Genomic DNA, 72,089 nt, shown 5'->3' with positions numbered 1-72,089 from the left:
TGTATCCAATCTGTATTTTTAACTAGAAATCATCCACTACCCAAACACACACACACACACACACACGTTCTACATTATAGTCTATCAGGCTGTGTGTCACTGAACGTCAATACATGTGAAAATCACTCATTATGAAGGCAGCACTGACGACCTGATTGACAGCAGTAAGGGAGTTCTGTCATAATTTTTGCTCCTCATTCAGCAGAGGGTTTGAAAAGTGAGGCGTCTACACACTGAGACACCGCCGGGCAGAAGAAATATAACATGACTTATCATCTTAATGACATAATGAATGTCACCCCAGGTCCTGGACATATATGTGGTATACAGAGTTAGGAATAATACTCATCAAAATGCGCGTGTCCAAAGTCCAGTCCGCGGGCCAATCACGGCCCGGGGTTGGATTTTATACGGCTTGTGCCTTATGTCTAAAAATGTGTTATATTTGGCTTCCCAGACAGAACACAAATTGAGCATTCAGCTCCTTTACTCAACTCATGAAGGCAGCGTCGGGCAACATGTTTGTCATTTCGCACAATCCTTTAAAGGAACTCAAGTATAGAGTATGGAGATTTAATCTATACAATAATGTGAGGTGGCTCTTAATGTGGAAATTGGACACTCTTGTCTGTAAAGGGACAACCGATGCAAAATCTGTCAATCACCAAATGGATGACAGACTTGCATTTTGCTGAATGGACTTAATGCCAGATGCAGTAGTAAGGCAGCTAGTTGCACACATCAAGACCTTTGGGATGAAGCTACAACTTTTCCAGAGATATCTGTCATTAACGGAGGTCTGAGATACACATTTCCAGCTCTGTGGGACGTCACGGTGGCCATACGTGTGTGTGCAACTGAAGCAGTGTGCAGCGGACATCATGTCCTTCACTGGTGAGTTCAATGACCTCTTCACGGATTTTGCCGTTATCATAAAGGACGTGTTGTTACTCTCTTCTCCCTTCGCCGTGTACTCTGATGAGAAACCACCACACCTGACGGAGCTGACAGAGCTTCAGTGTGACAGCGAGTGACGCAGCAACACCTGCAGATCTCTCTCATATTCTTTTTACCAGCAGCTGGATGAGAGCAAGTTTGTTAAGCTTGTTTGAGTCCATGTGTGTGAGCAGACTATGTTGTGAACTTGAACTGTTTGAAATCAAGACTGACTCCCACCGACGTTACATTTTGCACACATCTACCACTGCTGTCCAACCAAACCTGTCATACATACCGAGATCCAGAGCTCAGCTTCTATCTTCACATCATTGTCAGTGGTTTGTTGTATCAGAGCAATAGGTCTGTTATCACAGAGTTGTATTTTACAGAGTATTCAATGTACCCTAATGTGTTCATGTGAATTGGTGATTTCATTGTCCGTTGCATATAAATGTGAATATCAAATAACAGAATATGTATGTCAAAAATTGTATGTATGTAAAAATTGCCAAAAAGGACTGTCGGCTCTCGTACATGTTCACATGATCAAATGTAGCCCACCTTCCAAAAAGTTTGGACACCCCAGATATAAGGTAACAACTCTGATCCTGCCAGCTTCTATAATTCTTATTTTCCTCACTTTAAATATGTCCTCTTGGTCTGTAAGAGAGTACAAAATACATTTCAGTGATGAGTTTGGTCTATTGAGTGAACCTGTGTACAAGTGTAATAAAACTGAAGGATTTCTTCCTGACCACTTTTGTAACATGTTCGTCATTTTTGGATGTCAGACTCATTTTCATTTTACCCTGGAACATATTTTGTCAAACTAATACATACTGGTTGGTCGTAGCCAGAAAGGACTTCCTGTCACTACTAGACGAAAGTCACACAGTCTAACACATTTACTTGAGATTTGCTCTATGGAGTTATTCAGAAGCAGCTGCATAATATGTCATTTTTGCAATAATTCAGGCAAAGACTGCCATATTTCTTTTAAAAGGATACATGCAGCTATTTTCAACTTCAAACAAAATAGCTTGAATTTTATAAAGACAATTAGCTACCCAAAATATGATCTTTATTGTTGATGACAATTTGTCTAATACTTTGAACAACATTAATGCTGTGAACTAAAAGATGATCTCAAAGACACTCTTTTAGTCATTCATCTTCTTATCTGCTTTTACAGGTTAGGGGACACTCAGAGGGTGACGCCTTTGCACTGCGGAGCCACACGAAAGACAAACAACCACTCGCACACACACACCTACGGGGAATTATGAATGATCAAATCACCTCAAATGCATGTGTCTAGGGATGTAAGGAAGCTGAAGAACCTAAAATAACCCATGCAGACACGGGAAGAACTTATAAACTCCATGTGTGAAGGACTGGAACCCGAAACCTTCTTGATGTGAGGCTACAGTGCTACCCAGTGCTACTGACTTTGAGTGTCTTCGGTGACGACCTCGAAGACACTCAAAGTCAGGGAATAGTTTGAAATTGATTTACAGCAGCTCTGATGATGAGCGAGACTCCGGGGATGAAAATATGGGACAGGAGAGAGAGCGAAAGTCGTATATTAGTGGAGGAAAGATGAATATAGACCTGGAATATTTTCACATCTTGTTAAGTGAATGAAGGATATTGAATTACCAGAGGTGGTATTTTTTTATGCTATCTTTGAAAAAGGTATTTTATGATGAGTTATCATACATGTATTGATTACATTAATTTCTGTTGTATTACTTTTGAATTGTATGCTTGTATTTTTCCTACTCAGTAATGCGAAAGGTGAAGCATTTAATTAAAAAGACTAAATGCTAAAATAACTTCAGAAGTCGGTCATAAACATTTCTCTGCTGAGCCTCAATCAGTCTTGAGTGATGACTGCTCAGGACTAGCGTGAATTTCTAGGCAGTAGATACTGAATATCTGTACAGTCATCACTATATATGACAAACTCCACCATTGCTGATATTGTTTCATAACATCCTGGAAATAACCTTTTTTCTATTTTTAAACCTAACATACATATTTGTGGCAGATTTTGTGAGGGAGTTCTGTTCTACCAATGTCCATTTGGATTTTTGTTCCATTCGGTGTGTCATATTCTCTCCAGTCTCCACACCAAGCAGGGCTCCTCTTTTCTCTAAATTGAACACAGCTGACAGCACACAAGAAGAAATGTGTGTGGTACCAGAGGGGTTCAATCAGGAATGAAATCAGATATGAAATGCATGTTGAGGACAAGAAAATTGTGATTTCGAGTACGTCAATTAGATTGGTGCCTCTCTGGACCTGAAGAAATACTGTGTTTTAGCTGCATCATTAAAAAAAAAACTTTCACTAAACAAAAAACCCAATGTTGAAATCTGAGAAAGATAAAGCATCTATATTTTTTCACTCAAAAAGAAGAGGATGATATGGGCTTCATTCAGGTTACCTTAAGGACCTCTCCTGAGAAGAGAAGAGGCTCTCTGTCATCTTAATGGGACAGAGGTCAGATCAAACTATAAATCACATCATGTAATTAACCTTCACTGTCTGATCTCACTTGTACAAGCTTTTCAATCATAAATCTGCACCATGTGTACAGCATCGATCCAATTTCCAGGAACTAATTGATAAGATACAACTTTTATATCCATGATATGTAACACATGAGCTATTAATACAATTTTATTTACATAAAGTGGTGCTACCAGGCAACGGGGTTGGACTCTTCCACCACATTGTAGGAGTCAGTTATTGTTCATGTGGGAAATAAACCCTAATTGATAATTGCAAAAAAGGCAGATAGGAGTGGGAATCTGCCCACACGTTCTTTCACCACTAGCCTACAACAAAATGTGCGCCACATGCTGCAATGCCAGGCCAATATGATTATAGATCACAAGGAAATGTCTGGTGTATTATGCTCAAATTACACTTCATTCAATGGAAAATAGTGCAGCAGATGGAAAACAATATTGGTGAGATTTGCGAAACTATTATTGTGACGGCACTTGAAGATATGAACATTCTATAGTAATAAGAAGGGATTGGACTGTGTAGGAAGAATAATAGGCTTTTTTCATTCAAAGTTCACTGATTATTTTCCTCCTTGAAATGGATAGCTAGTTTCCTGTGGCACTCTGCTAGCCATATTTTTTCATGGGTTAGTTTGTGACCACCTGCTTCAATTAAATGGGACTTGACAGACTGCAGTGGTAGCAATAAACAAATAAATAAATAAACAACACTGACAGGACTTATGCCAAAAAGGGCTGCACACATTACTGTTCCAATGTCGCTAAAACACAGAGCCTCTTCAATCCAACCCTCAGACGGCAGCTTTAATAAATGAGAGTGCCTGCCGTCAAACCAGATGCTTGACAGCTTCTGAGATTAACTTCATATCACATTACAATGTCTGTGAGTTAATTCTTTACACACAAGAGATGAGTCAAATGAAGCCATTTTTAATTCTATAGACGGGAAAGTATGGTTACAAAACACAACGGAAGATGGACGGACATACTGAAAGACAGATACCCCGTTCCTCCTATCAGTAGGCTTTCAGATGACAAATGGACCATGATGCGGTTGAGCTGGCCAGTAATGCCTCCGGATGCTTATGGCCACCTCATCATTTGGTAATGAAAACAGTCTGATATGGTTTTCTTGCCAAATGAAGTTATTGAATTTGTTGTTAATTCTCTTAGAGAGCAGTGAGAGAGAATTCTCCTACTTTGTACTCAAACAACAAATCAAAACTGGATAAAGCCCAGAGATCATCTCCACCCTTCCTTTCATGCCTGGGTGGTCATTAGGGGTTTGTCTGAACCCTCCAGTGCTCCCTGACATCCTTTTTTGGAGGTGACAGCTCTGTGTGTTTTAACGCTGAGCTGTTTTGCTCTCCGGCTCTGACGACAGGAGGATTCTTCATGAAAGAAAATGTCCTCATCTCTAAGGGCTCTCTGAGCCATTGTAGAGTCATTTCCACTGAGTTGGACATGTTGCTGCCATGGACCACCTGGTGAGTTGAAAAGGAAGGTAAAAGCCTATTGGTTGCCATTCATAGAGGCAAGGGCAGGGACAAATATGGGGTGAGGCAAGTGCAACGAAGCATGCAAAATACCCCGGAAACAGGTCTCTAACATGCAATGTGAGCCTGAGGCTGTTGTGGAAAACAAAGACTTAACATTGGGGCTATAAAAACCCACGAGGGGTCCATTGTGAGCAAGAGGGGAGTCAGGAGGCTGCCTAGAGTCATATCAGGGGAAAAGAAATTAAATATTGCTTGAAAGTCAAATGTGGGAGCTGCTGCAGACAACCTGTTTGTGATGACAGATGGGACAGTTTGTGCTTAAATCTAGAGTCTGTGTCCCAGACACCCCAGAGGACAATAGAGCAGCATTGTGGCTTGAAGAAAAGAGAGAGCTGTAGTTATTTATGATGTAACTATGCAAAATCTATTAATGGATGTGACCTTGACAGCATTTTAAAAAGTGGTGTTGTCAGATGTCAGAACTCAGAAGTCTGGAATAGCTTTAGAACCATACGCTGAAACTACACACTACTCAAATCTTATGTGGACGGATTTGGGTTTTTTTATTGGAGACCCAATCAGACAGGGACCTTTAAACATCTCGACTCAGACAGAACATCCCCGCTGACAGCTGCATGATGCATAAACAGCAGCAATAAATGCCATGGCTCCATGCATTTCATAGTACTCACACAACACATTGTGATTGGTGCTGACAGTGATGTGGATTCAATGCACTGGAGTATAGAAAAACAGATGCCAAGATGTGCAGCAATATAAAAGTTAGGTCTCAATTTCCAGAATGCAGCTCCAGTATGGATACCCCCCCTCGCAGACTCAACCACGATGTCACACACAAACAATAGGGCTATTCTCATCATGTGCTTCTCTGTCGCATTTATGGAGATTTGGGGTATTTTATGGGACAAAGTAATAATAGGGCCATTTTTCAATTTTGATAATGCCTTTTTTTTGCAGATTAATTAAGGTCTCCTTCAATCATCTGTTCCCATTAGATTATAAGAATTTCATTAAAAGAATCTTGAACAATACTTGACTAGTCTTGCTGCCAAGTTTGTGATATTTTCACATTTCTTTTTAACAGATTAAAGTCCCATACAATTTAAAATGATGACTGACATTAAAGAGTTCAAGGTTTTGAAGCAATGATTCTCTCCTTTGAGTTTCTTCACTGCAAGTTGAATGACAGCATCAGCCACAGACTCGTTTTTGGGTGGGTGGCAAAAGGAATGTCTTCTTGGCTGGGCTGTAGTTGAAGCCCAGACATCACACACAAACTTTTACAGATTCAGAACAAAGTAGAAATCTGGATGGCATTCTGTTTGAAAGTTTCAAAATGAGACATAAAATATTTTATCACCATCAGTTTTTCTACACTTCCCAACTTCATTCCACCCACTGTTATTTTTGCCTTGAAAGGGAAGTTTGGGGCTCCCTGTTGAAGCTGCTGCCCCCGCGACCCGACTGGATGGATGGATAAAAGATAAAAAGCAGGTTTTCTTATTCTTGTGGTTATGAACTATTGATTTGTAGATTTCTTTTGCCATTGTCAGGTTATAACAGCAAAGCTTTTTCATCCAATCTCAAATCCCCAATATATGAGCCCCCATAAAAGTGTCTGAACCAAGGCTGCAGCCACAAATACCTCTACAAGTGTAAATGTATGATGATGATGTTAAACTATATGAAACCCATGGTTTATGTGTTGGACAGATTGAGACCAGACTGCATCTCATGTGTGTAAAAAATAACCACATATCAGAGACAGCTGAAGTCGCGCTTTGATAGTGCACTATCTATACACATGTGCTTCCATCTGAGTGCACATTATATGGGTTACGGTTCCAAGTGAATGTTATGGAAGATAAGCCCTCAGAGCAACCGTGATTCTTCTTAGAGGCTATTTAACTTCAGGAAACGAGCGTTACATCGCTATTGGAGAAAACGTAGAATGAAGACGCAAAGCAGTGGCATCAACAGGCTATCTGGATGAAAACAATCATGTTCCGCATGCTTTTTAAGAGCAGCCAGGGGAAGGTGCATGTGCTTCTGTGCACGTGAGGATACACACAGGCAAACCATGCATATTTTGAGTGAGAACACAAAAATAGCCCAGAGTAGTATCAGATATGAAATAACATTACAGTAATATTTGTTGACACCACTGTGCAATAGAATAACAAGCATAAAACCTGTCAAGGCTGACATTTCCCCAAGTGTATCAAGCTCATTACTGGTTTTCAGTGCCACACAACAAGAAGGTAACGCTAGGCAATAATTCCATGAACAATATCTTAAATAATATATGTCATTCATGATTAAATCGATTAATCTCAGGCTTTTTGTAACTGAGACAAATTCTAATACCTTCGTATTTAATTATTTAATGGTAATATTGTGAATGCTAATGATGTAGCAAAAGGTTATTGGATTTCTATCGAATAATCAAGAAAGTGTCCTCAAAAACAAACAAATAAACAGAATACCAGAGACTTATTGACAAGAGGTTATATTGGATGACAACGGAATTACAGTTCGAATCAGTTTCATGACGTAAAACAACTCCCCTTCCTTTTAATGCTGCCTGACCGAGGAGACCAAGAACATTAAGTCCCTTATGCTGTAATTAGCAGGCTAGACTGGAGCTGATTCTCATTTACGCTGTGCATCATTGCAATTAAATGATTCAATGAAATAATGAATAATTTATTTAAATTCATCATTTATGTTAAACCACGAGAGTTTTGCATGACTATTTTAGACGGTATCGCCGAGCTTGGTAATTTAACGGAAGCATTTGGTGGTCCCCTGCTGCCCGACTGGTCTGGTTGAGAGAAGAGATGCTCAGCTCTGTCCAGTCAAATGTCTCTATCAGATACTCCGTGTACTCTTGCAGTCCGTGGACAGTTCTCTTTCTACCGTCCCAGCTTTCTCTCCACAGCTTGAGCCTTTTCTTCATTATCTCAATTGCCATGTGGCAGGAACTGCAATATATTATGAGTGTTCAAAAATAATGAAGTGGCTACTGGGGACAAGCTGTGAATCATATTTAATGGGTGAAATAACAGTTGTAATTGCAGCAATTGCAGGGGCCTTCTCATAGACACAAACTCTGTTATGTGCATACGTGTTCATCTGCAATTTTGTACAGTACTGTTTGTTAGATTAGAATAGCAACACAACTGCGACCATTAAAAAAAAAGTGTTCAGAAAGAAAAAGTTGGATTGTTTCACATCCATCTATATGTATTGATTTATTTTTTTTCTTACTGATGAGCATCTACCGCAAATCCATGCTGTGCAACACATTCATGTGTATTCAGCTGGTGCAGACACAGACGCCTGATGACATTTCACATGTCGTGTTTACATTGAAGATTACCAGATCATTATATCAAGATAGCTCAAAAAACAAACTACCAGATGCCCAGCATATTTGAAGTGGAACTCATTCCCCAGATGATAAATCTTGACATGTTCTTTAACAGGGAGCATAATGATGCAGTGAGTAGCACTGTTGCCTCACAGCAAGAAAGTCCTTGGTTTTATTCCACCTGGAACCTTTCTGTACCAAGCTTGCTTGTTCTGTCCGTGTCTGAGTGGGTTTTCTCCAGGTTCTCTGGTGTCCTCCAACCCCCAAAAACATGCAAATTAAGTGAATGTGAGTGTGAAAGAATATTTGTCTGTCTATGTAAGCCTGTGATGAAGGGACAGCTTGTCCAGGTTTTGCATCGCCTCCCGCCTGATGTCAGCTGGGATAGTCTCCAACGTAAAAATGTGACCCGGATTCGGAAAAGCAACTGGAAATGATGATTGTTTGTTCTCTCTTCAAGATAAATAAATGAACACACAAATAAATGTTTTTTAACACTCTTGTTGCTCTAGCTACACCCACCTTGCCGTCACCTACATAAGAAATCTAAAATTCTCATTCGTTGATTGGCCTGAAATTGACAGAAAATAATACGATGGTAAAGAATTCTCAGCTGAACAAAATGAATGTGCCTCAACAAGCAAAAACAATAGAATTCGATATAGTTCAATGAAATGCTGAAGAATTGCTTGGCCTGACATATTCCTGAACATCTGCTCCTGTGGATGTGGAGTGCATTTGTTTATTCTTGCTGTATGGTCATACTTGGGGGCTGCTATAAGATGCTGACATGCTGCTGGCTGTCACCTCGATTAAAGGCATTAGTTTATCATGTTTGCAAACAGGCTATCCTGGTTTCGCGGAGCACAGTGTGTCCTACTGAATGTATAGTTAATTTAGATTACTGCTGATCACAGCGTATGCACTGTAGACATCTGACAGCAGAAAACAATGCTCAATTATTCAACTGAGCTTCTTTTAAATTTGTTGCTCTACAGGTGAGACACATTCAGCGGTGTATTTGTAGTGTATTGTGTTGCTGGTGTTTCATCATCTTACCTAATTTAAATTCAGCGGGGTGACACAGGCTCAGCAGGCTTGATGAGTTCATTCAGCAAATCTAAGGAGACCTATTCCAGACAGCGGTTCAGTTCTGAATATGTGCTAAATTATTTACACATATTCAAGCAAGCTTGGGTATATGTATCATCCCGGACGCCCATGTTGGTGTTTACTTCCTTCTGAATATACAGTATTGGTGTCTATTCAGGACTCATGCAGACAGTACCTTTCACTGTTCAGAAGGTCTGTTTTAAACACTAATAGAATGCTGCAAAGCTTCAACCATGTACTGGGAGAACACCGTTTTCTGTCAGACTGTTAATTGTACATTCTATAGATTAGAGGTAGATCAAATCTATGCATCTGTAGATGGTGTACTGTGTGGTTCCATGCAACAAGAATGTTCTGGGTTTGAGTACTTTCTATATGAAGTTAGTATGCCTTCCTCCTACTTCTAAAAGCATGCAGCTTAGTTGAACTGGTAACACCAAATTGTCCATAGGCGTGAGTGTGTGCATGTGTGGTTGTCTGTTTTGTCTGCAGCCATTGGCCGAGGTGGCGCCTTGCCCGGGGTGTAACGCAAATCTCGCCCGTAGCTAACTGGGATTGGCTCCAGCAGAACCATGTACTGTAAGGCAGATAAGCGACTGACGAGACGATTACAATCATCTTGTCTAGAAATGACATGTCTGATTGCTAATCCAATTTTAGTCAGGGTACTGGCATAAATCTGCTGGCTGATGGTTAGTTTAAGTTCAAGTTAGCTTAAGAACATCATATTTAAATGTCGCGGGTTTACCAACTTATAAAATTAATTCTCCAAGCACAATTTACTTTTGGCCAGCCTGTGCCATGACGTAAGCAGCTTTGACTTCATTATGTCTTTACTTTGATAAAACACAGTTAGAAAGCTCAATTATGGCTAACAAACCATTAGCAAGTATATATACTGAAAACAAGCAGGTCAAATCACCACGACAACCAAGAATCTGACATTCAGTTTGAAGTCATCTCAAAAAATGGCTCCTACAAAGTAAAACTAGCACCTAACGCTGCAACATTCTGCAACACCCCTGAACTCAAAATAGTACCCTGAACTACTTTCATAGGTCAAGGTCATTTCATAAAAGACCCATGATCCAACATGTAACTGGTACATTCTATTTGTCATGATGTTTCAGAGATGTGTACGTAAAAAGGTATAAAAGTGAAAGTGTGACCTTGACCTAGTTTTTCAAGGTCAAGGTTGTGATCTAATTTTCATGCAGTTACCTCCCTGAATATAAAGACTTTTGTTTCGTCTTTCTATCTTATCCGATTACTAATACATGTGCAAAAATATCACAGGGGTGCTTTGATTTATGGTCTTACACTGGCCTTCTCCCTCGTCTTTCTATCTTATCCGGTTCCTGAGTGTAAAAAAGTCGAAATTTGACCTTGACCTAGTTTTCTCAAAGTCAAGGTCATCATCTCATTTTCATCCCCTTTGCTGCCCGAGTAATGTGCTTTTTGTTTCATCTTTCTATCTGCAACGGTCGCGAAGATATTTCGTGGACGAGCTGACAGACGGACGGATGGACGGACAAGACTGATGGACGGACACACAAACACTGACAATCACAAAACATCACCGCTTTGCGGGATGTAATAAGTGATCCTGCAATAAAATATTATCATTACTAAATAATATTCATGAATGTTCCAGAAAGAATCTAATTCTAAACAAAGTAAAATCTTGACAACACTGAAAGTGTTTGATATTTCTTTCAAAGACTTGTGACATATTATCATTATGGTCACCATTTAGTACCCATCATGATAAATTGTCTCCCAGGAGACTAATTACCTTCAAGCCAAAATTAAAGTACCACGATTTTTATCATAGAGGCTATTAAAGAAGATGTGTAAATCACTCTTCTTTGGAGCTGATGATGAGTATGTTCGACGAAAATGATTATTCACATCATTTAACAAAATGAAATTTTTAAAGAAGTCTGGTAATATCATTGTCAAAGGTGTCAATAAGCTCGTTATCAAGGTGACCACCATGTTACATGTGACCAACAATAACCAGTGTACTCAGAAGCATGCAAGCAAACCGTTTGTCTCGGTTGTTTTATCCAAGTCGCACTTCAGCCTCAATCTCAAACATAAGCAATCAAACCATAAAATCTTGTTGAATTTCTGAAGTATTCAAAACAGGTTCCCGAGTGTGATGAAGGAGTAAGGTGGTCGGTTTGCTGAATATCATGGACTAACCTTGTGTCTCCTGATATCTGCTCTGCTATAATTTGATGTTATACTTTAAATCCCAGATCAAATGATGACTCATTCATTAACTGAAGTTCCTCTCTAAAAAAAATCTGAATTTGTTCTCATCCATTATTATAACAGAGTAAAGTTATCTACCGGCCTGATTAGTTTGCCTCTGAAGCTAATGTTGTGTACTGGCTAAACAGGGGCAAATACTTCTGGAAACAGCGTGTATACATGTAACAGCCTCATTCCTGATCAAACTAAATTGTCATGCGGGTGGCTGGAAAACTATGCAAATCAAACCATGTTCATTTGGAGGGCATCTTGACCCGTGCAAAGCTTTAATCCATTACAAACATTCAATTATGGGTTCATTCTACCAGTAAGAATGAGCCTACAAACTCTTTTGCCATGACATGATGTAAGGGACTCGAATTCCTCATGGCTCTGAACTTATCTTCACCTCTCTCCCAAACTAAATCCCAGGTTGTCTCCCTCTTCCTCTGTAAGGAAATGTGGTAGAGTGCATTAAATCACTTCCATTTCTTATTGCTTCAGTGTATGCTTTGCTATCATTGCTATTAATGAACTCAATGTCTATCTGGAAATAACGCGCTAAAACAAGATCGCCATAATATCAATTGCAGCAAAATGCTCATTAAGGATGTGTTTCATTTTAAGTCCCTCATTTATTTCTTATATTTGCTCTCAAGGATTTCACGGTGGATTATTGAACATTTCAATAGTGACCTTGCACAAACTGAGGATGTGCACAAACTTAGCTTGTAGCCAAGGTGCACTGCCTTGACCGCCTAATCTAACTCAGTGGGCTGCACTTCAGAACAACCGACCACCACATCAGCAGTTCTGCACAACAGGCACTTCATATTGGTGGAGAAACAGTTTGAACAGCAGATCACAGCTGGCTTTTCAAAGAAGCAACCGGTAAATATTAGCCTTTTCACCTGCTTAGCAAACAAACAGTTTCAAGCATCAATAACACCTCAATGTCCTGTTTGAGATCAGCTTGATATTTAGCTTTCAGCCTCCAGTTTCATCTCTACCTGTGCCACCTGCAGCACCACCACTACAGCAGTAGATACAAACGCCTTGCTTGTAAGTCAAACCGTAAGGCCTTTTATTAATAGTCTGTCGGCACACTTAACATTTGTTTCATGTGTATTTATCTGAACAGGTTTTGCAAATGACCCGGGGCTTGTGAACCTGCTCTTGAAACATTGGCCTTTTTTTTTTAAGTCTCTGCTCATAAATTTCAATGAACGAAACTGAACGTATGTCAGTGTATCTGCCTAGATGCTGTTTTATGCCTGTTTTATGTTTTTTCCTTGGAGTAAAAAAAACAAAAAAAGAATCATTAGATTTAGAGAGCTCAGAATTTTTTCCAGCATGAGCTCGTTTGTGTAAAATGAGAGAAGGTAAAGATATAACGACACACTGAGGTTGTTTTAAAGCTACCTAAAGAAATGAAAATTCTACAATTGCATATAATCAAAGGGTTTAATCTGGTAATAGTATAATATATAGAAACAGGCTGGATTGTGAATTGGGAAGTGACCTGCTGGAAACAGTTTTTTTTACCAATGACAGGCCCTCCAGGAACATACAGCAGGAGAGTCACACAGGAGCTCCGGTAGAAAATGCTATCAAGCGGTATCATGTGGAGATCTCCCCAGACATAAATGAAGCAAAACAAGCTTCTTTAAGGACTTATGGAAGCCCATTATTTCCTTTTATGAATACCAAATGCACCAAATGTTCCCTGTTTTGGCGCATCCACACAAAAAACCTGCTGCACCGACACAAACTGATTACAGGAGCAAAAAGACAATCTAGTTCCTCTCTAAAGTGATAGCAAAGAAGAGAGATGGAGCAAGAGAGAGAGAAAAACAGTTTTTTTTATAACTTTCCATTTTCAAAGACAAACACGATAATGAAACTGTGCTCTGCATTGCAGATCCACTCGGTTATAGTGGATCTGCAAATACCTGACAGTGATTGAAAATACCTGACAGCATTTCAATCACATTCTCACATGCTGCTCTTCATAGAACTGCAGGCACCAAGCAGGTTCTGGAGTTTGTTTGTTTTTTGTTTTTGCTAATATTGTATTATTCTTACTATTTGTGATGCAGTGCTATGATAGGAATGAAATCACCATCAATGCATTCCCAGTGGGTCTTATAAGGTATTTCAACCAGTTTCTCTACAGAGAATGTGAGACTGGCAGTACAGTAGAGAGGATGGAAGAGGGAGGGGGGTGGGGTGTGTGTGTGTGGGTGCGTGTCTGTGGGTGTTCGGGGGGGGGGGTTCACTACCTAATTCAAAGTGGATGGCTAAATTTAAAAATGTTTAAACGGTTCACAAAATTGACTTTGAGGGCTGTTGATAAAATACCAAGACACGGCACCTTAGCAAACTTGTTGTGGGTGGTGTGTGTGTGTGTGTGTGTGTGTGTGTGTGTGTGTGTGTGCGTGCATACGTGTGTGTGTGTGTGTTTGTGTGTGTGTGTGTAAGAGAGAGAGAGAAAGAGTGCACAGCTCCAAAACACGCTTGGTAACGATACACCACAAATAGAATATTTGGAAAACGCTCAAAGATTCTTAGAAATGATTCAATTTAGCTGAAAGGAGAGGTTTTTTGTGAAAACAGCTGGCAGGGAAATTAATATTGTGCATTTCCAGTTTTGACACGATGTCACACCTAAATTGACCTCATGTTAAAATAGCAAAACAAAAACAATTGTTTGTGTGATTTGGTAGCAGCCGACCAATTCTGGAGTTTCTGTAGGAAGTTGGACATTTTAAAAGAAGAATCGCAGCAATTCAGCGTGACAGAGTCATTTCCTCACAGTTCTCTCTCAGGACTTTGGAATCAATAAAGTAAATCTATCTATTTATCTATTTATTTAGCAGATCTTGGTCTGCATATATGGAACTTATTGATCTGCAGAAATGTGCGTCTCTAAGAAGGGATTGGGAGGGGACCCCGCCTCCTCCTGGTGACAGATGATCCTGTTACATCTAGCTGTGAATGAACATTCTCTGCAGTTATTATAATCAAATACTATTCAACAACAGGCAATGGACATTTACATACGTTTGATAATGGCAATGACCTCATTCCTCACAAGGCCCAAATTGCTAGCACCTGCTTCTCTGACTACATACATGCAGGGTCTCAAGTTTCACAAATGTGTTACAGCTCTAAAGGTATTAATCCCATATTTTTTTGTAATTATTGATCATGCTTACATTTTTAATGAAATTTGAAAGGAGATTTTCATGTTATATCTGTCATATTCCTGGTTCATTTTTTTCCAGTAACGGGGCGTCAGTGTCTGTAGTTGAAAATGTTATAGTTTAGTTCTTCTTTGAGGATATTCTGATTTTATGAACTGATGTTTAGAATGTAAAGCAGTGGAGGATTGACATGTGGACATCATGCAATCTTTAGTGAATACCCCTGCAATAGATATGCAGTGTAAAAGTATCGACTTTGTTCCTTCACATAAATACCTTCCTGCTTATTGGTTTCTCTGTCAGTCAGATCATTTCACATATAATTGTGCTGACCATAGAGTCATTAGGAGCACAGATCTGTAAAAATTATGCATAAACACTCACTGTTTATGCAGGAATCCAGCAGGACCAATCCAGCGAATCTGTTTTGACATCCTCAGACTCAACTGTTCAGTAAACATCATAAAGGAATTAAAATCTCACATTGCCTCCTTGGTTTCAGAGCCAATAGTCAGCCACTCTCCATTCTTTTTTAGATATGACAGAACAGGTAACACTGCAGAGCCAACACGGTTGTCCTTCAGTACATGACACCTCAGCCTTTCTAATGAGCCATTTAACAGCGCTACGAAGGGAACAGCAGTTAAACGGAAGGCCCCTTGTGGATTTGGTAAGAGCACGTCAAGAATGGAAGAGACAGTAATATGTCACAGTGACAGGAGGAAAAAATGAATAATGAATGGTTTGGTGGCTGTTTCAATGTAAGGCTAATCTCTCAACATTTTCCCAGTTACCACCTCTCCCTGGAGGGGTAGTGTGACTTACACGCAAGACCACAAACTCAAATTACATTTACATCCATCACAACTCACAACACCTTTCAGACTCTCTTCTGTTAATATTGCAAAAAGGATATAATATACAGCTACTATATGACCACTAATTGACAATAGATATAGATACGGATCTGAAGACATTTCTGCCTCCTACCTGAGCTATTTTTAACCGTTCATCCAAGGTACACCTGGGCTTTATGGGCTAGGGAGCAGCTTGAAGTTCTTTATATTAAAAAAAAAAAATTTAGAAAAAAAAAAAAAACTCGAACAATGAGTATTCATGAGCATGAGAAGACGCTCTCTGATGGGACTTGTGATCAACAGAAAATGTGTGTTTGTTATTGTCAATGTGAGGCGAGTGCTCGGGGGATATTGTTAAGTTTATTTTATAACACCAGCCTTGAATTCTCTCAACCTCCAATGACTCATCTCCAAAGAGCCAAAGCGTAGGGAGAACAAACAGAAGAGGCTAAAGCAAAACCACAGTCCCACTTTATAGTGGAAACGTAATGCACAAAGAAAATATAAAAGGTCTCATTATTAAATTGTTTTTAATTAATTTCACACAGCTGCCAAATGTCCATCTACGCTGTATTTGAAATGTATTGCCTCTAACTGATCTGTGGTTATAATGTATTTTATTAAAAAATTGCTTTCATGAGCTCCAATATAAATGCTTTATTTGTCTGGGCTGGCCATTAAATGTGAATAAGGTCCCTCCTGTCAACGCCACACGCCCTGTTGACGTGGTGGAGATGCACAACGGGCACACACACTTATGCGCCAGGACATTGCCACACACTCCTACTTTAGCCTGAACATGAACATCACTTTGGGGATGAACACGACTTTATCAGGGGACAGGGGTGTGTTCTTCAGCAGATGGGGTTGGGGATATGTCAATCATTCCTGTCAATCACTCCCATCTTTACGTCACGATGGATGAGAAATTAATTGGGACATATTTAGAGTCCTGGATGTTTTTCTAGGCATTAAAGTTGATACAGGACCCGTTTGTTTTCCAGATTCTAGGAGTTGTTAGGGAGGGCCATTATGCATATAGTATGTAAAGACCTGAAAAATGTGTTTTTCATAATGTTGACCCCTTTAACAAAATGAATCATTTAGAGCAACTGTACAAATATTTCAATTTGATGTAACAATAACAGTTCATGAATGTCCTCTCATCCAAAGATATTTCAAGTCAATCAAGTCAAACTACTGTCCAGTAAAATCAAAGCACAAGTATTGAGACGTAAAGCTATAGAAAACATTATGACTTCATTAAACTGTAATTACTGTTTCTCTGTTGTCCAGGTGTAAGTACCTTACAGGTAGGTAAAAAATGTAGTACGAATTTAAAAAATTTAGTAAAATATTTGGAAAAAACAGATCAGATGACAGAATGTGGTTAAAAATAAGTGAGCGAGGCATTTAGAATCTTGACATTGGAGTCCTGTTGATGTAATTCTTTTTAAAGATTAAAAACTTAAATCTGGCAGACATCGGCAAGAGCCCAGGTATCCCACAAGCAAATGGGAATCATGATGAGGACAAAAGGAGGTTAACTACAGCTGAAAACCTCCAGAGTATACAGCAGCAGCTTGAGGATGGTATTTCTCAGGCCTGGTCAGAGGCCAGTTACTTCTAGATATTTGTATCTGTCCTGCATATCTACCACGTTTATCTTGTCCTGTGTGCCTTCTGGAAAATAATATCATGCCCTATTCATTAGCCACAATTCATTGTGTTATTTGCATTATCTCCTTTTACTTCAACCCACAAGAGTCACATTTAAAGTGGAAAAAGTACCACTGTCAGTCAACGGTGAATAATACATTAGACATCATGGCATCCCCTAACTACGAGTAATTTATGTAGCACTCACTTCTGAGCCCCGTACATTGAAAAATGCAGAAAGAAAGACAGCCTAAAAAGAAATTAAGGAAGAAAGAGGCTTGGCAGTGGTGAAACTGACAGCCCAGTATGCAAATGTGCCCATCTATCTTCCTGGAGAACACTGAGTGTGCTTTATCTCATCTAGAGGGAGCCGTTCATCTCAGCGAGACAGCAGTTCGGATGCACTAGACTTTTAAAGCAGGGGCTCCAGATTGGATGACAATTCTGCACCTGTACAAATGTTCAGGATTTCTCATTCTAAATAGCCACCTCTGCACCTACAGCATGTATGTCAATGACCTCAACCTGAGCTGCAAGCTGCCGGGCTACAGTTGAGGTCACACGACCCCATTTACCTCAACAAATGTAACTGCTGATTTGTGCAAACGGCTGAGAGGAAATTGTGTGCATGTGTATATGCAAGTGTGTGTGTGTGTGTGTGTGTGTGTGTGTGTGTGTGTGTGTGTGTGTGTGTGTGTGTGTGTGTGTGTGTGTGTGTGTGTGTGTGTGTGTGTGTGTGTGTGTGTGTGTGTGTGTAAACCTGTGTTGTTTTATAACGTTGACTAAATGTTTCTCTTTTCTACTAGATTGCTTTCAGATGTTCGGTTGAAAAAACGATTGGCAGTTAGAAAATGTTCGAAAATTGGAACGCAAAACAAATTCTGTACATATGTTCATAGACAAGAAGCTTTGAAACTACAGCAGATTGCATCAAATATGCTTGCACTGTGCAGCCTGGTATTGTGTACCAGGGTTTATGATTAGCTAACAAACTATTATTTAAGTTACTCCTCATCTGTGGTTTCTCCTTTGCCTCTGTTTTATCACCAATCAGCAGAGATGACGGCCATCATCAGAACATCTTCCCTCAGAGTCTCACACGCATTTACAGAAATGAAAAAAAAAAATTCAATCAGTTAAATCCCCAACTCAGAAAGATTTTGATTTCTTTGCCATATGTTTGCATGAATTTTTCTGAATCCGTACTTTTTCTGACATTCCATCAAAGTTACAAAACTTCCTGTTACTTTGCAGCTTTTCGTGTCACTCAGATCGATTGATCACTGTTGTAAAGAGGAAACAGGCCCGTGGGTCTGTAGCCTTCTCTCTGGACATCACAGCAAATAACAGTCTAATTTCAGTTTTTGTCAACAAAGGAATTTTGAAAAGGCACAACACAGCCAGCTTTGCAGAACTGCCTTGGCCCTAATGGGAGGCTTGATGGGTTTTTCAGCTGTTAGGATGCTCTGATAGGCTGTTAATATACAGTATGTCGCTACATACATCCACATGTTCCGCTAAAGCAAGACAAACAAGCCTCAACAAGTCTGAAAGATGTCATCAAAAACCAGAAAAGGTGACTAAAAAACAGTCTCCTAAGAGGACTGGATGGAGGCATGGATGTTTTTTTGTTTTTTTAAATTTAAAAAAAAAAAGTTGTTATGTTATGTATGTATGTGTAATGTAGGTTATGTACTACCAGCAACAAGGAATTTCCTCAAAGACATCCAAGTCAAGGAGGCTGAATAAGCAATCATTCAACTTGCTGCTCCACATGAGTTTTAACCACTAGAGATTTATATGAAACAAGCAAATAAAGGCTGTTAAAATTATAATCTTGCTATGCTGAAATACATTTGCACATATCTTATTGTGGTGATATTTACTGTGTATAAAATACAGACAAAAGTAATTACAATAATGTCTTTTGTGCTGTTGAATCATCTGCTCCGCCTTTACAATTAGTATGATTTGGAGTTTCACGTTTTCCTCATAAAAGCTTTCCTCGACAAATATCGCAATAGCAAATTAATTAATTAATGTGTCTTAATTCCTAAAAAAACATATTAAAACACTTTTCCTGAGGCATTTATTAAAACTGCATTTAAATGCTAAGTGCAATACACTGAAATGCTCTCTGATGACTCAGGTGAATCCTCTGCTGATGAAAAACAGTAAAATAAAAAACTATCTGTATGTGAGCCTATAAAGACAAGAATATTAACCTCTCATAGACTGATTGCTCCAAGTGCTCATTGTGTTCATTTTTGCTACATAGTCATTGTAAGCACCATTTTACCAGCTGTTTGTGAAGAGGTGCGTGATTATTCATTAAGAGCAAAGACTGTTTGTTTTTACCAACTCTTTCTTCAAGCAAATGAAGCCATCCATGAGGAACATGTCTACATGGGAAGGAAACATCCAAGCATCGTTTATCAAATGGAACGCTTTGGAGAGAAACATAGCGTCTGTCCTGTTCTGTTCTCCGCTCCAATAAATTTCTGTCATTTTCAATAACAACTGGACGGACTCCAATTTTACAAAGACATTTCACGATGCCAAACTAGAGAGATGTATAAGGTTTCCTTAAAATACCCTCTATCCTGATGTTCCACTGTATAAATTTTGGCTGAATGTTTAGCTGCTTTCCTTGTGGGACTTTTAAATTCAGAGTGCATCCATTTATGTATGATACTAAACGTCTTTGCGTCAGATGACTCTCTCTTATTCCGATAATGGCTGGAAACTGAATAGAGGTCTACCTTAAATATTCTGTTAATGGGCACAATAACCAATTTGACTTTCACACTTGACTGAATGTTAATGATCGACAACTTAATAACCAAATAATGACAATAATTATAACTTTTAACTCCATTATTAATTAATCAACTCATTCATCATTAAATGTTTACACTGTCATTCTTGGATCAAGTGCTTGAGAGCATTTAACTCATGTATGAAACTACATTAATGTTAGATTCCAGAGAGCTCTTTGTGTATGTCTAAGCCCCTACTGCTATTATTATAGTCAAGCCGACATTCAATATTTCTGTTAGAAATATTGAATGTGACATTGTGTAATGTCTTTTTCTAATGCTAAACTCTTGTCTGCCACATCAAACATCAATGTGGCGACAGAAGGGCTCTTCTGTCAGAGCTCCACACAAAGGGCTGGATACCCAGTCATTGTGGATGCAGCACCTCCATCTCAAGGAAGTGAATCGCTGTTGAGACGTTTTTCAGGCTGCATCACAAAGTAGGCGAAGCGCTATAGGATTTAACACAGATTTAACACAGACTCAAGTGTGTGTTTCACGCTGGGTTGTTTTTTTTTTTTTCCTTACATGATTTGATTTCATTACTGATCACATGAAATGGTCTCAGTGCCGCATTTTCTTTACACGCAAACACCATTCTCTAGGGGGGTGGAGTTGGTGGGTCTTCAAATTACTTGATTATTAGTCAAACCGGCTGTTAAAAACTCAGACTGTTATTATAAAATAAGAAAAGAAAACCATTCAATCTACTTACTTGAGCAAACAGTTGGAGATTGACATGGAAATGAGTCACCAAATGGTATCCGATCAACTAGAGACACCAATTCTGATCCCTAAATTCACGGCATTAGTTCGTACTTTCATTATTCACAGCGGAGGCTGTTGCTTGATTCTGACAATATTAACTCTTTATGCAGATAAGCAGCTAAGAGTAATTTAGCTATTGTCAATTCTATCATTTCAATCTGTGAATTTACATTTGATACATGTTGAAATGTTCTCAGCAAAAAAAATAATAAAAAATCAACGCTACACAATCTTTTTAAATGTTGTGTGAGGTAGTGCTGGGTTAGGGTCAGAGACGGCCATATACTTTTAGTAAGGAGTCTCAGAAGGTTCACAGCTCCTTCATTATGGGCAAAGTATGCCAGCAAGACCTTTATTTAGCGCAGAGAAAGTTTAACATCACTCACTGTAATAAGCGTCCTCTTCATCTCCTGAACTCTGCAAGACTGGACTCAAAATGTATCCGGATACAAAGGCCCGCTTTCCTCCTGGACAGAGGATTGTAATGAATAAGCTAATCTCCCATTGGATGTCCATGCATTGTCTATTTTTCCAACAAACAACAGCAGAAGAGGTTCATAGTGTTAAAGAAGCGATCCTATTTCTTAAATATATTGTGCACACTATTGTTCATTTTTATTACTTTTTTGCAAGGCTAGACACAATCAATAGTGCTATATCTTTGAGTCCACTTTATGTCCATCCCTGACTGCAGTTCAAAGCATCATGTTATTCATTTCAGCTGGATATTCTTGTCAACTACTGGTGAATCACTATAAGTACACAACAGGCCACGTTACGGCCTTTTCATTTGTTCATAGGTGCTATGCCTGCAAAATGAACTGCACAAACAAGCTAATCTTCATAGCAATTATATTTATTTATTATTGTTTGTCTTACCTGGCTTGCTTCAAGATGTTGTGTTGAAAACCAGGAGCTGAGGTTTTGCTCATGTGAGTACAGCACTTAGATGCAGGAAAGTTCAGTCACGTCTCACTTCCTGTCCAAACCTGGAAACAAACAACAGTATTTTATAACTAACTAAACCTAACCCTGTTTTCTTTTGGCTTCTTTATGCATCAGAACAAATCAGAAAGAGCTAGCTTGTTTTGTAATTTCAAACAACAATGCTGGAACGGTAATGTTTCTGGTGGTAGAAGAGATTTGCATTGTTTACCGTTGTTCAGCAAAGACTGACAGCACTTTGATTGTTTTTTTGTTTTTTTTAGAACGTCCAAAACATTTTTTGTTAACATCTTAATTTTTTACCAACATTTTTTCTCAATCGTTTTAAATATTCCAAGAATTTGAGTAGAAAGTAGATGATAATTATGTTCTCTTTGTTCTTAGTTCTTATTTGTACATATCAAAAACGGCACCGAGGAGGAAAAATGCAACAGATAAAGTAGAATATATTGTTTGGTCTTGACAATGGAAAGTGAATGAGAAGAGGACACCAACTGTGAAGATATCGCCATGTATCAAAGCCTGCTCTCCGCCTCAATGGGCTCTTGCAGCTTATCAGTTCCTTTGGATGGAAAACTCAGGCCCGTCTCAAGTGAATTGCTGGATCCAAGTAAACTTTTGACAAGGCCTATTACACAGATGGATAGCTGTTTTCACTGGACCAGCAAGATCCTGTTAATAACATTTCAGGCGACTCGCATCAGATCAGGTGTCTTGTTTTTCAATGGGATCCTAAATAAGGATTGCCATTGTTCTGAACTACAGGATGGAGTGTTTTATTCCATAAGTATTGCTTCTATCATGTCTGGAGTTTCTTTTCATATTTTTTTCTTTTTCCTGAATTTCCCCGCATTATATTTTTAGCCTGCTTATCTTATTTGATTGTTTTTATTGGAATAACTTTGTCTAAACTGATGTGGAATAATGAGAATAAGCGTCGTATTACCAGTCACAGCTCTAATGATTTATGAGATTCACAAATATACAGGGGGTATATGCTGTAGAAAAATATAGAAGCTTACATGAGCAAGCAGAGTTCCAAATAGTTGGCCTTAATACCAGCTCAGTTCACTTGGATTTTCAGTAATGTGTTAAAGTTGCTTCGAAATTCTCAACACATGAGACGTGTGAGGATACATCTCAGAATGTTACTGATAGGAAGTTGATTCAAGATTAAAATGGCTCTCTCCCTCACATACACACACACACACACACACACACACACACACACACACACACACACACACACACACACAAACACACACACGCAGACTTTTTGTTAACTTTATATTTTGCCTGAGTTATATTTTTATCAAAATGGTGTGACAGAAATCGTGCTGACGCTCCGTGATGCTGTGTAAGACAACCAGCTCCGGGGATCCACAGCTGACAGGCTACAAAACAAAGAGTAGAGACAGACAGGAACGTATCCAGAAACATCTGAGACCAGACTCATGGATCCATCTATATTTGAATCCAGACGAGTCCTTCCGTGGGGCGTTGTGAAGGCAGAAAATCATCTTCAGGCAGCTGCATAATCAAAAGATGGATATCTTAGATGGTATAACTGGGGTCCCCTTCTTGTCTGAATCATCTTTAAGAAGCAGATGATCTACAACACTGACTACTAGCAAAAACGTATTCATATTCACTGAGCTGGGCAACATTTAGTCCTATTGTGCACATGGTGATTGACGTTAGCCACAACATTATAGTGCATCATCGAGAGGGATAAAATTTGTATTATCTTCGAGCTAATTCTTTGAGCTATTAAAAATTAATAGTAACTCATTATGCAGTGCAAAGTTAGTATCTGAAGCAATAGAAATGTGCAGTTATATCTTTGGTAATATAATAATCATCAGCTTAGTTAATGGAGCTGTGTAAGTGTGCAGTAAATTTTAGTGAAACTAAGGCGGAGAAAAAAGATGCAAATCACGGGATGAACCCTGCTTTCTAAATACAATTACAATTCTCTCTAATACAGTAATAGTTTTACTGCTCTAAATCTCCGCTGATGACATTGCAATCGCACACAAAAAGTCAATCTTCAAGCCCTTACTAAATCTGATTAGAGCCGGATTGGTGAGAGTGCGAGCGGCAAGGAGTAAAAGAGAGAGCGTTTTTGAAACCGTTCACTTCTTTCTCCATTGGACCGCTGCCAGGAAGCGGAATCCATAGTATAATGTCAAAGACAGGCGGGGAAGCAGGTTTGACTTGACAAAGGAGAGGGAATTTGTTCCAAATTCTCCAGATTCAGTCTATTAAATCAGACATGCTGCACACAACTCACTCCTTACTTTCACTATGTGTAGGCCTACATATTTTGATGTCATTTTGTCTCTGCAGTCTAGATTTTAAACTCGGCACACTTATTTTTAAAGTCTGAAACAACCATCCCTGTTTGTCCGGGCTTTGGAACCAAGGATACACCAACCTGTTTGCCCCCAGTGGAACCACTAACCTTCTGATTGGTAGATGACCGCCGCCGCCGTCCCTTATGATGCATATGATGCTTTTTATACCCAGGTCTATAAACTACTTAGTTTTTGTACCTTTTTAGTCAGGCAGAGCAAGCGCCCTTCAGCTTAATGCAGCATGTGATTGGCCCACCATTGCACCAGACCACTCCTGTGTTGTTATCACTTTAATGAACTGCATAATAATTTTCTATGTGACATCAAGTTTCTCATTGAATCGTGTTCTCCATGTTGCTCTCACTTACAGGTATTTTAAGTCTTTATGCTTCTAGCAATTCTGTGAAAATCCTTTGGGAAGGGAAGCGAGGTGTCGAGAATAGAGCTGATGGAAAGAGTTAGACAAGGGAAATAACTGCATCTGGCCCTCGCCGGGCACTTTGCATTATGCTGTGAGTTGTTTTAGATTCAGTTCAGCATTGGCTCAGCCTTATTAGCTTTATTAAATGACGTGGGCGTGGCGCGACGTTGACGGGGTGAGTCCAGGATAATGAGAAAGACGGAGGGGTGGGGGGCTGCCAGATTTGAAAGAAAAAGGATTGTGACAGATGCGGTAAACAAAACCATAGATGACTCAATGCAAGCTTGCCAGGAAATACTGTGATGAGATGCATTTGATCAGAAGTACAGGATGTTCGTTCAGAGGGACCGGCATGGCGGAGGGGAGTTCAATCGACAGTGGGACAGAAATATCAGCTAAATAAAAGGCAGAGTCAGCAAAATATACACTAGCACTGTGTAACAACCCCCCAAAAAGAAATGCAACCCACAAGAAAAGCATGCCAATAAAAGATAACAGTGACTGCTATTAATGAAGCTAAAACAGCATTTTAAATGCACGGCTATAACAAAAAGTGTCAATTCGACCTTAGATGCTGTTGTATTAAACCTACAAATACTAATTACCTGATTTGCAACACTTTCTAAAATAAAAATGCAAAGTAGCGCAGAGCTCCGTTTATAAATGCATCTAGCAGAGGACAAAAGCAGCTGCCTACACCCCATCCATTAAACGCATTGCCAGCCCAATGATACCTAGTAGGGCATACATGCCTCTGGAGGGACGCTCATTTGCAACACCTACAGTGTTTTCCCCATTACTCTGACACACATCTTCATAATTTGCTGAGGTCTATGTAGTGCTGACTTTTTCCACTCATACTAATGGTGTTAATTAAAGCAAGCATGATTTATTATTTTTAGCATCAAAGTCCTTAAGTTGTTTTCCCACATCAAATAAACAACGTGGTCAACCATCATTGTCGTTGTTCCCACCTGCATTTAGCTAAAACACACAGCAGTTGTCCCCAGACATGAAGAATGCTGTAACTGGCCCTGCAAGACATCACCTCCGGCCAGCATGCAGACTGCTCCCATCAGTCCAGGCAGTGGTCCAAGAGTACCGGCTAGGCCAAATAAAGGCTAACAGGCTCACTGCTGCCTGAAAACAGCCTCTAAGCTCACCTCATAATTATTCCTCTGCCCTGGCTGAGATGCTTTCTCTGCCCCATTACTCACACACCGCCAAAAGATGCTACACAGAGGCTCCATAGGCTGCATCCAGGGGCTGCATACAAACGGCCCACATGTGACACATCAGGATCAGTTCAATGTCAAGCATTCTACAGTTATGACACATTAATTTAAACAGCTTTAAGGTTTTACTGAACGCATTGTCTTTTTGTGCATGCATTTGTTATCATGTGAGTAACGTCAAAAACTAAAATCAATTCCTGTACAGTTTTAGTTTTCTAATGGATTTACTGTTTTTATTGATCTGGACATTAATTTTTGTGGTTAACCTCTCTTCTCATTAGCCACATCTCACAAAGTGGCATTTAAAAAAACCCCCAATTTAAACAAAGCCAGATGATAACGTTTCATCCACTGTATGTTTTAGTAACAATAATCCTGTCTCAATATGAGCATTAGTCAGGTTATATGAACAGATATTAAAAGGTTCCATACAGCCAAAGCCTTAAATGCAGGATGGAGCATGTCTCACTGTGTGTAGCACTAAATATTTATGGGATTAAATGTGACTGTGAAATCAGTCAGCCTGGATGTTTCATTTGAGAAAACTAGAGGTCTGAGCTGAATCCATAAATCTATGATAATTAGCTAGCTGAGGGAGTTATACATCAGCGCTGCTTCATATCTTCTAAAAGCGGAAGCCGACGCACGCTGCAAATATCATTTAAAATGGAATATATCTATACACAAATAACACAGCAAGATGCAGACATCAATCCTAGTGTTATTGTTTTCAGTGTAGAAGTATTAAAACTGATATTGATTCCGTTAATTATTCTATTTAGAAGAAGAAGTACACTTTATTAATCCCCGCAGGGAAATTACATAGTCACTCAGGTATATATTTACAATTATTGCTCACCATATTTATCTCCACACAAAGATGATAACATCAGAAATACACTGAGGAATCTCCAAGAGGTATATGTAGCCCACAATAAGGATAACAGGAGGAAAAACAACCCCAAAAGTTTACCGGAAAAGACATCAGACATTACAATACACTGTTACACAGATGTGTATGAGTGACTTTAATGGGCATCTTGGGTGACTGCAGTGGTCTGATCAATGTACTGTATATTGAAATAAACTGTGTAAAAGATAAGGTGATGTCATATTTAACCCCAAATTAGCTGTTCGAACACATCCAGGAAAGGATCCATCGAGCGGAATCTCTTCTAAATTCCAGACTGATTGATTTTGAAGGCCAAAGCCACACTATACAGCACCCAAGGAAAACTGCACCTTGGGTTGTGAAGTTCATGCTGACAAACTTGCATTTGTAATTTAGGCTGGATCAGCACTGCAGAGCGTCAGACAGGAGAAGGTTTAGAAGCGACTGCAATGCAAGGGGTGTGGGCGAGCATATAAAGGCCATTGAAGGCATGTAGTTACTCACACAACAGCTCCATCTAGTGGTCTCTGTTAAAATGACAACCAGGATGGGAGTACGTACCAGGTGAATCAGACTTAAGAGTTTGGCCATATTTCACCAGTGAACGATACACACACAAAAAAAAAAAAAAAAGATGTGAAGTAAAGTAAACAGCAATAAATTTAGGATACAACTTGGTACAAAATCCTTCTGATCCAAAATTTACCTGTGCATGCCAAAATGAACATAAATAATCTGAGACATCACAAGATACAGGATATTACACTGGTTCTGTCCAGACAGGATTCCATTATTTTGGCCTTGTGTGACCAGGTGATTAAGGTGAATAATATCATAGCATTGAGCCTTGACCTTAATCCCATACCTTGTGAGATTGGATGTGAGCGAGGGCAACAGCACAAACATCCTCCACACACTCAGCAGCAATTCCTGGTGTTCAGACTGAAAACTGTGGCCCTATCCTTCTCCAAAATAACATCCAAAGATTGTCTAAAGTTAATGAGGACCATAATAATTACTAATTATGTCAAATGAGATATAAGTAATGCATTTGGTTTATGATTAAATCAAGATAATCATTAAAAGTTTATAAGGAAGAAAGTATAGTTTTTTATTCCCACACTTACTGTCATGGCAACTACAAAAACAACGGTGTGTTTTTCAAATCCTTTGAGATAAATGACAGAAGTACGCATCTTAAGAACCAACGCAGTTTGTATTTCTGAGGCTTTCAACTCTTTTGTCTGGACTTCCGCTTTAGATGCTGTTGCCTAATTGACATGTTATGGTTTTAGTTGTCATGGGAACATGAAAATCCAGACAGTTTTTTTTTTTTTTTTGTCAAGATGCTGTTCTCTAAATTAAACACACACAAACACACACACACACACACGCACACACACACACACACACACACACACACACACACACACGCACATAATGAGTCACACTATCACTACCCACTCTCTCAGCCCAATTAGAAAGGTCAGACACGGCAGGACTCCCTCATTGCTTTTCATTAAAAAAAAAATCGTGTGTTGATAAAGTCAGAACATTGTTATCTGTAGATAACAAAAAGTCTTTAATGCAGCACTGAAGGGATCTAATTTGGCGTCACAAGTGACGGAAGCGATTTAATTACGTCGATATTAAGGCCTTCAAAGTTCTATGAAAGTTCTATTTTCGCATCTGACAAAAATAAAAGATGCGTATGTCAATACGCATTTTGTTCCGAGACGTATTTCCGAGGTGGATAGTAATATGTTAACGTTAATTAGACAATAAGAAGCCTTAATAAACTCAAAAAGCAAAAGTTTGGCGCAAGACTGTATGACAACATAGCGTTACTGAAAAATGGGGCTTTTTATCTATTTATTGTTATATTTCTACATAAAAATGTGCGAACTCTTACCTGTATTGAGAACTGACTCTTCTCTTAATGCAGGACATGAAATACTGTAAATCTTTCAATGCATTATGTAATTAAATTCCATGACGTCACGATGCAGGTGGGCGGGGCTACATTCGGACAACTCGGGGGTCACGTGGCCTAATCTCACATATTAGACTGTGAAATAAACATATATTCGTGCTAGTTTAATAATTTTTGGTTGCTTTATGTCAAACTATAAAAACATAATGAGAATGCTGATAAACTTTGTTGAAATTTAAAAAAAATCTTAATACTGCAATTTTATTTTTTTTCTATTCCTACCATAAAAATGGGTTAGATACTGGAAAAGGTTGAACACGTTCTGTCAAATTTAAGTGCATGAGGATGAAATTTTGTGGGCAGCATGAAAATGACTATCAAAAAAGAATTTTCAGTGGCATTTGAGTAGAAATGTGGCGCATGCTCAAACAACCAAGGATTCTCAAAAAAGGTAGCACTGTGTGACATTTTGTGCAGACATATTGTCTAATGATGTGGGTAATATTAAAAAGCATTATAGTGTTTTAACTTCATTCATAAATGCTGTTAGAGACAATCCCAAAGTGGCTGGGAATATTGATCTATTTCAGCAGCATGGCAGCACACACTGGGGTCATTTGTATAACGGATTTCATGCACTTCCCCCATAACTCAACTCACACAAAAGTGCCTTGAGTAATGGGGGGTCTTGAGTTTTATACATTGTGACACACCCTGTAAGACTGAAGACCTTATTAAACAAGACGACAGCTGCAAGTGACATAGGACCTCCTTGCTTTTCAGTGTCAAGATTGATGATGTGGTTCTTGCTACCCAACAGTGGTATTGCAAGATTACTTGATCCTTATGTAGGCTACTCCAATAAAAATCATACTTACAGAGATAAGGCGCTCAGAACATTTGTTTGTGGAAAGGTTTCAGAAAATTTTCAACATAAATATGATTTAAAAGAGAAATCAGACCTCACAAATTATTGCTGCGCACAGGTCAAAATCTGACCTCCAACAGGTTTTATTTTCCATTTTATTTCTTCTCATCTTTTCTTTCATTTCCAAATCACAACCCATTGACAACAGACGGCACACGCATAAGAGGTTTGATTTATTTATTACAGTTTACATTTCGGTCAAGATTCATTAAAAAAGATAAAGCATCATCGGCTTTGCAGATCATATCACAGAGACTGCAATAAGGAAAGAGTGAAGTATGAAGACGACTTAGTAGGCACATTTTTCAAATGACTGATGTTAATCGGACTGATGGCAAAATATGTACAGCAATGGTTTTTCCTTGTGGTAGCACATGCTTGGGACGTCTGGGTGAGCGTTCACAGGTTAGTAGAGCACAATGTGATGCAGAGATAAAGGCTTTCACTGACTATCAAGTTGATTACATGAGGCAGTTCATTTCAAAACCTGCATGCCAATTCACTTTTGAAATAAATTAAAGAGAGCAATGCTGCATTTGTGAAACTAACTGACCGGTACTTGTCAAACTAAGCATTTTAAACAGCCTTTTAGCAAACATTTCTCTGTATGAATAGAAAACACTGAGCTAAAAGTGGACATCCACCTGATGAAATAGAGAAATAAATTAGAAATGGATAGTTGTGTTAGTATGCATTTATAAAGTACCTGATTTTCTCGCTCTAGCCTAGGTTCGATACTTTTGCATAATTTACAGAAAAGCCATCACGTTCATTTAAAAACTCACAGTAAGTCATTCAATAATCACAAGTCTTGATACCACCGACAATAGGCACAGGATTCTACCCTGCAGAATCCACACACCTTAGGGTCAAACACACTGGATATTCCAAACAAATAAAGGACACTTTTTCCTGTTTATATACATAACACTTTTATACAGTCTTTGTACTTCCACGATCAGAGATTGAAGAATCTCCACAAACAAACTAAAATGGAAATCAAATCATGTTCAGTGGATTAAACCTTGAATGAATCCAAAGCTTTAATTGAGCACTTGGCTAGATGTAAAAATCACTGCCATTGAAAGAAAAAAGTAAACATCTAAAATTATGTCGTCCTGGATTATTTTAGTGATGAGTTTTGAAATTTGCCTTCGCAACGGTTCTCACTGGAGCAAATGTACAACCAAAAACTTAACGGGAAAAAAACAAACATGTTTTATAAATGGCCAACAATTCTTTAATTGCGTTTCAAAAATATAAAGCACTTCCAACAAGGTAATCCTCTTTCAGCCTCAATATGTCACCAACAGACCATCTCTTCAACACATTTGTCAGAATTACCTCACAAATGACCAGAGTACTTCGTCTTCCACAACATCAGGGGGTGCTGTGATGCAGTTTAAACAGGAGGTTGGGGATCCCCTGCCAGTCAAACACAAAAACAAACGTGCCACCTGAACCGGTTCTCAACAACTTTTAATCCAGTGCGGAACTTCAGGGTCATGATGCATGAAGTGAGGACCTTGCAAAGTTATTGTTTTTGTATTTTTAAAAGGGGCCTTCATATATTTCTGAACCACAGGATAAACCACTTTTTTGACTGGCATGTGTCGTTTCCTCCACATAACGGATTACTTTTTAATGGCGTTTGGTATTCGTAAAATCCACAGTCAAAAGAATTTTGGTGCATTCATAAAACAGGTTATGTTTAAATGTAGCTGTACATTAACTCCAGAGATGGGGGGGGGTCAGTTTTAGCTATTCACCACAACTTAGTGACGACATACTACCTAATTGACCTGTGATCAGTGCCGATGGAGACTGTGCTCCACTGAAACAGAAGAAACTGAAAAATCAACACCATTTACCAGCTATGAAACTAGTAGAGTGCCGCATTAACAAGTACTACTGTGATTCTGTTATCAAGTGATTTTTCATTTATACATCATAATGCATTATAATTTAAGGAAATGTTAATTCTGGATCAGCTCACCACACATTGAAAAGTGAACCAAAAACAAAAAAAATAGGCGGCAGTGAATGGTCAAACTTTGTGAGTCTGCATAAGTCAAACTCCAAAGACAAGTCCAGTCATTCCACCTGCTTTATTCTGTATACAGCTTATTTCTGGCTCAATAGCCCTTCCTAGATCTGTACACACAGTGCTGTTCTATACTGTGCAGTAGTGTAAACTAAAGACAGTTGAGTGGCTATGAACCTCCGTGGCCCCTATACAGTAATGGTGGCGCTGAGGCGGAACGTGATGGTCGGAACGTCCCAAAGCACAAACAGCCTGCACTAGTCTGAACAGGCCAACGATTTGAGGGGTAGGAGGGCGGTTTGGCCTTTGGGAATGGGGTCACTTGGTTCCTTTGGAAGGGGTGTCCGTCTCTGTGGATTGGCGGCCATCGTTCCAGGCTTCCCTGGTGCTCTTGAGGGCCTGTGTCCGTTGCTGATCCACAACCACGTAGTCGACACGCTCATCTGATGCTGCCATGCCGGTTCCGTTGCTTTTCATCTGAGGAGCAAAAAAAACAAAAACAAAACAAGATTAATCTTGAAATTCTTTTTAAATGGGCTTCTTGTAACTGAGAGCACGTGGCTTAGGATGTGGGGGCTGACATTCCTACCTTCCTAGGTGGGGTAGACTTGCCGGAGTCAAGATCCAAATCTAGGTACTCCACCTGTTTGTCTCCCTTGGGCTTCACCACAGGGCTGCTCCCACCGTCTGCAGTCATGGGTGGCCCAAGCTTGTTGTTCTACACAAGCCAGAAGAGATTTGTTTTACTCACATGGGACAAATGCTGGCGCCACATTACAGTGAAACAATGCCCATATTTCAATATAGCATTATCACAATATCCAACATCTGATTTCTAATATGTAAAGATCTAATGGATATTTTATTGACTGTGGGTTCTTTCACAAAGCATGTTACAGTAAAACCTCAACTTCAGAAGATGAGCATGTAGCTGGAGACAGCTTCTGCAGTAGAAGATGTTGCAATGAAAAAGAATTGGAGTCCAGGCAACACAGTAACGGTTAATGTTGATTAGAGCTGCCAACCCTGGAAAAATGCCTTTAGCAGCACAAGATGATTTGATCATTACGTCATTGTATGAACAGGTTTTTTGTAACCCAGTTGGTCAACTACAGGCTTCAGAGCTGTTCTATCAAAATATAAATGATGTATTTCTATTCCAGGATGTGTTTTTATGAAAATTTTTTTGAAGGTTTTTGGTCATTCTACATACAAAAATATTTTTTTGTTAGCAGAATCATTGTAAGAATTTCCATCTATTTCTCATATCTACCTGATGAATATGACTTCTCTTGCTACAGTTGAGCATGTATTAATAAGAACCCATTCAATTTGGGACTGGACCCAAATGAAGGGGCGGATTCAGGAATTCCAGGCCTTGGCAGAGGCATGAACTCTCTGACCTCTTCTTTCTGGCTTATTCTGTGGTTTTTCACAATTTTCTGCAGAATGTTTTTTATTTATTTATTTTTTTACTGACAATGCTCTGGTTTTTTTTTACTCATTACAAGTTGCCATTAAATTTTATCAGCTAAATTTCTTATATTGTGACAATGGTATAAAGAGTGTTAATTTCTAACGTATGAAGTGGAGTTATTAGAACTAGGATGGTGACAAAATTAGGGTGTAGTGATTGTAATAAGTGATGGAAAAATAAATTATAAATCCCTGCAAATTATTTTTCAAGCCAGTCCTCTTGCAAGTGTTGGGTAGGGATACTAGTACATAACAAACTATGAACTCTGATCTAATGATTACTCAAACTGGTACAGTCACTGCTGGCATTCTGACAGGGTAGGCCATGCATATCTAACCTGGCAACCCTGCTCACCTCCTCTATGGTGTCAAGTTCCTCCACCTCCCTCTTTACAGGGGTGATGGGGACTGTGCAGTAGAAGGACTCCTCTCTACAAAGAGTGAGAAGGAAGTGGTGACAAAGAAAAAAAGAGAGAACAGCAGGTGGTCAAGAACAGAATGCGGGAAAAACTGAAATGGATGAAGCCAGAGTCTGGAGAAGCCAAAGAAATGAGGAGCATGAGTGATGAAAGAACAAGCAGTCAGTAGACAATATTAAAGAAAATGTCGGGGAAAAACGGAAACTCCTAATCCTTTTACCCAAACTGAAAGAAAGCATCCCTGCTGGAAGAAACGATGTTCAATAAATGGATGGATGACTTTTCCAATTATTGTGGTCAATCAGCCATTTTAGCCTATTTTACTGAGCGTCAAATCCACTGCGTTTCAACAGCATTGTAATGAGCTGACAAAATAATGTTTCTTAAAACAATACCTGAAAAGCAAAAAACAAAGAAGAGAACAAAGGAAGCAAAGCAGCAGAACAAGAGGAAACTGTAAAGAACAGGATTGAAATGGCGAGGAGTCCGTCTGCAGCGACTAGTGATTGGTCGATTCTGATGTATGCCTTAGGCAAAGGAATTTCTACTACTACAACAGCTTGGCATTCTTTGCAGGAACGTCTGTGTCTGCCTCAAACTCCACTGCTTTTATGTTGCATCTCATGTAGTACAGAAAAAAGGGATCATGCAGCTTCTTATAATCACAGGACAGTTGTGTGCTACATACTGGGTCATCTGTGGACATATTAGATTCCATGGGTACATAATTTTCCTCACAGTCCTCGGAGTCAGTGCTGGAGGCCGTACTATGCACTGATGGGGGTCTTGTTGGCATTGGAAACCTAGAGAAACTGAGTAGCATTCACAATGTTTACACACCCACTTCCAGGTAGAAACAGTCTCTGGTGAGCACAACATATCACGTATACAGACACATCACATCACAGACAAACTACAGCAGACATAGACCTCATCCCCAGATCCCAACGAATGACATTCAGTATAAATGAAGCCTGGAGCCAGGTCCTAGACAGGCTTGTCAAAGAAGTGCTAGTTCAGACACAAAACCACTACAGTAATGCATGACGGGTTAGTGCCTAATGCTTCAGTGAATCCTACACTACAAGTACTAGAAAAGGGAATGTTCACACCAACTAACCCTTTTCCTAAAACAGAGTTGTGATGATAATATAACAACTATGTGTTCATATCACATAGAGATGAATTGCAGCTGTTTATTTTTTTATCCTTTTTTTTTATCCTCCTACTTAAAAAGCACTCCATTATGCCCAACAAGAAGCAAAGTGCCTCCCCTGGGATGGCCTGCCCCACCTGAACCTCAAATTAAAAGGCAAATAGAATCAGGGCTGCAGCATCGTGTGAACAACCCCTTACGTGGTAGCATGGTGTAGAACAAGTACTTCTCGGATACTTACTCCCGAGCGAATGAGCGTGTGACGGGTGAGCGGACCGGCGTGCAGGGCTCCTCCCATTCCGGCACTGGTTTGATCTCTAGAGGAGCAGGTCTTCCTGAAGCAAGGTACACATAGCAGTCAATCTCCACTGAGGACACACACTTAAGATGCTGCTAAGACGTTGCACACGATGCAGATTGAATATTCATAATGCAACTTCATTATTTAGTCCTTTACAAATGAATGAATGAATGAATGAATGTGCAGCTGCTCATTTACATCCCACCCGAAAATCACTTCAATCTCTATCACCTGAGTTGTGTTCTCCTTACATAATAATACTACTGCAAAGTGTAATGAGTCCTTTGTGACAGGAAATGTTTGCATGTGTGAAAATAACAAAAGCTAAACAGAATGGCCGTACACAGATTGAGAAATTGTCTAATGTAACAGCAAACAACCTAACTCACTAGAGATGCTCTGACTGCATGCTCATGTGTGCTCATGTGCACGAGAGTGGGTTTTGTCATTTTCTTTCATAGATGATATCGTGGTTCAATTTCCTTCTGAGGAGCCGTCCGCTTTCCAGACCTGTGTGTGTTTTTTGTGACGATGCTTCTGCTGTTGCAGTTAAATCTGAATGTGTGTTTTGGAAAGCAAATTATGTGAGATAATTTTTTTTTTAAAAACATGCTGAATGTTTGTTCAGAGAAATGTTCCTCGGCTGACTATGTAGAAGTAATGATCAGGAAGTACGTGGGGTGATGGGGAAAGTTAAAGACTGTTTAGGAGCTCAAAAAACCACTCAATCCCACATGCATTAAGTGCACACTTAAGAAATAACACACGGCACAACAGCTCTTATGCTCATGTGTTATATTTTTATACCTACATGAGTGGTTCTGGAAGTATAACAGTATATTTTTATTGATTGCGCTTCACATAAAATTAATCTCTATAGAAGCAGCAGGCATGAGATTCTCAACAAATCCCACTAGTGACAACATGCAAAAAGATGAAGAAGAGTTTGGACAGGTCAGAGAATGGAAAGGTTTCAGACACACAGTGGCAGTTCAGATTCAGTACCTACCCTTACGTCGTCCCCGTGGGAATTCACCTACGGTTTGAGAGTCGGTTCGCTCTAAACCGACACCTTTTGCTCTTATTATTTTAGGACTCTGACCTGATTGGTGAAAGAAGACTTTACTTATTACAAACTTTTGTTGATCACAACAGTTAAACCCTATTTTAACAACCTCCCTTGCCATGCAAAGCAAAAAGACGAGACTTTGTTGGAAAACTACACCGTCGCATACACCCAATCATCTTTTTAGTTGCAGCACAGTTATCAAGAGGATGATCGTCATGACAACAGCGGACCCATACTGCCCAACATGCACCTCGCTCCATGCAACCACGGCTTCCCACACAAAGACTGACATCACAGCTGTGCATGCAGGATGAGCTGTGTAAAAGCACTGAGAGTGAGAAATCATGTCATGTTTAGGAGGACACGTACAAAAATGCACAATTTACTGCTAATGCACAATTTACTGCTAATGCACATCTATTTAGCAGCTCCTTTGACATTAACACACTTATCACAACTTTTTTTTTTCCAGCAGTGCTGACAAGAACGGAAATGAAATGCACCACAATGTCAAAAAAGTAAGATGCTTAATTTCAGCAGAATCACATATAATAGTGTTAAAGAAGTAGAAGCGGTTTGTTGGCCTTAAGCACAGATGTTAAACTCTTCATAAGACACGGCTGAGGAAACTGAAGCAGACAGAAGTGCACACAAGATGAAGACGGCTGGTAGTGTGTTGAATTAGTCCTCAGTACAGAGGAATTTTGCATGGCTCATGGTATTCCCACACTCTACTATAATAGTAGAGTTTAAAAATATCTCATGTCAGTGCATTTCAACAACGATGTTACTCAAGACTGTTTACTTCTCTCCAGTTTCAGCCTGTGCATCATAATATAACAACATTTGGCAACAGGCTTTTTGTTTGTGCTTTATAAATAGTGATAGAAAAGCCATGAAGTGTCAGAAGGGATGGAGAAAAGGTTCAAACTATCATATATCCCTGAAAATAACGTTGGGTAAACTTTACTTCACGCTCCGGGGACCAAAAGCTATGGTGCGGGACCGATAACACTAGAGTTTCAAGGGCCTGGGAAAACAGCAGTGATGATGAGCTGCTGGAAACTGACTGGTCAAACACGACTTGGAATGTGACACTGAAAAAAAAAGATTTTTTTCTCCTTCTTAAAATGTAAGTAATGCCCTGAAACCGGCTGACGTGAAGTTTAGCATTTGGATCGTTCTCTCTTTGATAACTTATATTCGTTGAAGTCCAGATCCACTGTTTGCCAAATTATGAAATAAAAACATATCAGAATTCCTGAAATAAATGGTTCTGCAGTGGGTAATGGTCTTTCCTTAGTGACAACCGGCTCTGGATTTTGTTTTTCTTACATAATGACTCTCTGTCTCTTCAAATTTCAAATGTCTTTGCCCACTGCTCAGCTTTCCAATCAGCCCAGATTGTAATTCCCCTGGATATTAGGTCTTTCATCAAAGAGCTCCATTCACATGAAGGAAACAAAGGGGATGGAGGTGACTACTCCGGCTTTGGCCACTCTGTGGCACAGAGGCCAGCCCCCTCCAAAACGGTCTACAGGGCCTCTTGAGCTCAGGACAAAAGTGCTTTTGACAAGGAGCTTATTGTGTTGGGTGGGGTGTAAGAGGATGTAGCAGGCACTGAACAAATTCATCGAGAGGTGAAATACGCAGTCAAGCACAGACACTGAGGTAAAGGGCTCAATTTAATACACCGGACAATCAAGGAGGGGGCAAAATGAGACAGAAATAATTTTACAATTTAAAACAGCATCTAAATGATATTAAAAAATGACACAATTTTGTGCAGATGGCTTTATGGCCATGAGCCAGCACTGTGAGAATAGCAGCTGAATGTGAGACAGAGCACGGTCAGTGTTGCATTAGTGGACACAGAGCATACTGAAGGACATTCAGCGCGACAGTAAATTACAACACACACCACCTCCGCAGCAACCCCTCCAATAAACCCACAGGATACGTCTCAACCCCATTACAGATACACCTGCATGCACGACTACGTCCTCTCACCTTTACGATCGGGTTTGAGATTTCGGTCCACCGGAGGCGGCTGGCAGTCTACAGGGGGTCTACGGGGAGGGGTCTTAGGACTGGAACGAAAGCCCATATGGGCAGGTGGGGGCACCTGCTTCCCCAGGGAGGAGAACTCCATGGTGCTTGGGGTCATGGGCACATAGTTTGCTTCGTGTATGGGTTCTGGCAAGCAGCCTGAGTGATGGTGCGATGGGGAGTTGGCACTCATGGGTACATAGTTCTGGTCTATCTCCTCTGCAGACTGGCTGCCCACTGGCATCATCCCTTTGTTTTTCTGAGTGACAATTCAAACAAATTTTTTCATCAACAAAGGACAGAAATAGCTGGAATGCAGCTGCCACTAAACCTGGGTAATAGCGACCAGTAATTAAGTCGTCTTTACAAAGTGTTGAGTGGCTGACAAGCTGTTCATTAGCAGACAAAACATGGGCTGTGACAAAGGAACAACACTTACAAAGACAAAATTACAAACATCTAAATATACAGAAACTAGTATAAATAACACAAACAGACAGCAGATACTTACAAAGTAACTGTTGAAGTTTTCACTGAACTCAAATGAGCAGCTTTTGTCAGATGGGAATGATCTGGGAATGTCGTAGCAGTCCTGCGATCCAAAATCTACAAAAGAGGAAAATACAATTACTAAATGTGCACGTAAGTATTTTTATTGGACAAAAACTGAGAAGAAAACATTAGCTACACCTCCTATATCAGCGCCACGACTAACTTTTTGAGCCTAGAATGCTGTGTGTTTTCATGAATCTATAAATATGATATCAGTTAGCGCTCAGCAACTTTGGAAGAATTCAAATTTGTGGCATGTTATTATCAGCACTTTATATTCCATGGTTCTAATTTATCTATTTTTTGCTTCTTCATCAGGCACTGATGTAGTCACTAATGCTCTTCACTTCTTGCCACAAAAACCACCATAGTGCTTGTTTAGCAAATGATAGCTGAGGAAGTGGTGGATAAAGATCATGACGGGTAAAACAATCCCACACGTCACTCGTTTGGAATACAGTAACAGCTCCACATCGGCAGGAATGCCATTTTAAGAGGGTCACATGCAAGCTCCGTGAAACCTCAGGATGCAAAGCAGAACGAAATGATATAATCCGGTCTGATCACATCAGAAGAATTACATTTTTGTTCAGTGACCAAGTCTGGTTTCTTTTACCACTCTTTAACTCAGGTGAGACTGACCGCTCGAGTTTCACCAAAGGATTAAGTTCCTGTTTTGTTTTGTTTTTCTTATCTTGCTGCTGATACTTCTGCAATGACATCTGTCACCACTAGAGGGGGGAGTAGTGGAGGAATATTCTGCATGCTGCAGCCTGGTAGGTTTGATTGAAGGTTTTTTTTCCAGATGCACGTGGTCAGACGTTCTAAAGATACTACTGTCACATTTTTTTATTACATACGGAATCTTTACTAAAAGACTTCTTGCCAATTCTAGAGGACCTTCCAAGGTTCTGCTGTCTGATTTGAGTAAATATGTCTTGTGAGTTTAATGACACTGTAGTTCTGAATATGTACAACTGCTCATTACTACAAAAACGAATCCCTGGTTTGAGTAAGATTAAAATTGACAATCATCTCTTACCATCCATTAAAAAACTAAAAAAAGAGAAAAGCCAAAAGATAAAAGCTGCTCAAAAGCCTTTCGGTCTGTGCCAATGTGTGCATCATATGTAACACCACATTTGGATATTTTTCAAGATCACCAAGCATATTTTCTAATTTTGCAGGAGTGTTCCATCAACTACGAAATCTGTCTCCTTTAAATGATGAAGAAAACAACACTAAACCATCCTCAACACCAACCTTTGCGGAGGCGTGAACAGTCCACAGTGCCGATGGTATTGCTGCGTAAAGCCTTAACTCCGGCACCAGTGGGCACACAGTAGTTTCCATCTGTCTCTGAGGCTGAGCGGGGCACGTGATAGGTGTCCGTAGGTGACCGCTCAGCGGGGGCCGGCGGGGGTCCTGAGCTGGAATTTGACAAAGGTTTGGGCGGTCGGGGAGGGGGTACTACGTCTCCTCCGCCCTCTCCTACCCCTGTCGATGAAGACAAAGTGCGCGGCACCTGGTAAGTACAGTTCGCACCAGGTGTGGGTGGGATATCATAACTTATGGAAAGGTTGCGCATCTGTGCCTCCATGGAGGCTTTCCGCGATGGCGTGTTGAAGACGTAGAGCTCAGAGCCATCCCCACCGTCCGGATAGGCTGAGGGGGAGGAGGCAGACTTTGGAAGCAGCACAGTGTCCTGCGAGTAGCTGCGGGGGAGGTGGTAAAAGCCGCTATCGGTTGAAATCGAGGCACCGCGTGATGGAGGCGAGTCATAGATGGACGAGGCTGAGACAGGGGCTGGATTCTGGGGGAAGAAGCCGTTGTGCGAGGTGTGTTTTGCTGAGGAGGTGGAGGAGGTGGGCGTGCGGTGGGAGGGCAGGTTGTCATTCAGGTCCGTCTCTGAAGAGGTAGACTTGGAACATTCAGCATGGGCTCTAAGAAGACAACGACATACAACAGAGAATGACAAACCTGGAAACTCAGTCAATCGAAGTCTGACCACCTACAGGTACATTAGACCATCTTTACACCAAAACTAGTCTGGATACAGGTTTATTAAACTACAGGTCAGTGATTTAGTCAGTCAATCCTCGCCCAGTGCAAACAGACTTGTCTCTTTTGGTGTCATGTTCAATGCCACAACCATGCTGGAACGCAAGGAGTAGTAGAAATCAACAGACTGCATCCAAAAATACTTGAAAATCAATAACACCCTCCACCCCCAAGATCTGATGATGGAATAACGAGTGAGCTGCCTGGTGTCCCTCCTACCATCTAGTTTCATATTTGTGATAAGGATTGGGGGCTGACATGGGCCGCTGGGTTACCGTCATTCGTTTTTTTTCCACACTAATGACCAAATAAATGTTAAATGAGTATTTAATCCTCGCCGTGTTGTCGAGTTTACATCACAGCTGATTGGAGCAGGGGCTAAAAATAATAATATCCCTGCCACACGACACCACAGCAGTTAGCTGTAGGAGCCGTTTTTTCCCATTATGACAGAGGTATTAATAATTAATACTGTCACCTCTAAAACATGCAAGCACTGACAGATTGAACACTGTTGTTAGATAAAGTACGAGTCGGTTCTGCTTTACAGAAGCCGTGTACATCTACAACAGAGTGTAAGAAGTGCCTGATCTGTCTTTTTTTCCCCTTTTTTTTTAATAGAAGAGTGCAGCACTCCACACAAGCAGGCAGTTCCAGATGGATGGCTGGCCACTCACACAAAACCCTGGGGAGGAAGAGTCTTGCTCTCACACTCCTCCAGGAGTAAATAGTCCCGGTCTCCCTCCAGTGAAGAGAGAGGCTGCACTGAGCTGAGCATCGCACGGCAGAAAGGACACAAGATTGACAGTACAGGTGAAATGTATAGAAACAGAACTGCACTCCAAACGCGCCGACCACAGACGTACGACATACCTGTTGGGTTCAGGCTTCTTGCTCTCACAGTTGACCAACCACAGGTAATCCTGAGGCTCCTCCGAACTGGACTGAGAGTCCAGGTGTCGCACGCTGACCGGCTGGTATGGAGGTGGGAGGTGAGACAGCACCGCTGCTGGACCGACTATGTTACCCAATCCTGGGTGCGGGGGGGTGTCCACCACCAGCCCACCGATGGCTGACTGGTGAGCAGCTTTTGCAGCCTCTGGAGGAGAGAAAAGATGACTGCATCTCAATAAACTATCTTTAACAATGTCAAATCAAACCCAACCAGGGCCTTAGCAAAAGAAGCATCTCCACTTACCCCTATTTACCCAGTTTTGAACAATATTAAGTAGTTTTTTTCATGCAGTTCATATTATTTTTGCCTATTCTTCAGCTGTGTCCTGTAAATGAGGCCATATTTGTCACGAGTTGATAACGGCGGCAGCAACAGGCTCAAACAGAACTATTTATACTTTCATATTTTCATGGGTTGCCTGAACAAATCTGGTATCTTATCTTCATAGCAGAACAGAAATCGGTTGCCACACAAGTATAAATGTACTGTATATGATAATTATCTTAACAGTAAAGTGACAAATCTCCTGATGGCGTGACATGGGTGTCCCGTTTCCAACATAAAGATTTCTCTTCCTCGTGACTGTTTTGAGGAGCAAGTCAAAAAGTGAGGGGCACTAGAAAACAAGAAGTCGAGCTAAAAATAAGAATTGGGATTGGGCCAGAACATCCTAAAATAAGACACTAGTGTGCGTGTGTGTTCCCTCAGACAAACTGAAAATCTGACGGCTCCTCTCAGATATCCCGTTGTCATAGCTCACCACTCACTGTTTATTAAACTCAATCCCATTTATAATACCTCTTCTAAATAGATCCAACAGACTATGAGAGTACACATACACACCTTCACCTCTCCGTCTGATGGATTTCCTAAGTAAACCTTTTCAAATACAGCACACTGCCCAGCTCAAGTGGGAGGATATGATATACAGTGTGTGTAACAAGATTCTCTAAATTACGCTGGCACCAATGGCTAATATCAAGTCATAGCTCACCGCCGTTAATGCCGTAAATTTTCATCCTTCCCTTCATATCCGACACACACAAACACACAGACACCCACTTAAAGGCTTAATTTGTTTGTATGACTCTGAAAGCAGCACCCACACGCTGCTCCTCAGACAGCATTTCCTCAAGGTCACCGCTTTGTCACGCCGAGTTTTCAAATATCAGAGACCTTTTCAACGACTTCTGCTTGAGCTGATTTGCGTTCTCCACAGAGAGCCGCCACCGTGAGTACGCTTAGTAAAATATCTGTTTTCATTCCAGGTGTTTGTATATTCTCCTCCCACTCACTTCAATAACTGACATGGTTTTATATCAAGGCCTTCTCTCCTTACTTTGAAAGTGAAGTTCTATCTTGACAGGAGATCCTTCACTCTCCTCCCTCCTTTTCCTTTTCCCATTTGTTTATTGAAAAGCTGCAAGAAATGATTCAAACAGGGAAAGAGAAAATCCCCTCTGCTCATCTCCACCTCCCACACCGCCTTCTCAGAGCCGTCCCTCCTCTGCCCCGCCTAATGTTTCCTCCATTAATATTTGCCCAGCCGTGAAGCACTCTAGTTCGGCCGCACACAATGAGTGGAAGTTTGATCTCGCATGCAGAGAAGTGCAAGCAAGCACAAAAAAAAGAGAGCTTAGGGCCTTAAACTGTAAGGAAGGCTATCTGTAAGGGCATTTATCTTTACATACAGAACCTTGAATAGACTGTTTGCTCACCAGGGCTGTCTGAATAATAAGAATCCAGTTGACAAGGTGCCTTTGTTATCAGGGTTACCCTACAAGACTAGCAATATGAGAGGTGGAGGCAAAGTCACGACACGGAGGGGATGACGACCTTGGAGTTACTAAACCAGTGTATCAATCGCCAGGTTTAAAAAGTACATTATTCACATCAATAGCATCTTCCTGTTTCGACATGTCAGAGGGTATAAATTCAGTTAACACAGGCTGGTGATGAAAATTATGTCTAAAAAGGGTTTTTTTTATATCAGCCATCTTCAAGTAAATGCAGTCTCCAGTTGAGGGTTGAACCTATGTATGCTGATGGAATACTCTGATGGAAAATAGAAATCAAACTCACGGCTGACCCCTATTACTGTAAATAAATTCCTATGTCATATGCATTTCCTCCATTATGTGTACATGTTACACCAAAGTAAAACTTTGCAATAAATTGCAATATGTATCACAATACATCACAATACAACCATTAAGTACAACACCCATGCACATTAGTTTAAGTTTAAAGCAAATTCTTATCACACTAAAATATTTAGTGTATAATATATTTAATATATATATAGTATATATAAAATATTGAATACATGGGTGCAAGTGCATGAAGTCACACTCCACAGAGAGAAACAAAAATGATATTAGAGAGAAAGAGAATGAGATATGAGCTGCAGAACAAAAGATGGGTGAGACTGAATGGAACACAATGCTTTGATTATCCAGGACTGAGAACAAGTAAGTAATGTGAGCCTCAACGCAACACAGATCAACACATGGATGGCTAGCCCTCAGCTGTGTACTAATAGAGGCTGAATAGAGGCCTTCTGCTACAGTCAGCTGGAGCACCAGAGGAGAAACCAATTAAATGTACACTAATTAGAATTAATACTAAATAATTAATGATACATCTGACTTACAGCTGGCGATGCACACAATACTGGTGAAGTATATCCACATAAATAGCAATTTGAGCAACAATGCTGTGTGCAGCACTGGTGTGTGGCAGCCATGATGTGTGTGTAACAGTCAAATGCTGGTCCTTACCGTCATCAGTGGGGTTAAACCCACAAATGTCGCAAATGCAGCGAACCCACTTATTCATCTCGTCTTCAGTGTCCGCCACCAGGTAGAATATACGGTCGATGGTCTTGATGTCAAATATGAAGCTGTGCTCCAAGTCCTTCTTGTTAAACGTAAGCCCAGCGTCCACCTAGAGGGACAAAACATGTCTTCCATTAATGTGTCATCAGTTAAAAAGAAGGGTTACCGGGTTTTCAAGACAAAAAATAGGGTTGGGATTGGTATTTTAAGTCAAATATTCTGCAGGTTGAGAATTGAGGTTTTTTTTGAGGAAAGATTAGGTTGAATTTACATATTTATAAGATGGAATGATCACTGATGTGAAAACATGATTACAAGCCAGCATCTATAAAGAATTCATTACACATGCAGAAACTAGGAACAGGATGCCGGTAATGTAAAACCATACCTGTTCACACAAGTTGAGATCAATCACGCGGATGGGCTTCTTGGCGTGGTCATTCTTGTAGTACTCCAACACATCTGGGTCGCCTGTCAGACGGCCGCTGCGAAGAACAAACCACCGCTTCTTCCATGCCTGCAGGGTGAGCACAGAAATGAAGCCAAAGGTTATTATTTGGATTCAACAATGGCGGTTCCATTCCCAACAGGCCACAAGCTGACCAAATGCTTTATTTTTCCAGTTTAGCCAACGCGTCTTCACATGTGTCTCCACTGTCTCCCCTCCAGCTGCAGTGGGACAGTCAGAGCCAAAGGGAAGAGGCCTGACACCAGAAATGCATTGATAGAAACCAGAACAAAAGCCACTTAGTTTGGTCTAGCAATCTGATTGGGATGAATAATCAAATCTATAGAGAAAAAACACCACAAAGCAAGTAGAAGAGTTCAAGAAAAAAAAAAGAGATGATCCAGATGAAATGTGTGACCTCAGTGTCCATTAAGTATGGATGATTTAGGAATAAAATACTGCTCCTAAAGTACATTGAGTACAAGACAATGAGACACCTCATCTGAAGCCCAAATAAAAGCCCTAAAAAGGCCCCACTTAAGTACTTTCTGTTGTGTGTAGAAAGTTTACGACAAAAAATATTTAAGGCTTTGGGTTATGACCAGTATACAAACAGAACCATTAGAATGACCATTAGAGTCAATTGTAACCACGGGAACAAAAAATAAATAAAAACAACAAAAATCTGTCAAACATCAAGTAGACAACTTCAGAACTTGTTGCTGTGTGTAGAAAGCCTCATGGAGACATATCAAAGAGTTTTTGAGCCACATTCAACAGACCAAAGGTAACCGGTGAAAGGAGGCCTTTTCAAGGAGGTCATGAACTGTTTCATTTTGCTGAGTCATGAGTCAGTAGCTGTTTATTTCAGGGCTCAGAATGAGCTCTCTGAAAAACACTGGCAAGACAAACAAGTAATTTGGTGAATTCCACCAAAACATGAAGACTTTGTCTAAAAATAAGTTTTTTTAGGAAGGGACGAATGTGTCTGAAAATACCACATCAGAATCTTGGTTACTGCTATTTAAATGTTCTCTCAGTCCTTGATTTGAAACTCACCCTAAGCTTATGTTGAACTGAAACCCTGTCCACACATAGCCGTATCCTTTCGAAAGCGCAACTTTTTTCACCACGCCAAGAAAAAAATTTGCGTCCACACGACAGCGTTTTAGAAAATATCTCCGTCCACACATATCCGTATCAGTGCGCTGATCAACACGTTTATAAGCAGAACAACTCCGAGAACGACAGGAGAGAAGACCGGGACGTGTGGAAATCCACGCCGTTCCTCAGGGAGGACGACCACCATCACAGAGTTCTCCCACCAGAAAACAGCACGTCCCGGTCTGACCAAGTACTGGTGTTGGCATCTTTGGCGAGGCACGTGAATGAATGAATGAATGAATATAGAAGCTTTATGACTCAAAGAAAGAAACAGACGAGGAAATATTCAACTGTCTAGCATGTTTATCAATGCGTCTTCGACATGGAGCTGTTATAGGTCAGAAAATAGCGGGTTTTCACCCCATTCCAAACCAAATGTCTTCGTTGTGGGTACAATCTTAGCCTTATTCATAATGCTCTTGTTTTATCATCCTTAGCTGTATATCCATATGTTGGGTATCCTTTGCTCGTGGGCGAGCAATGAAGAACCTCGGACCTTTACATCCACAGACAGAATGAAAAAATGAACAGAAACCTTCAGCAACACAAGCTGCTGCTGCATACGAGATAAAACCCTATTAACATTCTACTCTACCATACTCCCACATACAAATAGTTTTCACGCACTTTATCACAGAAGGTCTCGATTATATAATCACATTCACTGTAGTTCGTATCTTGTGTGTCTTGCATGAGATGCTGGTCATTATCAGTTGACTATCTGAACTGGGGGGAAAAATCCATATTGTACACAAAGTGACGGTGCAAAAACAAAAGTGATGTTTGTAATTCTGGTCAGGCAAAGATGTGGGTGTGGAGAGGAAACCTCTCTCTCTCTCTGATACATGACAAAGCAGTCTTGGGTCGAGTTACCCTGTGGGGAACAGAAGGACTGAAGGCTTAAGTTACAGTGAAGCCTGGCCCGCCCAGGGTGAGAGTGATGACAAAGGGTAAGTAACGCATGCTGTGTGTGCTGCATTGGTGTTAGTGGCTCCCATTGTACTGTCTGACAGGCAGAGAATCTCTGTTTGGTGTTCTAATTAAGCTGGTAATAATCAAATGTTCATAGTATGATAATCATCACATTTTTTACAATGGTATACTGTGAAACTAGCAACCGCTGCAACCGTAGATTTTAGTTAAAAGAAGCTGTTTAAGAAATCAAAGAGGAGTTTCGAGGAGAATCGTCACACAGTCTGCACTGCCTTATTAACATAGTTACAAAAAGCAATTGACAATAATCCGTAGCTTGACAATCACTCAATCTGTGGACTTTTACACATTGTCCTAAACCACTGAATTGTACCACCACACACGAGCAGCTACACCAGCAGTTAGAGTGCAAACCTCTGGCAAAGTAACTTCATTCACCGATGATGTCAGTGTACCTCCATGTAATGGTCCACTGGTTTGGCCTTCATAAAACCACAGGTGATGAACGATGTCTCATCAACAGAACGTCACTTCCTCTGCAGCAATCTGCAGTCATCTGAATATTTACATGGAGTCCGAATTCACTAGCGTGTGCTTCATGGTGGTTTTGATAATATCCAAGCACTCTTCCCTCAAAAGAACCACAACACCAGATGAACTATGTCCCTTCAGCAGAAGTGGGAAACAGAGGAGACTGTACATTATATGTCAAATATTATCAATTTAATACATGTCTACATTATCATTACGTACCTGCTATCAAGAATAATGAAGAACCTGATGAGATGTCAAGTCCTGCTTTTCCTTTTGGATAGTCCACATAGTGTTGAATGAATGGCTATATCCCAATAATGGCTACACAATACCTAACACATCTGGTCTCAGGGTCAAAAACATTCCTCCGGGATTAATAAAGTATCTATCTATCTATCTATCTATCTATCTATTCTCAATCACCCAGCTTACTCTACCTTCACCAAAACGACTCCAGCCACTAGGAAAATCATTTTCACAGCCACAGTGTTGGGGTCGGGATGGCATGGGACAGTTGTGGAATGGGAAAGAGGGGACGACCCTAGTAGGGCAGCTGTCCCTACCAGCCTCTCCCCTCCCACTTTGTTCCATGTACCCTGGTGTCTTCTGATAGGGTGAGACACAGGAAGACACCCTCCATTCATCCACTCAGATCCTATGGCATATGGGGGTCAGACAGAGAGAGTATTGAGGAGCTGACTAAGACGATGAGAGAGGAAGGGAGGGCTGGATGAGTAGAAGCCACTGAGTGCAGCCATCAGAGGTCTCCTGACCCAAGATCACCAGAGCGTAGAAAACACACAGGTTGTGGACAGAAGTAGGGTTAGGGTTAGTGTGTAGCAATGGAGAAAAAAACACTGGCGTGGTTGATAATAGGAATAAGAAAAGAAGCTGGAGAAGACAGATTAGCTGAATCATTTGCAGAACACACGCTAACTCCAAAAAAGCACCACTAGTCTACAATTGTAAATGAAAATATAAAGACTACATGATTATTATAATCATTAATATTCTTAATATTCCAACAAGAACAAGACACTTTCACATTGCCCCTACAAAGAACAGCACCACTTTCAACCAGCCAAGAAACAGAACTGCAAAGAACTCCTCATAAAAAGACTGTTGCCAACTGCATTGTTTTCTTGAGTAATTCTTAACAATGAAAGTAAGTAAGAAAGAAAGGAACATGAAAGTGTGAACAACTAGCGATAATTCCTTTCAGAATCTTTCTGGCACCAAAAGGAACATTATTCCTGTTGTCATGTATAAAAATTTTTTAAAAAGACATGGGAAAGGTTCACTTTGAGAAAAAAAAACACAATGCCAAAAATTCCACTAGGACAAGTGAGAGTAACAGAAACGGCGTGGAATCGCTGCGATAACAGAAAAATATCACGCACAGAGAAAACTGTCTAAAAGAGCTCTGGTTGCAGAGTAAATGTGTTCGTTTCGCTAAATATGTGAAACCAGTTACTAGTGAACAGTCATGCCATCACTCCAGCAGTAGAAAATCCTACTTTTGCTGTGCTTAGACAGATAATTGTGCTTCATGTTTAAATGCACCCCTAAAATTCTTTAAGTGCGCTAATTGCTAATGTACCGTCATTACAGGCCGTTAAACTCAATACTTAAACTTCCATAGATCGAACGGTAATTCATGCTGGGCCTGTGGGCCTCATCGTTTCTGCAGTAGCAGCAGTTAGAACGTTACACAGAGGGTCCCTTCAGCTAAAATGGACAGGTGTGTAGTTTCATTCGATGATGTTGTTGTCTATCGGATACACACAGAGAAATGTGTACATACACTGGATTCGATTCCGTCTGACGCTGGGAGTTCGTGATGGTGGAGCTTTCTCTACTCCACTTCATATTCTGGTTAAGCTAACAATCTGGATGTGCAGTTAGCACTTAGCAGCATGAGCATATCCACGCCATCTGCCCTGTCTGAGTGGGCTGTGGGTAAATGACCTGCACCCCAGCTGCACTGACTCATCCTGACTAGGACAGCTTCTCTGTCATCAGAAAAATAACAGAGAAAGCAATAGAGGGATGGAAACGGGAGCAGGATTAGCACTGAGAAAAGGTGAGGAAGAGAAGGTCAAGATTTTGGTGAAAACAGAACAAATTAGCATCTGTCATTCTTTTCTCCAATTTACTTGTAAGAAAGAAAAAAAAATCATTTTGTGGTCAACTGATGTAAAGAAAACTCTTCCCTGCTGCTTTTACACTGATAGCAATCAATCTCTCTCTTAAAGAGGAACCTGAATATACAATAGTAAGTAGTGTGTCAGGATCTATCTGAGGACTCTTAGTGGAATAAGGACACTTAGGGCGAGATGAGAAAAATGTTAAGTTGAAATCCTTCTCGAAACCAACTTTATGTATTCTCGTTAGTTGTAAAAAACTCTGGTCCATAATATTAACTTGGCTTTAGTTGCAAACATTTAAGAATGATAAATTGATAAATTTGATTGAGTACCAATAGATAATAATGATAAAGATGAGTACGTGAAAATCACACTTCAGCACTATAATACAAATGTTCTCCCTATTTTGAATTATTGACTTTTTTACTAATTAGTAGCACCTACTACACTGGAAAACTGTCAAATAATAATTCCATGACAGTGCAATCAGACAAATGCAGGAAAAGGAACACACCATCTTGTTGACCAGGGTGCTTCCCAAAGCCTCACTTGCAGGACTATGGGACTATGCTGAACAAAGGCTGTTCTACAAAAGGAAAGTCATGCACGTCAGAGGTTTGGCGCTAATGGCATTGGTGACGAGGTCTGCAGAAGCAGAAGGAGAGGAGAAACAAAAGATCTTCTATGCTTCATGCGGCAACTTGTATAAATCAGTCTTTGTCTCTGAGACATGACTGGGGATCTTACTAAAAAGCTATTTTTAAATCTTTCAGCGGTCAAAATGGTAGTTAATGTACAAGCAAGAGTGTGTGGCCTTTGGCTGGGTGACGCTGTCCAGCCAACGTCATCAGACGCCCGGCTGCTGAAGGGACAGGAGACGTTTGTGCAAAAAGGTGCCAGCCTGAAGGTGGCCACCAGCATGTTATCCACCAGTTCCTGATCTCAGGTTAACACTCTGTACTCTAATTAGCTGAGTTAGGATGGATAAGACATACCTTGTCCCACAGCGAGGAAATTTCCCAGTGTTGTTAGATGAACATTTTACCTGACATGGGCAACCACAGCAAACAAGAATCATCAATACTATACAGTAGATAAAAAGTACTGAACCAAACTCAACACCACCTTAACAGACATGTCCACATAGACCTGAATTTATCCCAGATTCCAATTGAGGCAACACGTCTTCAGAGCTTGCTTGAAAATCTCAGAGCCTACCCTGCAAGCTTTGCATCCTTTGGAGACTTTTTCCTTCTCTGTCTTGCAGTTGTTGTTCCTGGAAGCAAGTGGTCGTGTTGTTTTTGTTGTTGTTTGCGCCCTCTGACTTTATCATGTGCTGCAGAGTGTGGGGGTCTGTAGCTTGTGACCTCTCCCTCGTCTGACTTCCTGTTCTCTGTAATCAGGTTGTCCCAGACTCTCTTAACCGCCACTACTAAATCAAAAGGGGAGGGTCTAGGGGGGGAACAGTGGGTGAGTAATTGGGAACCCATCCCACTAAAAAAAAAAAAAAAAAAAACAGCATATAATCCTTTTTGACAAGGAGCATATTCCACTTTCTGCTAAAAAACTGGCTCTTGGTTTTATAATTTTGGCCACTACTATCAACTATTTATTTCATCCTTTACCTTCAACAGCGACTTGTTTTTTTTAAATCATTATCTTTCTGTTGGTCACAGAAGTGAAAGTAAAAGTACAGAAAAAGCATAGAAGTTCAAATGAAGGTGAAGTCACAAAATTAAGTCAATGTCATTTAAAACACAAATCTGCTCCATCAGGCTTTTGGCAAATTGTACAGTGAACGACACCCTTTACCCTTTCACATTCGACTGGAAGGTAGCCCTCAAGTGATTGCCTGGACTGTGCAACCACCTCTCTCATCCTAAATGGCATTGATTTTCAATGGTCTTTAAGTGTGTTATGCCCTAACTGACATCCTGTTTCACGAGGAAATACATCAAGTTAAAAAAGCAAAAACGGCGTGTCAAGGGGGCTCTAAAATCTGTGCCTTTGCAGCACTTACACTGCTCATCTATGGATTCTAGCAATGCAACATTTACCTTCAGAACAAAATATTTCTTTCTACATTTCTATTGATAACTTTAAATTTGAGAGTTTTTTGTGGAACTCGTGACAAGGCGAATCACATTCTTTCTCTTTCTCGTGTAGCATCTGAAGGCTCTGTACTCTCCCTCACATCAGAGCCATCCTCTGCTTCCTGTGGAGACTTTATGGTTCTATTTCCCAGCTGCACAGTCAATAAAAAAAGTTCAGATATGCCGCAGCATGGATAGCTTCCGCTACGTGGCTTATTCACAAAGCCTCTCCCTTGGCAGCCCACTGACCCCAGAATCTCCTGCTAATGCTGCAAAGACTGCTAGTCAACAACTGGAAGTCTTATTTGACATGAGACACAATATTTTTTTTGAAAAAACCTTCTGTTTCACTCTAAATGTCAACATGCAGGTTTATCAGCTGGCATGGCAGATCCAATAATATGCTTTTTGTTATGCTATTCTGTAACGACAAAAACAATAGTCAGCACAAAGACTAATGACGTTTCAGGGCAGCCCAAAGGAAGTGCAGTCACACACGAGAGCTTTACACAACTCACTTCTGCAGTAACCAGATCCTTTTGGACTGCTTTTTAACCCACAGCAATCAGCAATCAACTGCAAATGTGCAGGTGGATAATTACTCTATGGAATTAACAGCAAGCAACAATGCAAAATTCATTTAAATCTTAAATATGCTTTCCCGTTTTTTGACACTGGATCCAGAAAAAAATAGCTTACAAAGTTTGATAAATTTGATTTAAAATACTATTTTATTTTCACCCATAATAAAATGGAGGGTAATGACAGCTTGGAAGGAAAGCTAAATAAGCTAAATAAGGATTGGGCCATCCAAGTTAAAGCAACATCAGTTTTGAAAAACACCTGCAGCAAAACTCCCAACTGGTTCTGAACTGATTAACTGTCATCTCCGTCCACAGCATGCTTGTACTGTCCTGAGGTGAGGGTCAGGCTCCTCATTTCTCTCCTCGCCAAGAGAAAACAAGAACATATCTTTGTTAAGCTGAAACATCACATCCTTGCTCTGTGTGCAAGCGTCCCCTCTACCCACACAGGTCAGATACACAGTGAAAATCTTAAGTTACAATTCCTCCAGAAGAGGCCGAGCTCACGACAAACATTCTTTCTTTAACAGACTGCAGATAAGTAACTTTGAATTATCACACCAAATTCAAATGTATTCTAAGTGTTCTTGTTGATCAATTATTCACTTGATGTCCTGAATAAATTACCACAGGAAGACAAGATTTTGTAGGTTTGCAAACAACCAGAAATAATTCAGAATTATGTGTCTGACAGTGTACAACTGAGAATTTTTGATCTGATGACTCCATTTGAAGCCTGGAGAAGATTAGACAGTAACTGGAATGACATGAAACTTTCATTCATCCATGAAGTCAAACAGATTGATCTTTAGAAAGAACATACCTTTATCAGTGAAAGAAAAAACTGTACTAGATTTAACTCTGAAGCATACAGTTCTGCCAACATCAACGTCACATCCACTTCTTTGACACTGGAAACATTGGGATCATATTTTTATGGTCAGTAGTTTATGGCTACCAACAGAAACATTGTTTTCCATAAGGGATTCAGAATCAGCTTCGTACCTGGTCCTGCTTTAAAATGTAATCAATTCTTCATGATCCACAAATCAATATGTTAACAGTTTTGAGACATGTAGCAGACAAACAAGTTTTTGAATTCATATAGCATTTTCATACTGACAATTGTTTAAAATACTAGGTAATTGACTTAGGTAGGTTTCATACTCAGATGTAAGTTGTCAAAGAGCTTTACATAAAATCAAAACAAGAGAACAGGAAATTGAAATTGAAAAAAGTTTAAATAACAAATTTAAATAATGCTTTTTAGACACAAAAACACTGCATTTCTTATATAATGACCTACTACAAATAAGGACTATTTGCTTATTAATAATGGTATGACCTGAAAAACAACAGCAGCTGGACACGCTACAGAGTTAACACTTGTGTTTTTCCATTTTGCTAAAAATACTCTGGCAAACAGACGTTTGCTGTGCAGTGTAAATACAACGTGCATGTGTCTGTGCTAAAAATAAATCTGTCTGAACAGTTGCGATAACAATCTTTGATATTACTGACCATTTCAACGCCACACGTTCAAAGCGGCTTTTCTAAACAGCAGCGTTCAGCTGTTCCGTCTATGTCAAAGGGTTGACCCAGCTGTGGGATACAATTGCAACGCTCACAGTATGTGCATGTTCATCAATCGATAAGGATCACAAGGGGAACCTGTGATCAAAATGAGCCAGTTCTCTCTCTTTTATCATCCATAGAATCCCTTCGCTCTCTCTCTTTCTCATTTTACCATCTGACAGCCGCTCCTCTTTCATGTGCAGCTGTGAAATTCTCACCCAGCCAGGCGCCATCTGACCCCGGCCTGAACAACCTCCTAACCATCCAAAGAACACAGAACTCGGTAGTCGTACTGCTATCGTACTGCTTTGTAAACAGCACACACAAAGATGATCATTTTCATGAAAGACCGCCTGAGCAGCAAACAGGTGTTCTAACTTTTGGGCTTTCCTATTAGCATGACAACACCATTTTTCACAATAGAAATTAAAACAACAGGAACCAAAACCACAGGTGTTGCTGAAGAAAGTATCAACCTAACCAACATTAATATAAAATAAAACCTACAATATCTACAGATAGGAATGCACCTATTTCAAAAACAGGTATGGAACCCTCCAGTGCCATCGTTCTTCTTACCTCTTCTACACAAGCAAGGACGATGGTGCCACTTACACTCCAACGTCTTCAAGAGCAAATGCGAAGCTCCTGTTGCTGGTCCACTAATTCTAGCTGGGCGGGGACAGGAACTGTCAGACCAATAACCATTCCCATTTCATTTGAGTATCCACAGAGAGAGGGAGGGAAAAACCGAGAGCCGGTGTGTAAGAAGGACAACGTGGGAGAGATGCAGCAGATCACATCTCCAGTATGTGATTCTGTTCCACGGATGAGAGCAGGAGGTCTTGTCTGATTTCAGAAAAATGGGGTTGACTGAATCAGTCTTCTATCTACCACATTTCCCATCGCTTTTAAGTTGGGTTGAGACTTAAACTGTGCTAGCGGAGTAAAGCATTAACTTACAAAGAGCAGGTTTAAACATTAACGTAGTCTACCATCATGTACGACTCAGCTTGTAGCTGCGTACTAACGTAGTATCTAGTAATGTTCAGCGCTTGCAGCGTTTGCTTCTTAATAAAAACTACAGCTACTGACTGTGTTTTCCAGCAAATATGAAGCTTTGTGAATCAGAAAAACAGAGGGAAAAAAACACACGCAAGACAGAAAAAACATCCCTTAGTGGAAGTTTCCACTTTGTTAGCACTTTTTATCTTCCTGGTCATCTGGTCCCAACACACACTCTGGACAAAAAGATTTCCTGTTTTGCCTCCTTTTGTCACTGCAGTTGTGCTGAGGAGTCCAAAGCTAAGTTTAGAGCCTTTTCTTGAGTAACATTAGCTGCAACGGTTTACGTCTTAAGTTGTCGGGATTCAGGTCTCCAAACTGGGGAATTAGACAGCAACAGTTTGTCTTTCCTTCGGACCCTCAGAACTCCCTCAGTGGAAATCCACAAATGTTACACTGACATACTGTTACAACGTCAATGTTAGCAAGTAGAGGAGATAAGTTTATTATTGTTTTTATTTGTTAGTTTTTTTGCAAAAGGAATTGGTTCAGGATCCCAACAACAACAGTGAGGTTATGAGTGAGAGATACTGATTTTGGTCTGACAGCATACTTAGCAATTTACTGCACAAACACACAAACACACACGTGTGCATTTGCATAAATATATATATTTTTTTATTGGTTGTGAGGACAACCAATAGAACAACCCGAACAAAGGGATACTAGAATGAAGGCTTTCAGAAGGATAAAGCAAATATGCTAATAAAATGATCCTGGTCAGAGAACTGTGGCCTCAAGATTTTTCAACGAAATCCAATATTCTCCACACGATCTATCACCGCCGGGAACATATGATGGCTGCTTCTTTGAAAAGGCAAGTCGTACATTTAAAGCGTTTAAAAGACAATACCGTCATGAATTTTAACCCCTGGGTCTTTCTTATAAATTTTCAGATGTTGTGATTATGCATTCATCCTGCAGCTTTCGTCATGGACAGTTTTTCATGCTCCATTGTAACGACTCATGTTTAAGGACTTAAGGGTTAGTGGTAACTATCCTGGAACACAAAATGAAGTTAGCCATGCTTTTAGCAATCAAATGCCCCAAACAACACAGTTATGTAAGAGCTATCTAATTCCCATCCACTTCCTGTCTTCTGTATTTTTGGTCGGGCCTTCACCCCAAAGAAAAATCTCCACACTCTTATTTGAGGAGCAATCTTAGTGGTTAAGTCTGTTTCAAACCTTTGCTGCGATCAACACCTGAACAATGTTTCAATGCAACTAACAAAAGTCGTGAAACAACAATAACAAAGGCAGGAAAGGAAAAACTTCCTGGTTGCTAAAATGCAATTACTGGCTCTCACCTGGTTCAGAAGATTCCAAGCTTTGCATCTATAAAAATGAGAAACGTCGTACGAGAAGCGAGTTAAGCAAGCTCCTGTTGTTGAGTGAGTCTGGCCACTTTCCTGCCTACCCTGCTAACTTCCCTTCCCTTCTCTTTACTCCATAAAGTCTGAAACACCCTGCTCCAATAACCCCTGACCCACAGGAAGTAGACACAATGGACTGAAAATAACACACCACCTCCCCTGGCAACAACTGCTCACCCCAGTCCCCACTGCACACCACTGCCCCACTATAATACATGTGCAACATGCCAGCCCAGGTTGGGTGGGAAGAACCAAAAATATCAGCCACTGGTCACAAGCTGGCCCACACGCCAGAAAGTGCATTCTCCCGCTTGTGACTCACTCCTGCACGCGGACAATGAGTAAAAAGGTCTAGAGTTTATTACTGGAGACCTGCTGAGATGTTTACCCACTGAGAAAGCGGCATTTTTGGTCCCCTTTGTTTAACAGATTATGGAAAAAAAGTGCAGGTCTGAGTTTCATTAAACTTCATGAATCAGAGACACACAATGTGTCACTTTCTAAAAACACAAGCAAGCAGGTTCATGCCTATTCACAACACTGCAAAGAAGTGCATCTCTCTCACACACACACGCGCGCACACACACACACACACACACACACACACTTTAGCAATCTAAGTAAACTAATGGAGGTACACACTCCAGTTTCGAGAACGCCTGTGGCGGCAGGGGTTTCTCTCATTATGGTGAAAAAGCAACATATAACCGCGGCAGTGGTTAACCGCAACCCGTAAAAGTGTCCTTGGGTAGGTGTGTGGATGTATGGTGTATATATTTATGGAAATATGTGGCTTATTTGTTAATCTGAGAATGTTTAAACATATTTTTTCATTTAACCAGTGTATAAACCAATCACCCAAAACAAGAAGTATTTCTGCATTTTAAAGCATTTTGATTGATCAATATAAAAAAAATGAGCTGGATAATAGGCGCATTGTTAATACTGTTGGTCCATTTTGTTTGTGCATCTAACTCTATCATTATCCGTGCACTAACAGCAGCAGTCTAATCCAATCAGTTCAATGAAAATTATTCCAAACCACATTTAGCTGCCAGGGAGAGGTTGCCTTCGACCAGATCTAATTAGTCCCTCTCTTGCTCCAGCCCATCCACAAGGAAATGGCTTGAGATGCTCTTCACATATAAGAAAATGGGCTCTGATACGCTCTTCATGTTGCCAGTGGTGTTGCATTAAAAAAAAAAAAGTATCACAGAATTTTGAACCAAAAAAAAGAGCTGCGATACGATTGAACTTTCTGGTTTCTTCCAGTTAATGTAAATGAATAAAATCAGCTCTGAAATCTGGAGGGGCTTTCGTGTGTGTCGGTGTCACTGCAAATTATATTTTGATCAGCTTTCTCAGATGTGTAACACTCCAAACTTATTCTTAGCACATACATTAACCGTGTTCGGTGTCCTGTTCTACGAGCTGAGTCGTTGAGCGTGCCGAGACTTGTCGAGTCAAAGACACGCCTCCCTTTTTCAGCCAGTGGCCTGAAACTGTTACACACCTCCGCTCTCGTCAAATTCAGATGATACTGCTTCACTTTCAGTTGAAAGGGAATCTATGCGGTGTCAACACATACCTCAGAGGCCGTGCGCGGCGTGCGTGTTCATGTGATTCCCATACAGTGATTCACATCAAGTGAGGAATGTCTGGAATCCCTCTTTTACGTTCACTTTTAGCCACCAATACCAGCAGCAAAGATAACCATGCTATTTTTCCAACTCGACCATTACGCAAACAGCCTCAAAACAATGTCAGCTTTTTTTTAAAAATGTCCTCAATGACTGTAGATTGGCTTCTGTGGGTGTGTGTTTGCATGCCTGGAAATTTGTTCTAACAGCTTCTTACTCATTCATATTTAACTCACCTGAACTCTGCATCTCTCGTGCACACAGCTCCACCGCTTGTGGAGAACATGTGTTGATGAGAAAACATTCCGATACTGAACCTGGATATTTTGAGCCATGTCCCTCCTGAAAAGTCCCAGACTAAAGAACAACTGAAGTTACTTTTTTTTTAAAAATTGAGCGATCACTTCAGGAATATTTCAAGCAAGAGTCAAAATTTTGCCGTTTCCAGTTTCTTAAAAACACATATATTTGGTCCTTGTCATTCCTAATGAGGACTGTACTGTGTTATTTGGATCAAACAACAGTACCATACACTATTTTAGACATTTTTTAGATACCGTAGTTAATTGTGATAACAGGCAGATTAGTTCACACGATGAAAATAAATGATAATCTGTGAGGCGAGCTGGCCAGCATCTGTAGTGTCCGACTCACAGGTTGGATGGGTGGGCGGAGCCAGGCACTGTCATTGACCACAGCAAACCGTGCTGTCGGCTACACACCACCCAAAAAACGCTTAAACCTTGCTTTTAATCTCATTCTCACTAGGAATCAGCTCATTTCATCCTTACCATTTTTATTTTGTTAATTTTTGTAGTTGAAACTTACAGTGTAACATCCTATAAATGTGTTTTTGTGTCTGTGGATCCTTATGAAACCCCTGAATGTTCACCAATAAGGTCCAGGAGTAGGTGATGTCCATCCATCAATTGATTTTCTTGTATATGAGAGGATTGCAATCGTCCCATCTGCAGCCACTTGTCTGCCTTGTGGGTCAGGGGTCTGCTGGAACCTTTCCCTTGCTATGAGCAAAAGGCAGAGTACACCTCAGACGAGACGCCAGCTCATGGCGGGGCAGATAAGGTGAAGTGTTCCTCTAAATTCCCCTTAGCGGTAAAAATCCTGCTATGATCTGAACACGATACTCTAATTCTGACTGGGCCTTTAATCCGATTATTAGCAGAAGAAAACGTTCTGGTAATCTCCTAATGATCAGACTTGTGAATACAAATGAAACAAAACAGTGCAGTTTCTAATGAGGCTTTAATATTATTTTTATGAAAGAAATACACATACCTCACCTACTGCTACGTCATAGTATTTGTTCCTCTATGGTGGTGAAGACACACTTTGTGATGATGAGAGTAAAATCCTGGTCATCAATCATTACCTATTACCCCAGAGTGAATCCATTGCATCTTCTCTGCTTTAAAAACAGTTTGTGGAAAACTTTTCCTTAAAAATTTCATACTGAGGCATGAAAACACTAAAATAAGGATTGAATGCTTGGGACTTCTTTGACTTTATGTTAAACTGTCCTGAAGGAAGAAACATAACCTCCCTATTCCTCCCTTGCTTATAAGCTGACAACAATTACTGCGGCTCCTTTACATGATCAATGAACATCTTTCTTGCAGGTGATTTCCAGTCTCCATGTTCTTTAACATCACTGTGTGTACAGTGCCCTATTCCCTCTGTGGCTGCCCATTCTCAGTCATCAGAGCCAAAGCCGTATTACAGATAAGAACGTCTCCTCCGACTTCAGGATGTGTTACTCTCAAAACAAAAAGCTGATCACATTCCCATATCTTCTTCTTGTTTGGTCTTTTCAGCTTCCCAATTTTTCACATCGTGCAGAAGGTCAAAAGTTTCACACTCTGCTCCTCCACAGCCTTGACATTCTTATCGACAGCATTCTGCCATTTGATCACTTGCCATCTATCCAGCTGTTTTCATTGTATCTGCCTTCGTTCCTCCTGCCCTCCTGCAAATCCAAGCTCTTACCGAGAGTCACATGCACTTGTCAAAGCTGCATCATTAGAATTCAACACATTCCTTTGGCATGGCAGACTCGATTCACATGATCACGCCGTTCCTTGACCGCTGACGTGAAGAAACAATTGCCCTTTCAGCCCCCATTGGCCAGTACAGTAAAACAGTGCACTCCAGCCAAATGTGTACGCAACAGTTCAGGACAGAAAAGACAGCAGAACGTAGACTGTGGCATGGAATATGTCACACATGCATAAAGCACTGATTTGTTCAAACATCTAAGACAGAAGCACATTTTCTGGTTTCACCACTGTAGATAAAAACTGTGCCAATTACTGGGAGAAATCTGTTATGTGCAACTTTTATTATACGGTAATATTTTTGTTTTCTATGCAAAATATATTTGGAATAAATCCTGCTGATCATAATTTTTTCATGATCATAATATTCTCAATATTTATGAATTTTGTCATTTTTTTTTTCTTTTGCATTCACCAACAAGGATTATTATGTTACAAGTAATTATAACTATAGATTGATATTTGAAGTCAAGTAATAAAAATAACCAACCTTGTACGCTGCATCAATTTCAAAATTAGAAGTTGGTTATCCAAATGTCATAAGGGTTAAAGTGGAGAAACTAGTCGACGTATTCCACAGATATCTAAGAAAGCTTTGCAAAAAGGCTAAAAAGAAGAGGAGTGTGTCGCAGGAATTTCAGAGAAAAAGCCAAGAAAGTAGGAGGACAAGGGGAGGAGATCCTCTCACCTCTCGGTGAAGCTGGAAACGAGTGTTCTCTGAGAGCAGGGGTCTGCTGCATCTCTGTGGGTGTGTGCGTGTACATGTGTGCACATTTAACCATGTCCTCTGGCAAAGGTCCAGGCCAAAGATATCAGACAGCACTAGTAACTAATGCAATCACGGATGTGGCCACAACAAAAAGAGTTATCCATCTCTCTCTGTCCATTCCTAATTCTTCTGAGGATTCCTACTCTAAAACACAGATGAATTAAAAATAAATTAAATGTTTTAAATGTTTTTGAAAAGGGTAATTAATGGTGATTGGCTCCAAGCAGTATCTATTTTATTGAAGGCCCATCTAAGTCACAGTAACCTGGAAAATTACACAGGTCAGTAGCAATATTTCGCATCTAGTCTCCAGGATGACACACCAACACCCCCGTCTGTGTGTAGGTCCTCAAGGACAAACAGGCGCACATATTGGTTTGCACACAACACACAGCACACAACACACAGCAGTGGAAGACGGGCAAAAACTACCATGACAGCAGTAGGCTATATTAAGATGCTGCAGACACAGCGGCTAGGGTCAGATCACACAGTACCACATAGCTTAAGTGCCAACTGTGTGTGTGTGTGTGTGTGTGTGTGTGTGTGTGTGTGTGTGTGTGTGTGTGTGTGTGTGTGTGTGTGTGTGTGTGTGTGTGTCGTAACAGGTGAACCTTTGGATATCCATGCAAACAGCTACAGTTGCACATAACTTCAACAGCTGCCCTCAGATCCCATCAGTGTTATCACCCAAAATTTGTACAGTGGTACCTCTACTTACGAATGTCTCTACTTACGAAACTTCTCAGCAGGAAAATATTACCCTGGGCTTGCACTAGGTGCTAGTATGACGAAGCCACTGTGGCTCATTGTAAAAGAATTGAGAAAAATAACAAGCGAGGTGAATACACATTTACATGCATCACTGGTTATTCCTGTCGGTCATAGGAATCAAAAGTCTAAGACTACAAAAAAATATTGATAATATCTTTCATTTACCTTCTGATTGGTCTGTCACCACTCCTACCTCCTCTCAGCATTCACCATTTCTTGTTCAATTAGAATTTTAACACAAACTGTGGTATAGATAGATAGATACTTTAATAACCCCGGAGGAAATTGCACACATCCACTGCTCAGCCAAACACCAGGAAAAAACAAAACAAAACAGAACATACCACAAGACATACACTACACTAACAGACACATGTAGTATTAACAGTACATATACTAAAAAAAATTAAAATTAAAATATAAACAGTATAAAATAAAATTAAAATATAAACAGTATAAAATTGAATTAAATTAAATCCATTTAACCGCATGCTGACCTCGCCACCTCCCCCCCGCTCCTCCTGAGAGAGTCATTGTACCCCCTGATGGCATGGGGCACGAAGGAGGACCTGAGCCTCTCTGTGGAGGTGCTGTGTGACAGCAGTCTGTCGCTGAAGGTGCTCCTCTGCTGGGAGAAAGTGGTGTGCAGGGGGTGGCTGGTGTTGTTCATGATGGCCCTGAATTTAGACATGGTTCTGCTCCCCAGAACTGTCTCCACAGAGTTCAGGCTCAGCCCGACCACTGAGCCCGCTCTGCAGATGAGTCTGTTAAGACGGTCCATATCTCTTTTCCTGCCCCCACCACCCCAACACACAATGGCGTGTGACAGCACACTGGAGACTAAGGACTGATAGAACATGAGAAGGAGCTTAAGACAGATGTTGAAGGAGGCCAGCCTCTTCAGGAAGTACATCCTGCTCTGCCCCTTCTTGTACACACAGTTAGAGTTGAGTGACCAGTCCAGTCTGCTGTCTAGCTGCAGTCCCAGGTACTTACAGTTTTCTACCACCTCCTCCTCACTGTCCTCGATGATCACTGGTTGTGGAGAGGGAGGTGCCCGCCAGAAATCCAGCACCATCTCCTTCGTCTTGGAGACGCTGAGCTGGAGCTGGTTCTGTTGGCACCACTCCACGAAGTCAGCCACCAATGCCCTGTACTCACCCTCATCACCCTCCTGGATACATGCCACAATCACAGTGTCATCGGAGTACTTCTGTATGTGGTATGTATCCAAGTTGTGTTTGAAGTCTGATGTGTAGAGGGTGAACAGAATGGGGGAGAGCACGGTCCCCTGTGGCGCCCCCGTGCTGCTGGTCACCATAGAAGAAAAACAGTCCCTCATACGGAGGTACTGGGGTCTGTCCGTTAGGTAGTCCGTGATCCAGCTCACGAGGTAGGGGTCCACATCCATGGAGGTCAGTTTGTCCTGTAGGAGTCGGGGCTGGATGGTGTTGAAGGCGCACAAAAAGTCAAAGAAGAGCACCCTGACAGCACAGTCCCCGGTGTCCAGGTAGGAGAGCACACGGTGGAGGAGATACAAGACAGCGTCGTCAACCCCAACCTTGGCCTGATAGGCGAACTGGAGAGGGTCCATTGCACCCTGCACCTGTGGACGCATGAGCTCCAGGACCAGTCGCTCTAGGGTCTTCATTACGTGGGAGGTAAGAGCGACCGGTCGGTGGTCGTTGAGCTCAGTAGGGCATCTTTTCTTGGGTACCGGGACGATGCAGGTCTTCTTCCACAGTGACGGGACCCTCCCCAGCCGCAGACTGAGGTTGAACAATCGCTGCAGAGGGTCCCCTAGTTCTGGAGCACTGGCTTAACACTGGATTCTTAATTTCTTTCGATCGATCGTCCTCGCCTTGTCGTATACCAATTTGCGGCTTTAGCTTGTACAAATAGAATCTTTTTCACATCTAAGACACTATTTTGCAATGAGGAGGTTCGTGAAAAGCCAAAGTCACAAGACTCTGGATGCTTCTCTTTGTCAGAATAGCATCAAATCAGCCAATATTTCTTTGGGACGAGGTTAACGTACAAACATCAAATAAAGATGGCATCATCCAATACAGCTTTCTACATGTGAACAATGTCCAATTACTGCCCGGTCATCACACCTCAGCCCATGCTTTAGAGGTGTGTCCAGACTTCTATCGTCGCTGCTGTAACGTCAGTAAAGCTTGATGTTAATAGAGAGTAGGCATCGTGTCAAAAAGGTACACAAATTGTTTAAGTGATCACAGAGAGTGTCAGGTTGGGTAAATCTAGAAAAACACTATGTACGAGACAGAATGTCACATGACTGCAAAATCTGTTTAACCATCACCCAATCGGTTTGAGAGCAATTAACTATTGGAGCTACGAGACAGGGTGGCACGGTGACGCAGTGGGTAGCGCTGTCGTCTCACAACATGGCGGTTCCGGGTCCGAGTACCGCTCTGTGCAGAGTTTGCATGCTCACCCTGTGTCTGTGTGGGTTTTCTACGGGTTCTCTGGCTTCCACCTCCAAAAAGCATGTGCTTCAGGTTGATTAGCCGGCCCCAAATTGCCCGTAGGAGTGTGTGTGTGTGTGTGGTTGTCTGTCTTTGTGTGTGGCTCCACGGTGCACGGTGTAACGAAAAAAAAAAAAGCAATGGATAGAATGGATAGATAATGAAAAAGAAGGAAAGCGTGTACGACCCCTCCTCTCTCTCTTCACCCGCCATCTGGTAGCCATCAGAACCTTCGCACAGGAAGAGGCGGCCGTGCCTCGCTGGGGCGCCAGGGAGAGGCTTTTCTTCCTTCCCAGGGCTTCAGAAACAACAAGCGGCCGGTCCACTGAGTTGCGTTGCAGAGCGGCCCAGCCCAGCCCAGCCCATTGCAGCCTGAGCAGGCCCAGGCACTCACACCCCGACAGACCAGCAGAGAGAGGAGCTCTGAGCAACCTTACATTCCTGCCGGCCGGGCCTGCCAAGAAGCGCTGGGAACAGAAACAGGGAGAGAACAGAGAGCTGCTCTCACTGGAGGCAGCATAATGGTGCTGCTTTTGAGCAGCGCTCCGGGTTTTTTTCTCATGCTGCTCACTTTCTTCTCTACATTCAGAATGTGGTTTTATCCACACATGCATGTCACTTCACACACATCTGTAGTCCTAGCCTTAAAGCGGATTCCACACTGACTTTGTAGGAATTCGAGGCATGCACATTGTCATGTACTTGTTTGCCTGTTTTGTTTTCCTCAACGGACAAACAGACACAAACGTCTGTGAACAGAAACTTCTGCAGCCTTTCTGTCTGGTTAGTATATTTGCCCATTTTTGGCCAGCTGTGTTCTCCTATTACCCAGTTCTATGTCCAGAACAGACTCCAGCTCCACTCTGGAAATAGAAGGACTTACGACACGCAGTATTTTTAACCACCTGTCGTCATTAGCCAACAGCTGAAACAAGACACAAGGCAAAGCAAATATGTTGGATTCTTGTCTTTAAATTATACCCATGTCATATCACAGCTTGTAAGAATGATCACAATCAATCATGATGAATATGGAGCGCAAAAGATGGACTGAACAAGTAGCCTTTGCGAATATCAGAGATTTCTGTCATCTGCATGCAATCATAACTTCACTTATAACTGCTCTTTCTCACACAGACACACATACACAGAATCATATCCCAGAGAACGCAACTCATAACAGTTTTAAACAGGAAAACCAAGTCTGCATGAGAACCAGTTCCACTGCCGCTCTGTGAGTTGCGGATTGGACTTGGCACTCAGGGCGGCGAGCAGCACCACGCAAAGACCCACATCTGTTTACAAAATGCTGTCAGCCTTGACCCGACAATTCAATCCAGCAACCTCAGTGCTCTGCTACAGCAGCACATGAAGTTTAACCAAGGGACACAGCAGTGCAATGCATGAGGAGGACATTATGAATGACCTGCACCAACAATAGCCTGAAAATGCTTCAGAGAATTCATTATATATCGATATGCATGTAAAAATATCTCCACCCATAATGTGACTACAGCTTTCTGAACAATTTCAATGACGTGGAGAATTTCTGATTCCGTGTTTGTTTAATCTACTTCAGTAATAGATTTCATTTTCTTTGCAGTGGCATGTCTTTGCTTGGCTTATTCCTGCTGGGTAGATCCTTTGGCAGTTTGTAATTACATCTTTAATTCCTGTAAACCAAAGATTGGCTCAACAGCTTTGACTGATAAACATACATAACGATTGTAACCATGTGAATATGAGAGCAGTCTAATGTTCACGCTCATGTAAATCACATTTCATGTATTTGACACCACAAGACTGGGCCGGTATCTACCATGTGTCGTATAAACGATGCGCTGCCAAATTTCAGACGCCTTTACTCATTCTGGCGTTCGAGGTTTCTTGGCTGTGTTTTCAGTTGTTATGTAATGATATGATTTCAGACTTACTACATTCTATAAATATCCAGGGAAAAAGGAAGATAATGCTCATTTCAATTGTGTTAAGAAGAAAGAACTATCCGAGCAGCAACATCAGTCATAAATAATATAAAACAGGAAAGAAATATCAAAGCTGGGCTGATAAAATGAAAAAAAATTGTGTTATGAATCGAAATGTTTGTGAGTTTTTACAGCAACATTTTGAAGCCGTGCCAGTCATAAATGTGGCTATGATACGACTGAGACTTTTGCGACGATGACAACAGTCTTGCCTGTGACTGAAGGGAGCGGATAAGGATAACTATTGTAGGAGCAAAGGTATTAATATTTAATGCTTATTTGTTTGTAATGGACATTAAATAATTAATGGCATATGCAATCCATTTTCAAGCTGTGGCAGATAATAGATTAGTAGTTTGCTCGCTCCAAATGAAAACTTGGAGCTGTGCTAGTTAGGACACAGTCCAGTAAATTTTATTTTTGTTAGCCTAAGAGGCTAACGCCACACAAGAACGCCTCTGTTGCATCCCATTCAATTTGGTCGCTTGTTTGTTTGTTGAACCACGTGGGGAGGGGGGCACATAAAGTCTGCATGTAATCTCTGTTCCACTTGCAAAGCACATCTAGTCAATCTGCCCATTCAAAGGGGCAATGCCACTGTCACATTCACTGCATGGATATTTGTCTTTATTTTTAAAATGACATATGTTTTCAGACGGTCATTGACAGCAGTAACAGCTTAGAACCAAGACGGTAGATTCCATCCAGCCAAGAGGAATCAAAACCAGCATGGAGAATGTCCTCAGTCTCCCTGTAGTGCAATCAGAAAAAGACCTTCAGGGTTCAACATTTTCCTTCTTCCAGTCGACTCTGGAGCTTTGATTAAAGCTTGAAGGCACCAGGAACAGACTGATTATAACAATAAAGGTATACAGTGGACAAAAGCTAAGCAAATTATTCAGACTTTTCTTTTTATAAATGAAATATGATCACTTAATATAATGATATCATCTAGAAATGCATTTTTTAAAATGCACACCGTCTTCTAACAAAGTGGTGCTGAAAACGTCCCGGCAGTTCCATCCCTGCATCTCCTCAGGTCCCTCCGGTTAACGCTGCAGATGTGAAGGTACTCGTCTGCAAGCTGTTCCTATGAAGACAGTGTGCCTAAAAAGATTTTCAAAGATTTGAACTGAGAAACATGAACGAAGAAAAGGAGAACTAGATGGAAAATGCTAAGTCATGAATGAAATGTGAGCCTTCAGCTACCAAATATAACGGAAAAGAAGAGGGCCTAAAAAAGCATGTGCACATCAACACAACATGGTAATGAACATGGATTTTGATGTTGTATGATTTAAGGCTTTGAAAAGATTCGGGGACTGCCTAAATCCATCGTTTCATTCACGTCTTGCATTGTGTACAGTGATCAATCACCCCTTTAACACGCTGTATTGGAAGCGAAGCTGTTGCACCTTCAGTCTTCCTCAATGCACTGTCTAAACATTATAAAGTTGTAATGTGGTGGTCATTGTCACTGTTCAAAGGTAGCAACAGCAGCAATATGATGTTTATATAAATGGGCAAGCTAGACAGAGCTAACTTGAATAAGAAGAAAATCATCTCACGATGTCATCCAAACAAGGAGACAACATGAAGTCAAGGAGTGCAGATGACAAGATCAGCTGGTGTTTAACAACCAAGGTAAACTACTGTTTCTGTCATGTCTTTGTCATAAGTCAGCGATGACGAATACTCAACGATAGTTTTTCATTCTACACAACACATGCAAACCTCGCTTTCACCAGAAAAATAACTAAAAACACACACAAAAAAAGGGATTTTAGTGATGACATCAGTGAGTCAAATGACTGCAGTAACTGTCACAGCCTTGATTTGCACTACACAAAGGAAGAATGGTGGCCATTAGCAGCGTATTTAAACCACGACCTGACAACTAGATGCTGTGTAAGTATTTACTATCACAAGTACCAAACTTACAATCACTACTTCCTCTTCACAATGATTTTTACCATCAAAAACAAAACGACTCATCAAATTAAAAAGTTACCAGGTTTTTCAGATCAGACTTAAAATCATGCCACAAATTTGTGGCAGCCTAAATCACAATTCCTTGTTTCTACGTTGGAAATAAATCAAATTGTGTGTATTTTGGCCATCACCTCGAGCAGCTGGAGGTGATTTCCCCAATGAAAAACAGCTGAACAATTTGTAGTTGGACAAAAAGAGGATAGCCAGCATTTCCATGGAATACAAAGCTTCATGGGTCTGAACCAATGAGCTTTTGGAGGCAGCCCAACCATGTTCTTGTAAAAAGCGATTGTTAGATTGCATTAAATACTACTTAATATGGTTTAAAAATTAAATATATACCGGTACTTGTTGTATTGTACCTGGTTGGGAAGGCAGAAGACACTAAAAATCACAGTTAATCAGATGCTCCTCTAAACATTCTGTGAGATGAAGTGTCCAGAAAGACACTAAAAACTGGAGCAGCTAGTTACTACAACCCATAGAGAAGAAATTTTGTCCTGCACCAGCATCTCCTTTAGTTTACTCATAATAATTCATCATAACAAATTTTGAGCTGCCTTTATATTATAACACAGGATGCATAAAACAAAAACATAATCTATTACCATAGTTTCAAGGCTGGTAGTGTTTACTACTCAAACATGCACCCACTGACAGAAAAACTTGGATTCTGAACTATGAAATGTGATTTTGCTTACTGTAATCGTCTAGAAGCTTATTTGTCAACATTCCAAAAAAATCCGAAGAAGTCACCCACAAACACAGACAATTACTTGCCGCTCGGAAATAAAAATTTAAGTTGTTCGCCATAGGTTACAAAATTATTCAAAGTGTCTTCCCATTTATACACAATCCCACCTCTCCCATAAATGGAGAACAGTCTTTGATGTTGTATCAATGGAGATGTGTTTTTGCTGCAAACACTAAATACCGGTACATTCCTCCTTAACACAAAGTTTCAAAGTTTAGGTGAAGCGATCAAGGAGGTGGTGATGGAGATCTCAACAAATACACTTTTAAAAAAAAACCATGGTGTGTTCATTGTTTGGGCGCATTTATGCAGCATGTGCACAAAGTATATAAAACACATATCTGGATATTCATCATTATTAATCAATAATAATACTAATCTCCCCAGCTCTATGTGTGAGTGACCAATTGAAGGTGGGATGCAAACACTTCTTTGTGCGTATGTCTACAAACTATAGATTTTGCAGTAGATGTTTCTTCTCATGTATGATGGTGGGACTATATTAGCATTATTCCCTGAGGTAAACGGTGCACCGTGTATTGGTCCAAAAGATTTAATCCTCAGAGGTAATAAATACTGTGAGAACGGAATGACAACCAGCAGGTTGTCTCTTAAAGAGGAAGTCTTAGAATGTGTCCCAGAACAACAACAATGTGCTGAGGAACAAACAAACAAGTCTCCTACTTGCTAACTCAAGTCACTCGTACTTCAAGGACCGCACGGCAAAAGGAGATCAGAGGTCACACACACACACACACAGTCAGTAAGAAAAAAAAACACGACAAAACTTATGGGCAGAAACTGGAACGCAATGAGGCCTACACGCCTGTCACTGCGCCCGGCCGTGCACATGAATCCGTCCGGGACAGAGCCGACACCTTGTCCGGCACGTTACTTGAAAACGTAATAAATGGGATATAAAGTCCACTTACGTAACGTCTCAACTTTTTTTCAGGTGGCGACTTTCTGAGCCACCCTGAACACACCACATCTCCCCCACTCATTTCTGCTCCTTTCTGGCTCTCCCTGGAGTTCGAGCGGAGATTTCTGTTGGGCTTCGTTTGTTTTTGGGAGTGTCTTCTCGTACCTAAAAGGAGAACAAAAAAGAAAACGTTGACACAAAGCTCAAACGGCGAAGTTGGAATTTCAAAAAGTTGAATTGCAATATTTTTTTTAACTGCGATACATACCGTCAATCCTCCTTCGAAAGTCGACTAAATTCCCAAACGAAGCAGTTCTCTGCAGTGCACCGACCTGATTTTCCACGGGTTGTAGTCAAATGACCGGGAATATCCTGAGCTTGGAGTTCATAAAAACGTCCGTGGCACCGCCTTTTGTACAAATATCAACAGTGGCCTCTGTATTTTGTTCAGAATGGAACGCCGTGGTGGCAAAAAAAAAATAGACGCAGGCAACTGAAAGGCGCCAAGTTTTTGTTGTTATATGGAACACTTCATGCTAATTCCCGTCAAAGTGGAGCGCTTCCCAGTTGGCGAGATCCGACGTAGATGTCCCACGGTGTGCCGGTGCATAGTTTTCGTTTCTCGGCGATTTAAAACAAGCTTCACCGTAAACAGTGGTTCCGCCGAGCTTCCCTACCAGTTGGCTCCCATGGTTCCTTAATTATGATTGACAAGGTGGCTCCGTCTTTCCCTCAACTCACCCTCCTATACAACATGGCACTGTCAGGCGAACGTGGCTAACAACAAACTAGAGGAAGTTCAGGTTTTGTACTTTCAAAATAATTGTCCACAAATCCAGTTTCAGTGACTATAGTTTAACGCAAATTCCCATAAAAATTAAACAACGATAAAAAAGTATACATAACTATCTTCACATATTATTACGAATTATGAAATATCATATATACAGCATTACAGCAGTATTATTATTAGAATTATTATCACTATTAATAGTATCAGTCATATTAGTAGGAGTAGTAAAGTAGTCTAGTAATAGTAATATTTTATATTTTTAATTATATTTATATAGAACAAAAAGCAATGAAAATGTTGATGAAAAAAATACAACTGGTGAGGTGAGTGATAACATGTCAAAATCAGTTTAGTTAGTTAAGTCGATTTTTTGTGATTTAGACATCATTGATTAAGTGTTATTAACAAAATGAAAAGTTTTTAGATGACCTCATGAAGAAACATTCTACGCCAGATGATTCCTTCAGCTAGTAGTTTCCTTCCACGGGTGGACACCGCTGTGAAGCAGTAACACCAGAGGAAATGACAGAGGACATTAATTCTAGAAAGCTTCAGAAGCAGCGCCTCAATTTTTTTTTAAAAATGTTAACACTTCCTGATTCTGTCACATCTGGTGTGATGGTCTATATAGGCTTCTTGGACCTGGGCCCACCAGAGATCAGGAAGGCCACATAATATATCTGCTGCATAATGCCTTGCATTTTACTGCTGAATGACTTTGAACTTGTGTAGGACCTTATCTATTGTTTGATAATTTAGACAAGTCTATTACAATGGACAATATCCACTTTTAGTAGTGTCGCTGTTCCATGAAAATCTTTTGTAAGTTAAGTGATATCAAAATAACGGCCTACTTTTTAACCTTAATACATTTTCTGACTAATTGACAATGCTTGTTTGTTTGTTTGTTTGAGGAAAATTAGTTTATCAGAAACATTTAAAATCCCAGATATACATGGTCGCCAGTGGGCAGGAAGGGAATGGGAATCGCTTGATTGGGATTCTGGGGATGACAGAACACCTGCAGGAATGCATTGTTGATGACAGTGTTTCGCGTCATTTAGTTTCATTCTTTCAAGTCCATCAAGTGGGATAATTCACACTTATTCTTCTTGGTCTAAGAAATGGGTATTATTTTGAAAGGTCTTACCGGATGTTGAAGTCTCGCAGCTTTACTTACTATAATAGTAGTTTAAAGGACGGAGCTGGAGCGTGGGGGGCGGTGGCATTCAGGGAACTGTGGAGCTTTTAACATGGGATATGTAGTTCAAAAATCATTTCCTTTCCGTGCCATAAAA

At 40.6% G+C, this 72,089-nt stretch overlaps 1 protein-coding gene across 11 annotated transcripts; it reads right to left on the bottom strand.

The window, feature by feature from the left end:
* Positions 1–29,912: 29,912 nt before the first annotated feature.
* On the bottom strand, positions 29,913–70,722 carry gab1 (GRB2-associated binding protein 1). 11 transcript variants are annotated; one of them, XM_068321076.1, is made up of 14 exons: positions 70,267–70,722; positions 70,009–70,163; positions 45,069–45,197; positions 44,624–44,789; positions 41,762–41,987; positions 41,566–41,658; positions 40,091–40,770; positions 38,787–38,881; positions 38,237–38,534; positions 36,167–36,259; positions 35,098–35,191; positions 33,637–33,712; positions 32,395–32,523; positions 29,913–32,282 (listed from the first exon to the last, which is right to left on the bottom strand). In XM_068321076.1, exons 2-14 carry the CDS (start codon positions 70,078–70,080, stop codon positions 32,124–32,126), a joined length of 2,310 nt encoding a protein of 769 aa, XP_068177177.1. In that variant the 5' UTR covers positions 70,081–70,163; positions 70,267–70,722; the 3' UTR covers positions 29,913–32,123. The 11 variants fall into 11 exon arrangements, with proteins under 11 accessions (XP_068177177.1, XP_068177176.1, XP_068177181.1 ...); XM_068321075.1 differs by lacking the exon at positions 33,637–33,712 and adding an exon at positions 34,389–34,512 and having other exon boundaries at positions 70,267–70,721; XM_068321080.1 differs by lacking the exon at positions 36,167–36,259.
* Between the last annotated feature and the right edge of the window lie 1,367 nt (positions 70,723–72,089).

Source organism: Antennarius striatus, chromosome 8, assembly GCF_040054535.1.
Source record: "Antennarius striatus isolate MH-2024 chromosome 8, ASM4005453v1, whole genome shotgun sequence".
NCBI classification, from domain to species: domain Eukaryota; kingdom Metazoa; phylum Chordata; class Actinopteri; order Lophiiformes; family Antennariidae; genus Antennarius; species Antennarius striatus.
This window is presented reverse-complemented; position numbering and strand designations above follow the sequence as displayed.

Coding starts and splice junctions, on each gene's coding strand:
- gab1 (XM_068321075.1), bottom strand. CDS start 70,080: ATGAGTGGGGGAGATGTGGTGTGTTCAGGGTGGCTCAGAAAGTCGCCA. Junction 38,535..38,786: donor AAAACTTCAACAGTTACTTT/GTAAGTATCTGC, acceptor ATTGTCACTCAG/AAAAACAAAGGGATGATGCC. Junction 35,192..36,166: donor CCCACGGGGACGACGTAAGG/GTAGGTACTGAA, acceptor ACCTTGCTTCAG/GAAGACCTGCTCCTCTAGAG.